This window comes from Schistocerca gregaria, chromosome 3, assembly GCF_023897955.1.
Source record: "Schistocerca gregaria isolate iqSchGreg1 chromosome 3, iqSchGreg1.2, whole genome shotgun sequence".
NCBI lineage: Eukaryota > Metazoa > Arthropoda > Insecta > Orthoptera > Acrididae > Schistocerca > Schistocerca gregaria.
Window position 1 is genome coordinate 889482923 of NC_064922.1, and position 72089 is coordinate 889555011.

Genomic DNA, 72089 nt, shown 5'->3' on the forward strand with positions numbered 1-72089 from the left:
TTGTCTTACCTCATCATTTATTTCAAAGAATATAATACCTAAACCTGTTGTCCCTGAACGCTACTTTCTTGTTCATATCCTCTTTCAAAATACTTTTTTGGCCAAACCACTATCTTATAGCTTCTCAATGCATTTCTTCCAATTCATCACAACTCGTTCTCTTATATAGCCTACCCCATTTTAAGCTAACTTAAATCTACTGAGCTCAGATGCTAAACTGAGGGACGAGGCAAAGAATTAATACAAACAGCAATGAAAAAAAAATTGAAATTATCAAAGCAAGCAGCATAAATTAGCAAAGCAAATGCAATATTACAACTAATATAAGGCAATGCCCAGCAACAAGAAAAATAAATCCGTAGCAAAACTGGCTTAACAGAATAAAACAAAGTCAAATTCAGTAACACTATGCCTGGCAAACAGCAGCAGCAAATGCAATAACTTATATATAAACATGACAAAGCTCAAGCAGAAAAAATATTACAGTAAAAATGGCCATGTTTAATACTAATGTCACATCTTAACACTAGAGTGATGCATCACTTTGACTTATACTACTAAATAAGCTACCCAGTCATTGACAACAATTCTAAACATTCATGGTGGTGTCTGTTTGTCTTATATCATGTCTCCCTACCACTTTCGCGCAACGACGCCATGAGCGTGTGTTTTAGGGAATTGACTAGTTTGAACCTGGGACCTGTTGCTTGTAAGGAACGCCAGACCACACATGACATGTAGAATTCAGAAGAGTTCAGTGAGACTAGCGATGATATAACCAAATACTAAATGATCTCAGTGTCAGCTCCACTGCACTCCCTGTAAAAGAATCTTAATACTAACTAAATATAGTGGAAAGGGTTCAAGGCTTCCCTATTTTTAGTTAGCTAGTGAAATAACATCGAAAAAGCAGTTAAGTTTACCATTGGAAATTTTATTCTACTCATAAAACATTGATTATAAATTGCACTATTGATAAAAGGAGATGTTTTAATACAGGATGGTAAAAACCAACTGTGTTCAACAAAAATGTGAACGAATATTTCCTGAATGGGTTTCCAAGTTCAACAATCGATCGAAGGATGACCTATGTCATACCACATCTATAATCTAGGTTTAAATTAAGTTTCACAAAAGAGAAAAACTATCAAAATGGTTTACAGTGACCCTCAATTATCGTTAATAACTTATCTAACTTCTCGTAAATTACAGTGACTGATGTGGCTTCTCAATAACTATATAACAGAAAAATCGTCGCGTTTGAGATTTTTACTTCAAGTGGCAAATGTGAACACCATGAGCTTTAATTGACGATCGACACTAGTATTACGCAAAAAGGGGGTGTAACAGATGAGACTTCTGCAGTTCTGAGTGAAGCCTTATGCACTCAAAAATGCGGCATCACGTGCGTTATTACCTTGTCGGTGTTTAGGCAGCGTCAGGGCAGCGGCGGGCAGCACAGCTCCGCTCACCTCGCCATCTCGGAAGCAACTCCCTTCTCTTACTACAATTTACCGAAGTTGGTTTAAAAAAACTATCTGGCTGTGTTTTCATCTGACCAATCAGGGTCTCAATGTTAACCTTAAGCTCCGCCTACAAAAATTCTGTCTATCCAATGAGAAACGTTATACTTTTCGTGGTGGGGCAATGTTTTTAAAGTTTGCAACGTAACAGAGACGCTAAAAAGTCTTCCGCTAAAACCTACAGCTGGTGTGGTCCTTTTAGCGTTATCGTAAGATCTATACTGTTCTTCTGGAGGGCTCTATCTTTTAACATGGGCTGATCCTAATGTAACAGACACGCGAAAAAGTCTCACACTAAAACTTGCGGGTGGTAGTGGCCCTTTTTGTGTTATCGTAAGATCTATACTGTTTTCTTGAGGGCTGTAGATTTTAACATGGGCTGGGGCATGGCCCTTGACGTAACAGAGACGTGAAAAAGTCCCACGCTAAAACGTGCAGGTGGTAGTCTCAGAGGTAGGCTGGCGACGTGGATGTCCAGTCCGTCCCTTATCGTAGGGTCTTCTAGCTTAACACGGTTCTGCTCTCGGCTTCTGTTCTCGTTTCTCCCCTCGGAACTGTGTCGGTCTCACGATGGTAAGGTACGACATGCATTTAGGCATTCTTGTGTTAGTCTGTGGTATTCCATTTGCTCACTCGTTACTCGTATTACTTTGGTTAATTTAATGTCACGATTTATTCGGAGCTATGTGACATACTACTGGATTTGCTTATCATGTTTGGGTTTTCATGGAGGGTGTTGGATTTGCCTGACACCTTACAAAATTATGTATGCAATTCCTGTGAAGAGAAATGTCTTTTTGTGCTCCCTCGTTTTTTTGGAAGTAGATCATAAAATTACTGTTTACTGGATCTGTAGGCATAAAATATCTATATTAGTACACCTATTAAATTTTATTTTAACCAATGTTGCAGTGCAGCTAGAAACTAGATATTAAACAAAATGAGCAATTTTTCAACTAAAACGACAATAGATGTAAAATGTTTCTCATTATTTCATTAGGCATTTTAATAAATATCATAAATTAAGAGCTCCACAGTATGATCATATGTTTTCAAGTTTGAGCGTGTCGTATTTGTGATGCTTTCTACAAAGAAATGTCAATAGCGAGGATAATGGCCTCTTTTTTTTCTCCACCTGTGCCTCTGAAAGGCACACACTAATGGGTTTTTTTCCAGGCGTCTGTTGCGCAGCTGGGTGCCCATGACGCATTACGTGAAGGTGGCCACTTAACTTTCTTACCGAAATATTTACGACAGCAGTGACAGTCTCATATAAAAAAAGTTTCACAGGTCGACAATTTGCGTTTCAAATCTGTAGAAACAAAATCCTGTAAATATAACAGTGTCCAAAAAATTTTCGCCAGCACAGTGATACATTCACGCATATACACACATTTCATAACTCTTAAAGTACGATTCTCGGTTTCCAACAACCTTTTTCACAAACCAGAGTCCCTAATCACTACTCATTATTCCTTTCTTTGTTACACATATACATATTCGTAGATACGTCTTCAATATTTCATCATAACAAATATGCTGCATAATCAGATTCCTCATATAGTATCAGTTTATTGATCATAAACATACCGCAACAGTGTAATACACAATGTCATCATAACATCATAAAACCTCAGCCAAATCTCAAAATCGTTGTAGCTTCCTCCAATAATTTTAAAACCTAAAAAAATTCTCTGCACATTTCAATAGTGTCATCTACCTCAAACGTACTTTAAAAATCATGATCCCATACCAAGTACGTCATTCAAAGCTCTCTTAGTAACACATTGGTTCCGAAAAAAATAAGAACAGTTCACAAAGTACAGACAAAATACAACTTCATAAGTGTGAAATTATCCAACTGTGTAATTGTGTAAACATGTGTCACTGACACAGTATAAAAGAATGTTTGTCTCTCTCAGTTAAATGATCAGATATCTGTGTAATTTATGTGTTAGAGAAATATGGTACCGATGTGTAAAATGGTATAAGCAAATGCCATATTAGTTAGGGCTCCTTGTGTTTTGCCAGACACATGGTACACAAAGTAAGTGTGTACCCCCTGAGGATTATGAGGGTTAGCGTCTATGTTATTTTTCTCTGAGCCAGCCGGCGCACGTGGCTACCTGCGGTGCAAGTCATTGTCTGTCTCTTTGTTGGCGCGCGTCGTTTTTGGGATTAGGAGACCTAACTTCTACAAATTCACCTTGTCGAGAGTGCCCTGCTCTGTTTGAATCCCGCCAGTTCTGATGGAATTCAGGTGTGTCGTTTTGTCGGTAGTTTACATAGTTTCTTGTTTGTCGGACATGTGGTGGAGAATTTCTCCCGGAATCCTAACTGCACGCTGAACTGTTGCGTCTGAAGTTATTCTGTCTCCCTTGATAATAATTGTTTTGTTTTCCATATCGTCTGTTTCTATGGTTATCTCTGTCATATTCATAATTACAGAAGTGCGATCTTTCTCTGTAACTATTACTTTGCCAGCGGATGTCATATGGGTGGTGTCTGTTTTGTTCACGATTTGCGTTGTAAGAATAGCCTTGTCGTGTCCAGTTATTATTTCTTTCATCGCGGAATTGTGACGGATGTGATCTGTAATTGTTGTGTTCCTGTTTTTCCTTTCCGCAATTGTCAGTGTCAATTTCCAGTTCTTGTAACAGTCCCTGAAAAGCTTCAATGTCGTCTTTGCAACGCCCTGCCAAAATTATATGTCGTAAATGTTCAGGTCATTTGACTAAGCAAATGCGGATGAGTTCTGAGGGGCTGTATGCGTTTGACAGGCACTGATTCTTATGCAACATGTCCTCAAAATATTTCATGAGACTGGAAAATTCAGATTGTTCAAAATGTTTCATCATATTGATGCTATGTTTTACTCGGTCTTGTGTGACTTGAGACCAATATGCTGAGAGGAAGGTATGGTAAAATTCTCCTTCACTGTGGCAATCGTGAATGACCGATCGCATTCTTACAGCTGGTTCATTCTCTAAGTAGCCACACATAAATTCTAATCTATGCTCTAATGACCAGTTGGGAGGAAAACAATGAGAGAATTGATGGAGCCATGCTTGTGGATGAATGTCGTTGCCAGAATTCTTAAATGTTTTGAATTTACGTGTAGTAATGAACAGCTTATAGTCAAAATCATCATGTCGGCGAGTCGCATGTCGGTCATAATTACGTCGTTTCGGCGGTTCCATCTCAAAATTCGGTGCACCTTGCCAATTTCTTCCATAATTTCCGAAGTGCCCTTTGTTATTATTTTGTGGCTGTTCCGTATTTCTATGTCCCTCTTCCCGTATTGGAGTGCGAGTGTCCTCTGAAATACGTAATTCTTGTATTACCTGTGTCAGCTGACCTTGTACTTCCCGGATTTCTCTTTGGTGTTGCGTGTTAATTTGATTCTGATTTTGTTTGAATTTCCTAATTTGTTCGAACTCTTCTGTGTCATTAAAGACTACCGGTTTTGTGTCATTCAGATTATCATCTACCTTCGTAGATAAATTATTTAGCTAATCCGAAAGTTCAACTACTTTCTCTGATAATGAACTGATTTCCTCCATGTGTCTTTCTGAGCTAATTTTCAGAGTATCTACTGTGTCCTTTAAGTTTTCCTGAGTTTTTACAAGTTGTGTAACCGAATCGGTAGATGCAACTGAGTCAATTTTAGCTTTCAAGGTCTCATGATTTCCATGAACAATAGTTTGAAGTTCTTTTATGGCTGCTTCGTTATTATTCAATGCATTTTCATGAAAAAATAGTTTGGAAATGATCACAAATTTGTGTTTTTACGTCATTACAGACTTTTTGACATTTCGATTCGATGTTATGTAACTCAGTAGTTAAATCTTCACATGTTTGTTCAAGCGTATGTTCCACTGAGTCTAACGTTTGAAGCTTTTGTTCCATTGTGTCTAACTTTTGAAACTTTTGCTGTGTTTGTCTCTGGTGTTGTTCCATTTGTTGCATTAATTGCAATAATAATGTATTAGTGTCTGGAATCTGTTTCTCTGTGCTTTTTGGCAGTACATTTTCATCGGCAACATTCACATTTTGACAATTTACAATATTGAATTCTGTCATTTCGGATTCCTGAGGCGAGCTGTTGCCGACCGATCGATCGATAATGCTTCCCTGTTCACTAATTTTTTCACTGTCCACACCATTATTTGCAGCCCACTCCATTTCCCTATGTACAGTTACTAAATTACTACCTTGAACATTAGTTAATTCATTACTCGGCGGCGCTAACACACTGCTTTCGTCTTCACTGTCATTTCTCAGTTTACTTTGTAGCCGAGTATTTCGTTTTTCATACACCATTATTGTCACAATATTTCACACGACAGCACAGAAAAGCACAATTTGAATAGGAAAATAACAAAACACATTAACATAGCATTGAAAATAATATCTAGTTAATTTCAAGCGCAGCTGCAAAATACTTGGTTCAAATCTACATGCATGCCACAACTATTTTACTGTACAACAATGAAAAACTACAACTCCAAAGGAAATTCTCTCTATAATTACGTGTTAGCAATAAACAAAAGCTACACTAATTACACAAACTACAAGAAAAAATCAGAAGATTCCAGTGAGGTATCCTCGGCTAAGCGTCGATATATGAAAGTCCCCTTAGAAAAATTATACAAGACTGTGCTTAAACTGACACACAATATTTTTTAGCGCAACGCAATCTCACTTTCAATAATCCCTACAAAAGAATGGCCCTAACTAGCATTAACCTATACCTGTCACAAATCACTTACCTCACAAAAATCGTTATTACTCAAGGTACTGCAATACAGCGAGCGCCACTACTGCCAGCTAAATAAAAGATTAACCTATACGTTTCACAAATCGCTTACCTCACAAAAATCTTGGTTACTCGAACTACTGCAATACAGCGAGCGCCACTACTGCCAGCTAAATAAAACATTAACCTATACGTTTCACAGATCGCTTACCTCACAAAAATCTTGGTTACTAGAATTACTGCAATACAGCGAGCGCCACTACTGCCAGCTAAATATAAGATTCCAACTACTGAAGGCACTAACTACTGAAAGGCATAGTTAGCAAATGAAAGATTTTGATAGAGAACAGACAATGTATTTACCTCAATATTGTTCAAAAGTCATAATGCATATAGCAGTTCATGACATCACGTCTTACAAATTTCAAAACTCCGCCATCTCTCTCCCCACATCTATCACCTCTGGCGGCTCAGCTCCAACTGCGCAACGCTACGCGCTGCTCACATCCATCTGCCCAACGCTACAATGGCGAGTATTACAACAATGCCAACCAGCCACAGACTACACACAGCACAGCCAGTGATCTTCATACAGAGCACTACGTGGCGTTACCAATAAAAAAAACTAAACAGCCTACTTACAAAGATAACAAGTGTAGCTTTTGCAAATAAAATCTTATATCAGAACTAGAATCCTGTGACCAGGCTTTCCTGGCTGGGATGTTATCTCGCAACTTTGAGAAAATCTGAAGGTGAATGTTATTAAATTATTTGCAGGGACCGCCAGGCTCGTAGAATCTGACAGAAAATTTTAGTTTTCTAACCGGCGGCACATCTCTACGATGAGCTCAAAGAAAGTTCTTAATTATTTTTTTAATATGGCGCCTAGCAATGAAGAAGTACTGCCGGCTGCGGTGGCCGAGCGGTTCTAGGCGCTTCAGTCCGGAAGCGCGAGACTGCTACGGTCGCAGGTTCGAATCCTGCCTCGGGAATGGGTATGTGTGATGTCCTTAGGTTAGTTGGTTTAAGTAGTTCTAAGTTCTAGGGGACTGATGCCCTCCGATGATAAGTCTCATAGAGCTCAGAGCCATTTGAACCATTTTGAAGAAGTTCTGTTAAGGCCCACGTCTACTCTAGACAAGCAAGGTTTAGGATTACAAATGATTTCAACAAGGACAAAATTTTTAAGTCACAAAAAACTGTATTTTCAGTTTTTTTAATAAATTACATTGGCCAATATATCAAGATAAACCTTCGTTAAACGCTCTTTGCGGTTCGCGTCCAGATCATAATGTAGGAGGGAGAATAGTAATGAAAAAAGAGGTAAGAGTTCAAACACAAAATCTCAATCTCATGGAATAGGCAAACATTGCAGCCTAGTATATTGTTCCTTGGTAAAAACTGCAAGTTAATCATACAATACTTATCGTAAAAACAAGTAATCTATACATTTCACAGGAGAAACAGTACAATTGCCCTATGGGGTGGCTGTTTAAGTGTACCAGTCATACCACAGTACTGTTCGACTCTGTCATAACACTACACATACATGTTTGTGAAATCAATTTTCGAGTATAGGTTGCGCATAATAGCAGTATACATATGTCCTTTTCCTATTCGTAAGGAAAGGTAATTAGAACACTTCCCTACTCGTGTGGTAGATGTTTCAGTCCGGAAAGATGTTGACAATTCTCACCAGATAATAATATAAGTTAACCCCCTTTGGGTTCACAGGCATGGAAGAACCAGGAGTTAAAACCAGCCCAGGGTCTTCGGACTGTATGGTCACATTTATCCAATGTCTCTAACAATCACAAGGCAATGATATGTTGACTGAATGTTCCTCAAGCAAATCATACCAAAGAAAATAATCGGAGAAAACACAGTAAATTCTGGTTACATACGTAAAATGAAAAACAATCTTGGAGATGGTAATCTGAGCACCTTTTGACTTACAGAGGCAGACATATTTCTAATGGTACTAATGAGGCCTTTAACAACAACACATGCCCACTCATCAGCCGTAATATCCGTTGTCAATCGCCGGTTCTTTAGCTGTTGCACCGCAGGTGTGACGTAGACGACGTTGCGACGATACTGCGAGTGACGTAGCTGCGAGGCGCCCCCTCCACCGTGTACGGGCAGCCGACTGTTGGGCGGCGTCCGTTGGCTCTCCGATCAGCCACCTGTTTCACCTCTGTCAGTGACAGACGCGTGAACATGAAATAACCCATTCTAGCATTAATTTTAACCACTTACTTAACAGACTAGTTAAGTGGGAAAGGAGAATTATTAATGTTCCACTCACTCGATATTTACGCATGAATCTTCGTTTTAATGTTCTGAAATGTATTTAAGTTTCCGAGTAACCTTTAGTCCAGTCTTCGGAACACGATGTGTTTCTGTTTCATCCCTTGGATGAACACACTCTATTGGTTCACGACTAGTCAAGTTTGGAACTCTTCGAGCGTCCTGCAAACTCATGTAGTCACTTTACACAAGTTCCAACTCTGTACTGGTATTCACAACACGCCCGTACACAGTTGCATAATACACTAATCTCATCTACCCTGTCACCATGGTTGGTGCAAAGGGGAGATTCACCATTTGTACACATTCACTATAGTGTTCACAGTGTAAAGCATTTAAGCTTCACACAGTACTCATATTCATATTGTTCCGTGAAGACTGCTTTGCTGCACAGCCATAATCTGAATACACTAAAAAACAAATTACTATGTCAATCTCTTTGAGCGTTTGCTAGATTTTTTTTACCTTCATAGCACACGCTGCTGCTTTTGCAAACTGAATTGCTTTACACACTGTTTTTATCGCAACATTGTTCTGTATATAGGCTTTGTCGTTAACATTACATCCTTTACTTTCAGAAGTCACGAGATTAACATTTAATCCACATTAGGATTTCATGTCAATTGCGTACATTCTATGTCATGGACTTTCCTCAACCTTTCGTGCCGGACTTAGCCCTTGGTCATCTAGGCCATCGAGCCTCAGGCAGTTACATCTATGTTATTCGTCATTCATCACAGATCCAAACTTTTAATTATTTTATAATTTAAGTGAGGAACCGTTTGCGCAAAGACCAGGTCTCACCTGCATGTGTACATTTCATGCTTTCTCGCGTGTAATTCTTTATGCCATGAAGTTACTTTCTCCACACTACAACTTCTATTCCATCAATTCTCAATAGTGCCCCCCGGTCGCATGCAATTATTCGGCTGAAGGTCACTTCTAGAGGAAACAAAACTATTACATAAATCTCAATAGTGTTCTTAAGTCAGAATGAGATTTTCACTCTGCAGGGGAGTGTGCGCTGAAATGAAACTTCCTGGCAGATTAAAACTGTGTGCCCGACCGAGACTCGAACTCGGGACCTTTGCCTTTCGCGGGCAAGTGCTCTACCAAGGCAAAGGTCCCGAGTTCGAGTCTCGGTCGGGCACACAGTTTTAATCTGCCAGGAAGTTTCATATCAGCGCACACTCCGCTGCAGAGTGAAAATCTCATTCTGGAAACATCCCCCAGGCTGTGGCTAAGCCATGTCTCCGCAATATCCTTTCTTTCAGGAGTGCTAGTTCTGCAAGTTTCGCAGAAGAGCTTCTGTAAAGTTTGGAAGGTAGGAGACGGATACTGGCAGAAGTAAAGCTGTGAGTACCGAACGTGAGTCGTGCTTCGGTAGCTCAGTTGGTAGACCACTTGCTCGCGAAAGGCAAAGGTCCCGAGTTCGAGTCTCGGTCGGGCACACAGTTTTAATCTGCAAGGAAGTTTCAGTGTTCTTAAGTATTTAAAACATGTCTGTTTACTTTCACACTCCGAGAAAGCAATCCATAGTCACAACTACACATTGGCACATCATATGCACTCCTGTGAGTACTTGGCCACATCATTATATCACTATTCTCCTACTTACGCAAACTGATTAATCGCACAAAATTACAAAAGAAAATCTTATCCTACTATACACTCATGAACTTGAAAGCTGTCTCTTATTTAAATCTTTAATGCAATCATTTCATTCTACTTCTACTTTGTTTCTGAGTTAGATTCACTCTTAAGACTGAAGATCTTATTAAGGCCATTCCTTATTATACAGGTACAAACTATTTTACAACACATGAATATAAATATTCCTTATTCGCAAAAGGATTTTACTATTTACATTTCAAGAACCAATATTATTTTTAACTGTTCATCCTTCCCTGTATGTACATTTTTAAATCATTGTGTGGGTATAACCCGCGTATTTTTCCTGTTTCGGGATACCTAATAATATAGCATCCTTCATTCGGAATTCTAATTATTCTGTAAGGTCCTGTATAGATCATTCCTTTCACACGTCATATCTCAAATAGATATTCCTGTAATGCCAAAATCCACCGAGCTAATAGAACATGCAGCAATTTACATGACAATAGGGAATTAAGTACTTGGTGATCACAAAACACTAGTATATTCTTTCCGTACACATAATATAGTGATATTTGCGGAAATCCCAGACTACTGTCAGAGCTATGAGCTCTGTGGCTGAGTATGCTCGCTCGTATTGTGACAGAACACGACTAGCGAAACCAATAATCTTTATTTCAGTAGTTCCTGAGCAGTTGTCCACTTGAAATAAGCACGCCCCCAGGCCCGTAGTAGAATCATTTGTCGCAATACAAAAATCTCTCGACTTATCTGGATGGTGCAGCACTATAGAATTTAACAAGGCTTCTCTAATATGATCAAAATCGCACTTGCATTGATCAGTAAACACCACTGATTATTTTTTTCTCAGTAATGACAGTAAGGCAGCACTGTTCATTAACTGCGCTGGTGTGAACCTTCCAAAAAAGAAGCTAAACCCAGATATGTATTCAGTTGTTCCCGGTTCGTGGGGTGCGGCATACTCTTTATTCATCTACATCTACATCCATACTCCGCAAGCCACCTGACGGTGTGTGGCAGAGGGTACCCTGAGTACCCCTATCGGTTCTCCCTTCTATTCCAGTCTCGTATTGTTCCTGGAAAGAAGGATTGTCGGTATGCTTCTGTGTGGACTCTAATCTCTCTGATATTATCCTCATGGTCTCTTCGCGAGATATACATAGGAGGGAGCAATATACTGCTTGACTCTTCGATGAAGGTATGTTCTCTCTCCTGCAGTCTTCCACTGGAGTTTATCTATCATCTCCGTAAGGCTTTCGCGATTACTAAATGACCCTGTAACGAAGCGCGCTGCTCTCCGTTGGATCTTCTCTATATCTTCTATCAACCGTATCTGGTACGGATCCCACACTGCTGAGCAGTATTCAAGCAGTGGGCGAACAAGCGTACTGTAACCTATTACCTTTGTTTTCGGATTGCATTTCCTTAGGATTCTTCCAATGAATCACAGTCTGGTATCTGCTTTACCGACGATCAACTTTATATGATCATTCCATTTTAAATCGCTCCTAATGCGTACTCCCAGATAATTTATGGGATTAACTGCTTCCAGTTGCTGACCTGCTATTTTGTAGCTAAATGATAAGGGATCTATCTTTCTATGTATTCGCAGCACATTACACTTGTCTACATTGAGATTCAATTGCCATTCCCTGCACCATGCGCCAATGCGCTGCAGATCCTCCTGCAGCATTTCAGTACATTTTTCCATTGTTACAACCTCTCGATACACCACAGCATCATCTGCAAAAAGACTCAGTGAACATCCGATGTCATCCACCAGGTCATTTATTGCTTCTGATTTCCCTGGTTCGGGAGAAATACCGGTCGGTGATGTAATATATCCCATATAATTTAGTTGGTGCCACCCAAATTTTGATTTCTTTAAATTAATTGTAACGCCAACCTGTAGGAATTTATCTAAAACTCGCTTAATGAGGGTCAAATGTTTCTCCCAGGTACTTGTGGCAATCAACACATCGTCCACATAGAGCGTTAATTGATCCAACAACGCTGGGCCTAGCACGGGGTCTAATGCTGAGATAAATACACCCGCGCTAACATTCAGACCGAAGGGAAGCACACGAAATTGCTACATCCTTCTACCAAAGATACATGCAGTATATTTTACGGCACTGTTCCGTTAAGTGAACCTGCCAATATGACATTTTCAATTCGATGCTCGAAAGGAACTTCACTCCGTGAAATCTTTGTATTTGTTCGTCAAGGTTTTCTGATCATGTTCTTAGCGGTGTTATTATTTTATTGATGTCTCTAGCATCAAGTACCAATTTGATACTACCATCCGCTTTTCCCACAGCTAGTAAGGAACTACTATAGGGAGAAAGGGACGGTTCAGAGATTCCTCAATCCAGCATTTTCCTTATTTCCTGCCACACAGCTACACGTTTACTCCACGGCACGGAATAGGAAGCATGACAGAACATCTGGTGCGGATGTAACTGCAAATCATATATATATCCTTGAATTATTCCACGTTTTTCCGAAAATGTGCTTGTATATTTACTCCACAATCGAGGAAGGTCATGCTGCTGTTCCCGCGTTAAATATTCTGACTCCTTAATCTTCAATTGAATTTCTTGTTGTATTTTACCGAGCTCTTCATCACACTGTTCTTTTATTTCAGGGTACGCCTTCAGTGGTACATTACCCTGTATATTAAGTAGAAAGGGTTCCACCTCTATGTGTTCAGACCACCAACAATACCTATGGTGCCTTGCCAATGTTTTAATCAATGGTAATTGCAAATTTTTGGTAGGCGTTCGTAGGAAACACAAGCCCTGAGGGATGTCGATAATAGCGCTTTTTCCTCTCAGTACGTCGCATCCCAAGAAGCAAGTTGTAGTTAAATTCTTAATAATGAGGAGTGTGCATAATATCGCATAATTTCCTAATTCCATTCCTGCCTGCACCTGAGCTTTGACATTTTGTGACTTCCCCTTTGGTACCCCCGTAATTAAGAAATTTTGAACCGGCAATGTAGGCAGTCTTTTCTTTTCATTAGCAACACTGAAGAAACTTTCAGACGTCACCGACACAGCCACTCCTGTGTCAATTAAAACTTTTGCGAGTACACCATTTACTTCTGGGTGTACCGCAGCTTGCACGATCTCAGTTTGTGGGTCAGAACATTTATGAGGTTCGGTAATTAATTCCTCCTGCAAATCCTGGCCGTCATTATATCGCAGCATAGCAAGCTGATTATTGTCCTCTTCTAGTTTGCCTTCGCTTCCACTCCGAGGGGTCGGGTGCCGAAGGCTTACATCGAGCCCCTGTAGTTTGGTGGCTCTTTTTCCTCGGTAACCTCTACTATCTGCACATTGTGCTGTCTGTTCGTATTATTCTCTGTGATGCCTGGGTTATTAGCCCATGCTGATAAAATATTCGCCGGCAAGGGGATAGCTCCGACATTATTGATCGGGACTCTCTGTTCCTGTTTATTTGACGGTGCCGACCAGTTAGCAGCCGTATTTTGCCGCCAGTGTCCGTAATTTTCCTCATTCCTCCTTTTCCTACTCATCATATCGTTACTATTCTTATTGGGAGAGCTATTACCGTGAATGTCTCAAAGTCATTGTCGGGTACGTTTACCAGTTCTCTACGTATTGCGATAGGCAACTTGGATTTCAATATCCTAAGCATGTCACGTGTGGCGATCGGCTCTGACCAGTACCTTGCTTTGTTTATATACTTCTCAAAGTATTTTCTGACGTTCCTAGTTTGCAATTGTACATCTCAGGATTGAATACCTGTTTCCGTAGTCTCTCTTGTATGCTAACTGACCAAAATCTGGCCAAAAATGTCGCTCGAACTCACTAAAAGAATGACAGTTCTCTGCAGCCTCTGACGCCCATAATGCTGCATCTCCGGTAATATATGAGATAACAAACTGTATCTTTTGCCTTACCTGCCGCAATGTAGGTTACACATTCTTAAAACTCTTTATGGATATTACAGGATGAGCAGATCTCTTTTCTTCGGAAAATACTTGAAATTGTCTGTGTTTCAACAATGATTCTTCCTGTTTTAGGGTAGTAAGAGTAGGTACTTCATTGCGAACAACTACCGGATTATTTCTACATGTATTCGCTGCATATGTACTAACGGTCACATTATGTGCTGGTGAATTTCCGTTCGCGTCTCGGTTTGACACATTGTTTCCGCCCTGCTGCACATTACATGAACTACTGCCTCTTGGACTAGGAGCGACACAGTTCATGATTCTATTATCACAGTCACTTAATGGTTTTTCTATAATCTCGGAAGACCTTCATGTCTCTTATGTCTAACTTGGTCAAGCATTACTGATTTCACCTCCGCCTCTACCTTTCGTTCAGTATTTAAAGAAATGCTCTTGGTTAATTACTTGACCATGGTACCTAAAGATTCCTGGACCTTTTTCGCCTCAGACACATCTCCGGCCAAATTCTTTACTTTGTCGGTTATATCCCGCAATGTTTTCTTAACTTCAGATACTTCAGACTCTACCTTTTATATTTCTTTGTTAACGTGTTCTAATAGACGTTGATCCCTGTTATCTAGAGCTCGATTAAGTTTCTGTATTACCGCTTGTTCGAGTTTGACTAACATCGCGTCCACTTTGGCGATTATGTTAGACTCAACCTTTAAAAAAAAAAAAAAAAAAAAAAAAAAAAAAAAAAAAAAAAAAAAAAAAACTCAGTCTGACGTTGTACATCCTCCTCGCGCTCTATTTTCCTCTTCTGTTCCATTATTTCCTGCTCTTTTTTTCCTCTGCTGTTCCATTATTTACGAACTCTGGAACAGCACTCCAAGCATACCGCTTGGATTCACATGCTCTAGCAGCGTACGTTCACTTTCGTCTGCTCTGTCGCAGCTGGTTTGGCGCGCGGGTACGACCGTCTCTTGTCCCCCCAGCGATTGTAAATTCTGTTGACAAAAATCAGCCTGCGGTCCTACATTATCTGGTGCGATCGTGTTTTGTTCAGCCTCAGTAACTACATTTCCTCCTACCAACGATCCAGGAATATTCTCAAGCTGTTCGTCGCTCTCGTAATTTTCTACGTATGCACGGTTACGCCTAGTGTTTGGTCTAACCATGTTGCCAGCTATTGTCAACCCCCGTCACACGAAATCAGACACAAACATTTCTATAGCAATAGTCACAATCTAAATACTAGAAGGCCGCTATGTTGAAAGTTTGTTATTAATTGCATGCGGCCTGGTGGTACAAAGTAACTTCAATTAGAAACCTGGTCGCGTGCATTCGATTCCTTACCTCACAGTCTCTTTCGGATGTTGTGAACAGCGTGGGTCTGCGATCACTCATTCAGTTTCTCTGTCAGCTTGTCGTCGTTCCCGTGCGTATGATACATGTAATGGAAACATTTTGTTCATTAATATGTGCTTTTATACACACATTTAATCAATGACAACGATTAAATTCGGTCAGAGGATTTTAGTTTCAATTTCCGCCCCACGAGGAAGTGTTCAGTGCAGTTGATGTATGTGCACTGCACTGTTTGCATGCAAAACATAAGTTCTGTAGTGATGATGATTATCTCTGAACATTCAGTTACACATGCTGCAAAACATTTACTACTGGCGCCAGTGTAATGTAACAAAATAAAAATGTTGTGACTCCTTTTGCTTTACTATCAGTGTAATATAAGAGAAAGAATATGAGCCGTAACTTATGTAAAAAAGAAACACACTTTAATGCAATGGTTCAGCATCAAAGAGAAGCAATTAATATAGGAATATTATTAACAGTGTAATATGTTGTTTAATTTAGCCCGACACGTATAAGCACTCAGTAAACCAGCTCAGTTCTCAGGGGTTACGGAATTGTAAATACTCATTTGTTTAACTAATAAAACTCCACGGGCATTCCTCAACATATGCCTAGTCTACGTCAAGTTAAAAGTCCTGTGCTTATAGCACCAAAGAATATTTCACCAGTCCTTTCACTGTACAACAATAAATTCCGTAACTCAAAATCGTGGTTTCGTCTTGATTCCAAATATAAGATAACAAGCGAAGCTTTTGCAAATAAAATCTTGCATCTAGAATCCTGTGATCAGGCCTTCCTGCCTGGGATGTTATCTCGCAACTTTGAGAAAATCTGAAAGTGAATCTTCTTAAATTATTTACAGCGCCGCCAGGCTCGCACAATCTGACAAAACGGTTTAGTTTTCTAACCGGCGGCACGTCTCTATGATGAACTAAAAGAAAGTTCTTAATTATTTTTTAAGATGGCGCGTAACAATGAAGAAGTTCTGTTAAGGCCCACGTCTACTCTAGACAAGCAAGGTTTAGGATTACAAATGATTTCGACACGGACACAATTTTTAAGTCACAGACAACTCTATTTTCAGTTTTGTTAATAACTTAGATTAGCCGATACAGCAAGATGAATCTTCGTTAAACGCTCCTTAAGGTTCGCGTCCAGATCATAAGACAGAAGGGAGAACAGTAACGACAAAAAAGGTCAGAGTTCAATCACAGAATCTCAGTTCCATTGAATAGGCATACATTGTAGCATAATATATTGTTCCTTGGTAAAACTCGCAAGCTACTCGTACAATACTTATACATGTAATCTATACATTTCACATTCATGTCCACCCAGGAGAAACAGGACAAGCAGTATCGTTGTGCGTTTATTGTTTCGTTGAAAAATATGGGACCCACAATCCGACGTGTAGAATTGCAATCCAAACTCCTCTTTTCACAGAATGAAGTGGTTTCTCACAAATACACAATGGATTTCCAGTACTCCACATACGAGAATTTTGCGAGTTTATGTACCCGGTTGAATGAAACCGCGCCTCATCAGTGAAAAAGGTTGTTAAGGACATCATTTCCATTTTGTTGAACGACATTTTTGAACCACTGACAATAATGCAGTCTCTTGCCATGATCAGTATTTTTCAGTTCTAGCACGACTGTCACTTTGTATGGGAAACGTCCAAATTTTTTCCTTACAGCTATGTGGGCCATTCCGACACTAACATTGATTTCCTGGGCGAGATTATTTAGTGACTTGTTCGGATCCGAAATATCGAGTAGTTTATACTCAGATAAAACGATTGTCGGTGCATCTGACACTGAACCCGTACTTCGAAATTTGTTAATTAAATCTCGCACAGTATCGCGATGTGGGAGTGTTGTCTTCTGGGAAATTGAATTAAATGTTTGACGAACTAAAACTCTGTATTTACCGCCAGGTTTGAGCTCTTGTTTGACTAAAAAAAGAGGTTCTTCAATGGTTATCATATTATCAGTGACAAAAACCGGAACAAAGGAACTAAACTTAAATGTTCGCGTCAACATGTAACTACACACACCAACGATACTACCGATGCTGGCCGAGATAAACGGAACAGAGGAATGTTGGGAGAGTCCACTATAAGGGAAGTAACCGAGGCAGGCGAAGAATCATACGACACGCGCGGCTAACAATCATACGAGACTGCGGAGAGACTTTTTGAACGCCCCGTATATACATGTCTAGTTTGTCAAGAATGGAAGAGATAGTCGCCCGTGACCTTATAATAGGAACCATCCCGGAATTTGCGTGAGACAATTTACGGAAACCACGGAAAACTAAAATCAGGGTGGCCAGATGAAGGCTGGAGAATCAACCTTACCAGATACGAGGTGAGTCTGTTTAAAACAATGCTATCTCATTCGGTTCATCCTGGTGTTCAACACAGTTTTACAAAATAGTTACTTAGTTATGTAAAGGGAAAAGTCCTACGCTATTCCAATCAATGGGCATAGTACATATCGTACACAAACCTGTACATTATTTGATAGTGTAATACTACGTGTACTGTCGATCTAACGTCAGGACAACAGCGGCGATGTTTGTTTTCTGTTTTGTGTACCGCAGTTTCCTATTTGCAAGCCTGGAAAAACGTGGACACAATGAGTGAGCTGCTGAGCTAAGTAAAGAAATAAGATATTAGTGATATATCCGTAGAAATGTTGGAACATGTGAGGCAATACTGACCCTATGGCTTATCTTAGAAGCTAGATTAAGAACAGGCAAACCTACGTTTCTAGAATTCGTAGACTTAGAGAAAGCTTTTGACAGTATTGACTGGGAAACTCTCTCTCAAATTCTGATGATGGCCGAAGTAGAGAGGATATAAAATGTAGACTGGCAATGGCAAGGAAAGCGTTTCTGAAGAAGAGAAATTTCTTAATATTCGAGTATAGATTTAAGTGTCAGGAAGTCGTTTCTGAAAGTATTTGTATGGAGTGTAGCGATGTATGGAAATGAAACATGGACGATAAATAGTTCGGACAAGAAGAGAATAGAAGCTTTCGAAATGTGGTGCTACAGAAGACTGCTGAAGATTAGATGGGTAGATCATATAACTAATGAGGAGGTACTGAATAAAATTGAGGAGAAGAGGAGTTTGTGGCACAACTTGACTAGAAGAAGGGATCGGTTGGTAGGACATGTTCTGAGACATCAAAGGATCACCAATTTAGTATGGGAGGGCAGCGTGGAGGGTAAAAATCGTAGAGGGAGACCAAGAGATGAATACATTAAGCAGATTCAGAAGGATGTAGGCTGCGGTATGTACTGGGAGATGAATCAGCTTCCACAGGATAGAGTAGCATCAATATATATATATATATATATATATATATATATATATATATATATATATATATATATATATATATATATATTAGACTGCAGTCTAATATTTGCCCTTCCATGTAGCTACAGTTACATTATGTAATGAAAATACTTTACACGTGCCTCAACGCATGCGTGTAAGTGCTCATAAATAGAAATCTCACGGATTGAGATCCGGTGAACGACTGGGCCATCCAAATTGCAGTCCCTCGCTCGATCCATCGACCAGCGAAGAGGCGATTGAAATGCATCCGGTCGTGAACGGCGAAGTGAGCTATAGCATCGCCATGGAGCAGTCACGTGACCATTGCAATTATCAATGACACTTCTTGCAGCACGGGAGGCGAAGTCAGCCACAAAAACGCAGACAGTTTTGGCCTGTTAGGCGACGTCGAAGGAAGATTGCTCACAAAACACGAGCACCAGTTATCCCGACCCACATAATCCTGCTGCACCGATGCTGATGATTCGCTACCATGGGGATTCGGCATACTACCCCGCAGATGACTTATGAAAGTTGAAGATACCACTCTGCGTGTAGGTGGCCTCATCCTTGAATAGGATGGATCACGGAAGCGTGGTTGCCTGGTGAATAAACCAGTGACAGAAGTACTCCCCTTGTGGAAAGTCTGTCGCTAGTGAGCTCTGCACACGCTGTAAGTGGTGAGGGTAGTAACAACTGTCATGGAGAATGTTCCACACGGTCGTCTGACTTACCCCGTACTGGCAGGCCGACTGTCTGGTGCTGACAAGGCAGTCACCTTCCACAGTGTTGATCTCGTTTTCCTCCAAGTCTTGTGTCCCAACATTTCAGGTATGTCTTTCATGATTTCCTGCTTCCTAAGAGGGCCCTGCCTCAGACAAATGGCGAAACACTGTTGCAAACATTGAATGCTGTGCTTGTTATTAGCGGTGATAGGTCTTCCGATAAAACCTTGCTTCCCGCCGCCCGTTGCTAATTGCCTTTCCGTAAGTAAATACCATGTCAGCATGCTCTCGATTTGAATACGGAACCATTGTGTACAACGCTGTATCACATCCACTACAAGGACACAGAATGAGAAGTGAATCGGACACTACAGTACCAATTACCATGGCAGGAGAGAGAGCTAAGGCACGACGTATGAGGAACAGTACTACCCTCTAGGAGGAAACCATGCATACTGTACTATGGCTGCATGGCACAGCGCGTCTGTGTAACAAAGTATGATTGAGCAATCTCTATCATGGAAACCATGCATTTCCGGACATAATTCCATTAGAGCTTTTTTGTTCTGTATCCTCTCATCGATCAACCCCTACAAGTTTGTACTCGACGGAAAAAATCACCCTGTATACATGAGTACAAACTCTAGGAATTGATCGGTGAGAGGTCAGCGGTTATAGTCGCTACAGTCTGGAAACGAGCGACCGCTACGGTCGCAGGTTCGAATCCTGCCTCGGGCGTTTATTAGAGTATGGCATAAAAGTGTAAGGAAAATCGGTCAAGACCTTTTCGAGATTTTTAATAACAACGTTAAACAGTGTCTTGCACTATAGATAAATGCTGCCAGAGGGCTGACCTCAAAACGTGCACTGACAAAAAATAACATAATCAAAATGTCCACGGGTGTACTGCCGGTCTATAGTGTCCAACGGGCACAACATTTCGGCGATCAAACATGTCGCCATCATCACGTGAACTGACGGACTGAGCTCCTGTGAACGTGCCGGCACGGAGATCCGTACGCTATGGCTGCTCAGGGGGAACTGGGTTCGGTCGCGGCGGCGGCCGATTTAAATACCCTCAAGAGTAAATCGAGCAAACGCATATTGTGACGACCACGGCGGACAGAGCCATCACACCGACGTCATCTCAGACGCCGTCGCAATCTGTTCCACCGCGCTACCGTGGCGCGGGGCGCGGACGGTGGAGGGAGCGCGCCGCGGGCGGAGGGTATTTAAATCGGCCGCCGCCGCGACCGAACCCAGTTCCCCCTGAGCAGCCATAGCGTACGAATCCCCGTGCCGGCACGTTCACAGGAGCTCAGTCCGTCAGTTCACCTGATGATGGCGACATGTTTGATTGCCGAAATATTGTGCCCGTTGGACACTATAGACCGGCAGTACACCCGTGGATATTTTGATTATCAAATACGCCGGGAGAAACTCAAGAATCACAAAAAATAACATGATCACCAGTGTTAATAGTAAAGCACCTGAAATCGTTTCAAATTATACAACGGAGAAACAGTGATGTAAATGCTTGTTGATCTTCCTGTCAGGACAATGGAATAAAAAGTTTCATGTGCTACTCAAAATTAAACACTGAGAGATGTGGTATAGTAGTAAGACATTTGATTTGTATCCAGAAGATGACGGTGCAAATCCCTCTCCAACCATTCTGTGTTCGGTTTATCGAGGTTTTCTCTTAGTTGAATAAGGCAAACGTCTGGGTGGTTCCATTGAAAATGACCCGACCATTTTTCTTACCCATTTCATTGCTCTTGTGCTCTCTCTAATATTTGTAACGAGCATGAGAAAGCTCAGACATTTCTCTTGCAGTTGCAATAAATGTCAAACTGAGCAGAAGTGTAGCTACCCCATTATTAATACAAAGCTCTGGGTGACAAGGGCATAGTCACATGTATACCACCAGGACTCAAATGAACAGACTTTTCGCATTATGCTGCACAATGATTTTTGTCCTCGAACTGTGTCCTTCGCTGCTATATGATTGAACAAAATCCTTTCATTTACAGTGGACAGTGTTAATCTGTAGTGTGCTTGCTTTCTACTCTGAAACGTGTACGAGATATTCAAGAAAGAAAAGAGACTATGGTGCTAAGTTGTGATGTTACAAAATGAATGTGTGGAACCCCCTTAAAAGTAGAGTCCATTTGAGCCCGTTCTCAAACGAATGCATTCGCTCTTATCGTTGCTAAAAGAAAACCTGTCTTTTCATTTTCTGTGTGATTACTACTTCTAGTAACGTCAAGCCTTGCTTGTCTTGTTGTTCTGGTTAACGAATGTGTCCGAGGTTGTTAGCGTACATAAGAACAAATGGTTCAGATGGCTCTGAGCACTATGGGACTCAACTGCTGTGGTCATTAGTCCCCTAGAACTTAGAACTACTTAAACCTAACTAACCTAAGGACATCACACACATCCATGCCCGAGGCAGGATTCGAACCTGCGACCGTAGCAGTCGCACGGTTCCGGACTGCGCGCCTAGAACCTCGAGATCACCGCGGCCGGCTACACAAGAACAACTGGATGCTGTATATCTGGCACCAATTTATCTAACGCAGTCCATCATAGTTCATCCAACAAATATACTGATAATGCACGTTTCCTATTTCATATATGCCATAGTTTGGTTTTCACAGATGCGGCATGTCTACTAACTCTATATCACTACGGGTTACGCCCAAGTTGGAACGTCTTTCCTTTCGCAGGGCTGCGAGCAGATATAAGAACGCAGTTTGGGTTAAAACAAGCTTATAGTCTTTTTCCTGTGTAACACTGTACGACGTAGTGAACACTGGAGGTTGCGGCGAGAGTTAGGAGTTATTTTGATATTGAATATGGCGATATTGTAATTAAATGACAAGCACGTAATGATCCTTTTTCTCTAGTTTAGTAGCGTGACGTCCACTGAAATTGATCGGCAGTTTAGAGAGAAGCGCGATAATGATGTTATAAATGCGCAGAATGTGCTTTCATGTTTGCGAAAAGTCAAAGAATACTGAACGTCACCTGACAACGATCCACAACAATATGTGACACGAAACCGTCGGTGCAACAATATGGTTACGCGAGTGGAGACAGTTGTTTTGCAAGATCGCCAATTGAAACGGAATTTCAATGGGATCTGCCCACGATATTTCCTACATGACCTGGAAGTGCGGTAAATGTCCTCCTGTAGGGTATCACAAATGCTGGCGAAGGCTGTGAGCGGTGCAGTTCACCAGGCGATGTTGACACGTGATGACTGCCTGAATGGGAGTTTCTCTTCAACTGTGGCAGTAGATGAAACAGGGGTGCTTTTTTCCATATCTGAAATGGAGCGCCAGTCAGCTCTGTGGTAGCACATGCTCGCATTACCACTGAAACGTTTTCGGTTAAGGATCAGTGCAGAAAAAGTGGGACAGCACTGGCGTAATCGTTACTCATTATCTACCAGAGCGGACGACGGTGATAAGACCAAGCTATCAAGCTGTTCTCTTTCTGTCTGTCTGTGTCTCTCTGCTTTTTTTTAGAACAAGCTGCTTCTAGCCTTTCCGAAGCAATGCACTGCCCCATCGTGCGAATGTGACACTGTGCAATCTCCAAGAAAACAACTACGATGTGCGTTATCCTCTTCATTCACTTGACGAGGTTCTTGGCCATTTTTGGCTTTTTTCAGTGACGAATTACACATCCCTGATCGTACATTCTCTGGTCGTGTTCCTATTGCAGCCGTTTTTTTCCATTGGTCGAGGCAGGCTCCTTCAGCAACATTCGCCGCGCCCGTGGAATGAAGACGTCGACGGCGTGGAAAGCGAGAGCAGTTACATTGAGATTACGCACAGAAATGACGGAAGTTTAAAATTATTGTGTTTAACTATTTTGTGTAAAAGGAAATCGGAGGTCTTGAAACTAGAACGTACTTGGAACCAGTACACAGAACTTTAATTTCAATTATTGTATAATTTCACGAGTGACTGATGTTCCTAATTTATGAATCCCATTGTGGAACAAGGACAGCTCCAGTTTCGTGTAATAGGAAGACGGATGAGCCTATAAAGGGAGAGTTGCTAGGCTGAGATTTTCTACGCCGCTGGAAGCGACGCTGAGGCGCGGTTGTGGGCCAGTGGTAGTTCCAGCAGGAGGCAGCTCGGTGTGTCGGGGGCAGGCGTTGTTGGGGGCGGCGAGGGGGCAGCAGGGCGGCTGAGAAACGGCCCCCGGTCCCGCCCACACAGGCCACTAAATCGCGGGGAACTTGCTGCCCCCACCCCTCGCGGCGTGGGAAAAGCGTGTAGTGGTGGTGAGAACGAATTGCCCTCGTGCCAGCTATCAGCCATCTGTAACGCGCTGTAAGAGGTCGGACAATTTTATACGGTGCCCGGCCCTAGTGTTCTGTCCGCGAGGGAAGCCTTGTAAGCCGCACTGCAATTTGTTTTCTGACGCCGACAACTGGTACTGAATTTTGTCAAGTGGGGTGGCAGATCTCTTGTTTTGTTTCAATTCCAGTTGTTATCTGAGTAACCCCGTGGTGGAGTGAGAGAACTGCAGAACCTGTCAAGAAGAAGACTAAGACAAGGAGAGAATGGTCCAAAAACAGATCGGGACATAACAGAGAGGAATGAGACTACTAAGCAGAGCAACAAGGAAAATGACAGCAATGGCTAAGAACGTGTCTAGTGAGAAATTTACAAAATAAGTCGAAGAGAAATTTATGGATGAAAAAAAGATGCATACCGCATGTAAGGTATAGATGGCTCCAAGCACTATGGGACTTAACATCTGAAGTCTTCAGTCCCCTAGACTTAGAACTAGTTAAACCTAACTAACCTAAGGACATCACACACATCCATGGCCGAGTAGGATTCGAACCTGGGACCGTAGCACCAGAGCGGTCGCACATAAGTTAAAGGAGGAAGCAAAAAGAACATAAATTCCTCATCAAAGAAAGAAAACGAGTGTAGGAGAGAGAAGAAGTTTTGAAAATATGAAAAGAATAGTTCCAAAAACTACATGAAGGATAGGACGAAGTAAATACACGTGCTGAGATAGAGGCAAACGAGAGAGAGATTACCATCACAGAGGAATAGAAAGAGGAGATCTGCAGATGTTGGATGTAAAGAAATCTGTACCAGCAATGAAAAATGGCATAGCTCTCGGAGTAGACGGCATCGCGGTGGAAATGATCAAAACTTCATAACCTAGAGGAATTCAGTGACGTTATACAATAATGAGGATAGTATTGACATGTAAACATTCCTGATTATTGTACACAGGCAATTATTGTTCTTATCTTTAAGAAGGGTAGCAAGGTGCTCTGTGAAAATTACGGAAGAATGCACTATTTTGCCACTGATGATTTATGAAAAGATAATTTTACAGAAAATCAGTAATAAGACAGAACCACGATTAAGAGAAGGATTTCTGTCTGGAAGATCAGTTATAGATGCAATATTTGCAGCCAGAAAGGCTGTAGAAAAGAAATGGGAATTTTCAAAAGACATCATAGCTGCTTTCATGGTTATTCAAATGGCTTATTACACCTTTCGCAGGAAAGAGATACGACAAGGTCTGAATAGACTGCAATCGTCAAAAGGAATGCAACTAAGAATCAGGAACACATTCAAAAAGGCTTGAATTGTGTTATAATAAAGGACAGAAAATCAGAACTGTTTATAATGGGCAGAGGGTTTCGGCAAGGAAGTGTGCTCTCAGGAGTGTTTTTAATATAGTCATGGACAACATCGTAAGGAAAGTTCGACAGGGGTGAACAGCAGATGAAAACATATGTGAATGCTGTGATGATTTGGGAAGAACCTGAGCAGAAATTTGAAGAACAACTGACTACCTGAAGAGAGTAGCTGAAGAAGCAGGCATGGAAACAAATACAGGGTGATTCAAAAAGAATACCATAACTTTAGGAATGTAAAACTCTGCAACGACAAAAGGCAGAGCTAAGCACTATCTGTCGGCGAATTAAAGGAGCTATAAAGTTTCATTTAGTTGTACATTTGTTCGTTTGAGGCGCTGTTGACTAGGCGTCAGTGTCAGTTGATGCTAAGATGGCGACCGCTCAACAGAAAGCTTTTTGTGTTATTGAGTACGGCAGAAGTGAATCGACGACAGTTGTTCAGCGTCCATTTCGAACGAAGTATGGTGTTAAACCTCCTAATAGGTGGTGTATTAAACGTTGGTATAAACTGTTTACAGAGAATGGGTGTTTGTGCAAAGGGAAAAGTTCTGGACGGCCGAGAACGAGTGATGAAAATGTAGCACGCATCCAGCAAGCATTTGTTCGGAGCCCAGGAAAATCGACTCGCAGAGCTAGCAGAGAGCTGCAAATTCCACAATCAACTGTATGGAGAGCCACCACATTGGCACTTATCTGTCCGTAACTACCTGAACGTCAACTACCCGAGGCGATGGATCGGCCGCCAGGCAGCCCGTGACAGAGCACTTCATCACTGGCCTCCAAGAAGCACTGATCTTACCCCCTGCGATTTTTTCTTTTGGGGGGGTATGTTAAGGATATGGTCTTTCGGCCACCTCTCCCAGCCACCATTGATGATTTGAAACGAGAAATAACAGCAGCTATCCAAACTGTTACGCCTGATATGCTACAGAGAGTGTGGGACGAGTTGGAGTATCGGGTTGATATTGCTCGAGTGTCTGGAGGGGGCCATATTGTTCATCTCTGAACTTGCTTTTGAGCGAAAAAAAAACCTTTTTAAATACTCTTTGTAATGATGTATAACAGGAGGTTATATTATGTTTCTTTCATTAAATACACATTTTTAAAGTTGTGGTATTCTTCTTGAATCACCCTGTATAACGAAGAGTGAAATAATGAAAATCAACAGGAAAAATAAAGAAATGAAGGATGTAAGTTGCAGTGGAAAAAATTATTAAAGACGTTGATGCTTTCAAGTAGTTAGGAAGTAAATTAACCAGAAAAGGAAACATCAAGGATAGAATTTTGGAGAGTATAGAAAATAGTTCGAAATTTTATTATTGCTCAACGGACATAATTAGAAATTGAAAAATACCTGCCAAAAATAAAGACCGCGATGTACAACTCATACTATGTGCCAGTTTTGACCAACGGATCAGAATTTTCGACCTGGACGAAGAAAAATCTGAGCAGAATACAAGCAACAGAGATGTGCTTTGTAGGATGGACCTTGGGTAAGACGAGAAGGGATAGAGCAAGGAAACAATACAAGTCGCCCGCATCTCGTGGTCGTGCGGTAGCGTTCTCGCTTCCCACGCCCGGGTTCCCGGGTTCGATTCCCGGCGGGGTCAGAGATTTTCTCTGCCTCGTGATGGCTGGGTGTTGTGTGCTGTCCTTAGGTTAATTAGGTTTAAGTAGTTCTACGTTCTAGGGCACTGATGACCATAGATGTTAAGTCCCATAGTGCTCAGAGCCATTTGAACCAAACAATACCAAATACTCTACGGATCAAGCCCCTAAAAGAAATTAGGAGCCCTAGAATGGAGAGAACTTGGACGAAAACCACGAACAAGATGGAGAGACCAGGTGAAGGATGTTGTGAACCGAAGAGGTCTGCAATGCGAGGAAGTGCTGAATGATAGACTGTGAGAGGAAAAGGAAGCTTGGAAGAGGATCAGTCAACGACCTGCATAAGCAGAAAAGTTTCCGGAAGAAGAAGAAAACGAAAAAGAAGACCTGGATAGTTGCACGACTTGTAGCAGCTACGTTCTCCATAGAAGAAAGGAAAGTGGCACAGTCGGTGGGTTGATGCCCTCATTCGAATTTACATATGAGTTATTTCCCTCCTATAATGACCACCACGATTATGAAACCTTATATTTGAACCTTCTTTACCTCTTCTCAAATAATTTAATGTAAGACGCGTACTGTAAGATTAACAGGTCCTCTAAAATCATATTACATGCATTTCATATATGGCATAAGCACTGTGGCTAGTTCTGCACGGAGAGTACACTTTGGCCCTTTTCTCGCACTATCGCATGTGGCGTGTCGCTCTGCTTTGCTGAGGACACAGCCCCATTGCCTGTGGCCTGGTTGCGACAGCCAAGGTGAGGCCTGCTACCCCAGCAGCGAACTCTTCGATGACAGCCGCTTGCAGGCCTCCTGTGACAAGAGGCACTCGTGCCATCCCGACCTGCTCTCCGCGACGCTTACAGGTCGGAAGATGTCCCCTGCAACATCTGGGATGTAGCCCCTTTCCCTGCCCGTCTTTTCTCCCAGTAGGAGTCGAATGCTGCTGGAAGTCCTGGTGTAGCCCGCTGCTGGCTGGCTCCGAGTCCATTGCAAACTCAGGCGGCCGAGCAGTGGCACTCCATCACAAGGTTCATGTGGTTGCCTGTGTGGCACAGCACCGTCTTGACGCTAAAGACACTTGTATTACTTTATTTTCCTTTATTGTGATTACATGCCTCAGCTGAGGTGGGCCAGCAGCGACATACATGCGCCGCTCTTCGGCCAAAGACAATATAAATACACGGAAGGCATAGAAAACATAAAAAAAACATGGTAAACACAAGATGAACACTGCACAAGAAATCAGAAGTCGTTCGACGGGAGACACTGTAATGAGGGTAGCACCAGTTGAAAAGATGAAGACATCAAGGTGGAGACACGAACGTAGTAGAAAACACTGACAAAGACACTGTACACAAATAGAGAGACACTGACGCACGAGAAACACTGGCGACGGTCATCGGCGAAGCACTCACACTGATAAGGGGGGGGGGGGAGGCCTGCCTCCAGGTGAAAGGGAGAGGTAGGCAGGTGGGAGGGCGTGAAGGGAGGTGCAGCCAGTGGGAGAAAGAAGGGCGAGCAGAAAGGAGGGGGGAGGAGAGAGGAGGGGGAAGCCCTGGGAGAGGGTTGGGAGATGTGGGAGTGAGGAGTGGGGAGGGAAGGAAGGTGAGGAGGGAGAGAGGGAGCCCTGGGGGGTAAAAGAGGGGACAGGAGGGGACAGTCAGAGCTGGTAGGAGGGTTAGATGGACAGGACAAGGATGTCATCAAGGAGGCGGAGTTGTAGGAAGCCACCTTGGGAAAGGGTATGGAGGGTGTGAAGATGGAGAGCAGGTGGGATGCAAGAATACAGGCGCAGCAGTGAACGGGGATGGGCGCGGATGGGAGAGACGAGCAGGTGTGGGGCATCAATCTTGCAGGGAGTGTGGAGGATCAGTATCCATTCGAGGAAAAGGAGAAGGTGTGGGGAAGGAATCAAGTCTTATAGGATCTGCATGGGGGATGGGAGAGGGATGCAACAGGCGAGGCAGAGTGTGTGGCATTCAAGAATTTGGAGGGACTTATAGCAGTTGCGAGGGGCAGAGATCAAATCAAATGTTCAAATGTGTGTGACTTAACTCCTAAGGTCATCAGTCCCTAAGCTTACACACTACTAAACCTAATTTATCCTAAGGGCAAACACACACACCCATGCCCAAGGGAGGACTTGAACCTCTGCTGGGATCAGCTGCACAGTCCGTGACTGCAACGCCATAGACAGCTCGAGGCGGAGATCCAGGTGGGATGGGCAAAGCAGAGGATGGAGCGGATGAGGGATTTATAAGTGTGGAGGACGGTGGAGGGGTCCAGACCCCATTTGCGGCCAGAAAGGAGTTTGAGGAGGCAGACTTGGGAACGTGCCTTGGCTTGGATCATTCAGAGATGGGGGTTCCAGGAAAGGTGACGGTCAAGGGTGACACCAATGTACTTGAGGGTGGGGGTGAGGCTGATAGGACAGCCGACGATGATGAGATAGAAATCGAGGAGACCGAAGAAAGGAGTGCTTTTGCCTGCCATGACCGCCTGGGTCTTGGAAGGATTGACCTTGGGCAGCCACTGATTACACCAAGTGGTGAACCGGTTAATATGGGATTGGAGAAGGTGCTGGGAGCGTTACAGGGTGGGGGCGAGGGCTAGGAAGGCTGTGTCATCGGCGTACTGGAGAAGGTGAATGGGGGTTTTAAATGGCGCAAATGGCTCTGAGCACTATGGGACTTAACTTCTGAGGTCATCAGTCCCCTAGAACATAGAACTACGTAAACCTAACTAACCTAAGGACATCCCACACACCCATGCCCAAGGCAGAATTCGAACCTGCGACCATAGCGATCGCGCGGTTCCAGACTGTAGAGCCTATAACCGCTCGGCCACCTCAACCGGCGAATTGGGGGGGGGGGGGGGGGGTGAAGGCGGCGGCAACGAGTATTACTTCACTGCCCCTATTTATACTCGGTAGTACATTTTTTGAAAGTGCCTCTTTAAGTCACGTACTGACACAATTAGGTTAGCACCAGTGAGTTGACTCTGACGGCGGTTTGCTGTAAGCTTTACTCGCAAACCCGCTGAGCAGACCATTTCGGGAGCTCTAGCGTCCATGTCGGCAGGACACACTTTGCACACAGTTACGATGCTGGTTTGAAAAATTCTCGGAATCACCACGAGAGGTCAGCGCTAGTGCAACGAGTTGTTCACGTGATATTCATTGGACTGTTGCCTGTAAACACGTGCCACGTCAGTGCTCTTGGAAGAGAACTATGGCGGTGACGTAACTCTGTTGATGTTCCCGCGTAGTGATTTGCGAAGATGGAAAAAATCGACATTCCAGCGGTGATTACGTCCTTCGTAAAGAAAAGTATGAAAGTAGAGGATATTCATGTCGATTTCCTGAATACACTGAGGGACTCTGCAACTTCATATTCAACTGTTGCGAAAGGGACAAATGAATTTAATTTTAGATGATGATCCGCGCAATGGTCGGCCAAGGTTTTTCACTACTCCAGAGATCATTGCAAAAGTGCACAAAATGGTCATGGAGGATCGCCAATTGAAAGTGTGTGAAACTGCTCACCTTGCCAGATGTCATCTTGCCACATGTAAACTGAAGAATTATAAATGTATAAACTATCTGCAAGGTGGGTGCCGCGACTCTTGATGTGCGCCAGCACACATGTGCCGTCGCCATGGTAAAATTACACGAACTAAGGAATGAATTGTTGCCATATTCCCCTTATTCACCTGATATAGCTCGGTCAGACCTCCATCTCTCCCCAAAACTGAAAATTTTTCTTGGTGGACGCAGATTCACTTCAAGCGAAGAATTGATAGCCGCACTTGACAATTTTTGCAGGCACTGGAACGTCGTTGGACCAACTGCATTAGTCTACAAGGAGACTACATTGGAAATCAAAAAAGTTTCAGTGATGTAAGTGCATTTTTTCTATTCAGTTCCGAGAACTTTTCAAACCACCCTCGTATTATCAGCAAGCCCCCCTGATTTATGTACACGACTGCAATCCACTGCTGCAAATTCACGCTTAACTGCGTTATGCGGTGATGCCGCTATACTGTGTTTAGAGCGTGTGATAGGGGTTGATTACTGTGAAGCAGTGAGTCGGTGGAAAGCTTTCCAATAGCTGTGAGGGAGGGGGGAGGGTGAAGTATAAAGTGAAGTGTAGTGTTAGATCCGGTGCATGTTTGGCACCAATCCCGGCGTTATTCAGCACTGGGTAAGGTTCGGACGAGACTCTTTAAGTTCGCTATTGATGTGGACAGTGCGATAAGGAACAACAGCGTAGACAGCTCAGTTGAGGAAGGTGGACATCTCTGAAAAGGAGAATCACAGATGTAGAACAGACAATCATAGATACTGAGTGATTGTAATTGAAGTGCAGCTACTCGTGGAGGTACAGTGTGCTCCCTGCCGCCGTTGGATGAGCAGCTGCCAGCAGCAAGACGTATACCCCTAGCTTACTTATTTGTTACATAGTTTAATTCTTAATTTCTTTGCGTGTTTTTGGGTACTTGTATTGTTTAATTCATAAATTTCGGGCGTATTATAGTATTTGAAAGTTGTAGCATCGCGTTTTAGTGTTTACTTGGTAGATTCTTACTTAAACTGCGTGTGAATTTCGTATAGGAGGTGTAATTTCGAGTTCTAGTTACTGTAATCGTAAATTCAGGCAGATTGTAGTGCAGTCGTTAGGCATTTGTACAGGTTAGTTAGTACATTCTTTGCGTGTTTCGCCTTGCGTTATCTAGGCACGGACTCGTGTTTCAGTAACTGTTCAGCATCGATTAGAATGGACAGGGACTGCGATTGCTGTGTTCGGATGAGGGCTGAGTTGGCATCCCTTGGCTCACAGCTGCAAGCGACGCTGACTTCGGTCGCTCAGCTTGAGGCTGTTGCCAATGGGCACCACTGTGGGGAGCCGGACTTGGGTATCACGGGGATATCAACCCCGTCCCGTCTGTCCCCAGATCGGTCTGCCGCTGTGGTTTCCCCGGTTGCTGCCCGCAGTGGGGCTGAGCCCTCGCCTGTGGTTGATTGGGAGGTCGTTCCAAGTCGTGGCAGGCAGCGAAAGACGTCCCCGGAGGCTGATGAGAAAGCCTCTCCGGTGCGTCTGACAAACAGGTTTCAGGCACTGTCTCTGGCTGAGCCAGATGCAGCTGTCTGCCTTCAAGGTCCGAGCCTTCGCAGAGGGTGGGCGTATTGGTAGTTGGGAGTTCCAATCTTAGGCGCGTAATGGGGTCTCTTAGGGATATGGCGGCTAAGGAGGGGAAGAAATCCAGTGTGCACTCCGTGTGCATTCCGGGAGGAGTCATTCCTGATGTGGAAAGGGTCCTTCCGGATGCCATGAAGACCACAGGATGCAGCCAGCTGCAGGTGGTGGTACATGTAGGCACTAATGACGTGTGTCGCTCTGGATCTGAGGAAATTCTCTCTGGATTCCAGCGGCTATCTGATTTGGTGAAGGCTGCCAGTCTTGCTTACGAGATGAAGGCAGAGCTCACCATCTGCAGCATCGTCGACGGAACCGACTACGGACGTTTGGTGTAGAGCCGGGTGGAAGGTCTGAATCAGAGGCTCACACGGTTTTGCGACCGTGTTGGCTGCAGATTCCTTGACTTGCGCCATAGGGTGGTGGAGTTTCGGGTTCCGCTGAATTGGTCAGGAGTTCACTTCACTCAGCTGGCGGCTACACGGATAGTGGAGGCTGCGTGGCGTGGACTGGGCGTTTTTTTAGGTTAGAAGGCCTCGGGAAAGTACGGGGTGGGCTGCAATCTCAAAGGGTGCATGGCAAATACAGGACGTGCTTGGATCAAGGAACAGTCGGAATTGTAGTTGTAAATTGTTGTAGTTGTGCTGGGAAAGTCCCTGAGCTTCAAGGGCTAACAGAAAGCACAGAAGCTGAAATCGTTATAGGTACAGAAAGCTGGCTAAAGCCTGAAATAAGTTCTGCAGAAATTTTTACGAAGTCTTAGACGGCGTTCAGGAAAGATAGATTAGGCAGAATTGGTGGTGGAGTGTTTGTGTCTGTCAGTAGTGGTTTATCTTGTAGTGAAGTCGAAGTAGATACTCCGTGCGAGTTGGAAGGAGTAAAGGTTATACTTAGCAGCCGAACTAAGTTAATAATTCGTTCCTTCAACCGACCCCCAGACTCCGATGATATAGTTGCGGAACAGTTCAGAGAAAATTGGAGTCTCGTAACAAATAAATACCCCACTCATACGGTTATAGTAGGTGGGGACTTCAACCTTCCCTCGATATGTTGGCAAAAATACTTATTAAAAACCGGTGGTAGGCAGAAATATCTTCCGAGATTGTCCTAAATGCTTTCTACGAAAATTATTTCCAGCAGTTAGTCCACGAACCCACCCGAATTTTAAATGGTTGCGAAAACACACTTGACCTCTTAGCCACAAACAATCCAGAAGTGATAGAGAGCATCATGACTGATGCAGGGATTAGTGATAACAAGGTCGTTGTAGCTAGGCTCAATACCATTTCTTCCAAATCCACCAGAAACAAACGCAAAATAATTTTATTTAAAAAAGCGGATAAAGTGTCACTAGAAGCCTTCCTAAGAGACAATCTCCATTCCTTCCGAACTGACTATCCAAATGTAGACGAGATGTGGCTCAAATTCAAAGATATAGTAGCAACAGCGATTGAGAGATTCATACCTCATAAATTGGTAAGAGATGGGACGGACCCCCCGTGGTACACAAAACAGGCCCGAACGCTGTTACAGAGGCAACGGAAAAAGCATGCGAAGTTCAGAAGAACGCGAAATCGCGAAGATTGGCTAAAATTTACAGACGCGCGAAATTTGGCACGGACCTCAATGCGAGATGCCTTTAATAGGTTCCACAACGAAACAATGTCTCGAAATTTAGTAGAAAATCCGAAGAAATTCTGGTCGTATGTAAAGTACACAAGCGGTAAGACGCAGTCAATACCTTCGCTACGCAGTGCCGATGGTACTTTTACCGACAACAGTGCCGCTAAAGCGGAGTTATTGAACGCAGTCTTCCGAAATTTCTTCACCAGGGAAGACGAATGGAATATTCCAGAATTTGAAACACGGACAGCTGCTAGCATGAGTTTCTTAAGTAGATATCTTAGGGGTTGCGAAGCAACTCAAATCGCTTGATACGGGCAAGTCTTCAGGTCCAGATTGTATACCGATTAGGTTCCTTTCACATTACGCCAATACAATAGCTCCCTACTTAGCACTCATATACAACCGCTCGCTCACAGATTGGAAAATTGCGCAGGTCGCACCAGTGTTTAAGAAGGGTAGTAGGAGTAATTCATATAACTACAGACCTATATCATTCACGTCGGTTTGCAGTAGGGTTTTGGAGCATATACTGTATTCAAACATTATGAATCACCTCGAAGGGAACGATCTATTGATACGTAATCAGCATGGTTTCAGAAAACATCGATCTTGTGCAACGCAGCTAGCTCTTTATTCGCACGAAGTAATGGCTGCTATCGACAGGGGATCTTAAGTTGATTCCGTATTTCTAGATTTCCGGAAAGCTTTTGACACCGTTACTCACAAGCGACTTCTAATCAAGCTGCGGGCCTATGGGGTATCGTCTCAGTTGTGCGACTGGATTCGTGGATTCCTGTCAGGAAGGTCGCAGTTCGTAGTAATAGACGGCAAATCGTCGAGTAAAACTGACGTGATATCAGGTGTTCCCAGGGAAGCGTCCTGGGACCTCTGCTGTTCCTAATCTATATAAATGAACTGGGGGACAATCTGAGCAGTTCTCTTAGGTTGTTCGCAGATGATGCTGTAATTTACCGTCTAGTAAGGTCATCCGAAGACCAGTATCAGTTGCAAAGCGATTTAGAAAAGATTGCTGTATGGTGTGGCAGGTGGCAGTTAACGCTAAATAACGAAAAGTGTGAGATGATCCACGTGAGTTCCAAACGAAAGGACATCAGTGATAAGATTCGCTGATGACAGTGCTACCATCAGTGAATGTGAAGAAGAATTACAGGATCTGTGGGATGGAATAAACAGTCTAGCGATTACAGATTATGGATTGAGAGTGAATTGGAAATGATGAAGATAATGGGAATAGCGAGAAACATGGCATCAAAATTTGTGATCACGAAGTACATGAAGGAATTCGAATGCGTTGAAATCAAAATTACTCATGGTCAGACGAAACAAGAAGGAGATAAACTGCATACCAGTGTAGATAAAGAGGACATTTCTGGCCAAGAGACATCCACTGGTACGAACCATTCGCCTTCATTTGAGAATGTACTTTTGGAGCACAGTATTGTTCGTCAGTTAATCATGGACTGTAGGAAAACCAGAACAGAAGATATTCGAAGCATTCTGGATGTGGTGTTACAGCAGAATTTTGATAATTAAGTGGTATGATAAGGTAAAGAATAAGGAGGATCTCAGAATCAGCGAAGGAGGGAACATAAGGAAAACGCTGACCAAAAGAAGGGACAGGATGATAGGACATTTGAGGTATCAAGGAACAACCTGTATAGCACTATAGGGATTAAGATCTATAGGGAAAGACAGAGATATGAATGCTTCCAATAAATAAATGAAGATGTAGGATGCAACTGCTACTCTGAGATGAAGAAGTCAATGTAAGAGAGGAATTCGTGGGAGTAAAACAATATAACAAAAAGCTTCTGATTCTCTGTATTTTCTTGTGGTGTGTAAAAACATTCCAATCTCGAGTCCGCAGGAATGAGCGGTATATGCGACGCGACCCACGCGAGGGTAGTAGAGCTTATGGAAAGAGAGTAAGGCGGGTATGATAAACGCGTTTGTTTGGTATGCGGTTCTAGATAACTTCTAAGGAGGCCTGCTGAAAAGGAAACAGCGCAAGGTTTATCATAAATATTTTCCAAATTCTGTGGTTCGCTTCCAATATGTGTGCCTGGTGGGCACTCCAATTTATTGTGCGCCAAACAAGAGGTACGCAACAAATACTTGAAAGGCCGCCACCACATGGGCGCAAACATGCGAATGGCGTTTCTCAGTTTCGCGCAGCAGCCTCCAGATGGCGCTCACGAAGCCCAAGTTCTTCTTGCTTCCGCGCCACTTCCTTTAGCCAGTCGTTTAGGTCCTCCGATCTGGTGGACAGACGTGATAGGGAGCGCTGTAAACCTCGAACTATAGTTCGCGCAGGATAAGATGGCCGATGCGCTGGGCGAGTTCAACTGTTTCTTCGGAAGGGGAGGCCGACACGTGTTTCCCCCCTTTTGACCGGTCGGCGTGGACAGATTCGAGACGCACGCTCTGTCATCTTTCTCAAACTGTTCTACAGAAACTATTAGGTAAAACAAAATGCGTTATTTACAGCTATATGTGTGAGTTTCATGACGATGCGCCCATCATTTCGTTAATGCTTATAGTTATTATGATATTTATATGGAAGAAACACATTGCGCGCAAAAGTTTATAATGGAAAATGGGGACCACTGTGACTTTTCTTTTGGTGCAAATAACCTATGTTGCTGGGTATGAAATTTAGCTAACGTATCTAATTTGTCTTTAGACATTGGTGGAGGTCTCTATCTGTCACCAAGCTCGAGATAATTGATCTGATGCAGCACACTTATTTCCGATCGCGGCGCACCTTCCACGAATACAGAATGAAATATCAACAACATTCCACATATTTCATCAACGGTTTGACATATCGCAATGAGATTTTCGCCAATGATAGTACACAGAAAGTTTAAGTATTGTAATATATCGTTATTACACAAAACTTCATTATCTACGTGTTAACCCACTAATAACAGACTCAGTCGATGAAAGAATGTAATTTTCAGGGGCCATCGATAGCTGGTGAAACGAGAAATTCTATAGGTTTTGGGACAACATAAATAAAGATAATACAAGTTTATTTTGTACCGAGGATGAGCTTTTTCAGTAATACAATCACCTTACTTTTTCTCAGTTCCTCACTTAATAAACTTAATAAACGTCTGTTTCAGAATTCTCTCACAATGATTCTGCACATGTTAGTGAGGTGACACTGTGTATACTCAGCTGTGTTTTGGCAAAAGAAGCAAATTTTCACGTGACAACTAGAGAAATATATAAATTTTACTCAAAATTCGCCACACATGACGCTTCTCTGAAAGTTACATATTGATAACAAGCCAAGCGAAAATAAACCGCTCTATTTTCAACAGAATTCTTTTTAGATACTAATCAAAGCACGGTGACAGATTTTATTGAATGATGACCATTCAAGTGTGCGCGTGGAGGAGCTCCACTTAATACTTACAAAATACGTGAGTGTAGGCTTTAGTTTGGAGGGGCACTTCCCTTCCAGGACTTGGCATTTCTCCTACAGTGGCTGCCCGCGACCGCCACCACTACTGCTTCCCCACTCGTGCCCTGCCGACTGCGCATCTACCGGCCACTGCATTTTGCACCGATTACACATCGCTCCCACCTTGTGCTGGAGAACAGTGAAGTCCTTCCACCGATAGCCACCAAAAGGCAACGTGGACAAAGACACGCCGCGAACACGCAGTCACGAAGCAGCTTCTGGTAGTTCATTTCATTGCCTGCAGTCAGGTAAGTACAGCACTCTGAAGACTATCTCCCCACTTGGCAGCCGCTATTTACGAAGAACTTGGACCACTACAGAGTATCTGCATAATTAAGTTCAGTTATAGTGACAATAAAACAGACTGCCAAGACACCACAAAGTTATATATGATTGCAATTGGTTTAGGACATCAAATGCCATGCATTAATTGTACCAAAGTACACTAGTGGCCATTAAAATTGCTACACCAATAATAAATGCAGATGATAGACGGGTATTTGTTGGACCAATGTATTATACGAGAACTGACATGTGATTACATTTTCACGCATCTTGGGTGCATAGATCATGAGAAATCAGTACCCAGAACAACCACCTCTGGCCGTATGAACGGCTTTGATACGCCTGGCCATTGTGTAAAACAGAGCTTGGATGGCGTGTACATGTACAGCTGCCCATGCAGCTTCAACACGATACCACAGTTTATCAAGAGTAGTGACTGGCCTATTGTGACGAGCCAGTTGCTCAGCCACAATTGACCAGACGTTTCCAGTTGGTGAGAGATCTGAAAAATGTGCTGGCCAAGGGAGCAGTCGAACATTTTCTGTATCCAGAAAGGCCCGTACAGGTCGTACGTGGTCGTGCATTATCCTGCTGAAATGTACGGTTTCGCAGTGACCGAAAGAAGGGTAGAGCCACGGGTCGTAGTACATCTGAAATGTAACGTCCACTGTTCAGAGTGCCGTGAATGCGAACAAGAGATGACTGATACGTGTAACCAATGACACCCCATACCATTACGCCGGATGATACGCCAGTATGGCGATGACGAACACACGCTTCCAATGTGCGTTCACCGCGATGTCGCCAAACACGGATGCGACCATCATTATGCCGTAAACAGAACCTGGATTCATCCGACAAAATGACGTTTTGCCATTCGTGCACCCAGGGTCGTCGTTGAGTACACCATCGCAGGCGTTCCTTTCTGTGATGCAGCGTCAAATGTAACCGCAGCCATGGTCTCCGATCTGATAGGCCATGATGCTGCAAACGACGTCGAACTGTTTGTACAGAGAGTTGTTGTCTACCTGTTGACTCAGGGATCGAGACGTGGCTGCACGATCCGTCACAGCCATGCGGATAAGATGCCTGTCATCTCGACTGCTAGTGATCCCAGGCCTTTGGGACCGAGCACGGCGCTCCGTATTACCCTCCTGAACCCACTGATTCCATATTCTGCTAACAGTCATTGGATCTCGACCAACGCGAGCAGCAATGTCGCGATACGATAAACCGCAATCGCGGTAGCCTACAATATGAGCTTTATTAAAGTCGGAAACGTGATGGTAGGCATTTCTCCTCCTTGCACGAGGCTTCACAAAAGCGTTTCACCAGGCAACGCCTGTTAACTGCTGTTTGTGTATGAGAAATCGGTTGGAAACTTTCCTCATGTCAGCCCGTTGTAGGTGCCAACCTTGTGTGAATGCTCTGAAAAGCTAATCATTTATGATTTTATTTATGTCCCCCTAGTCAAACAAATTTTAAACAACAAGCGTGGAATTCCTACCATTGTTGGAACGAACTATCTCGTTTCTAATTACTGTGAATGTTTGTGCTGAATTAACAGTAGCATTCAGCTACTATATTCATAACAAAATTGGTGTTCAAAAATGGTTCAAATGGCTCTGAGCACTATGGGACTCAACTGCTGTGGTCATTAGTCCCCTAGAACTTAGAACTACTTAAACCTAACTAACCTAAGGACATCACACACATCCATGCCCGAGGCAGGATTCGAACCTGCGACCGTAGCAGTCGCACGGTTCCGGACTGCGCGCCTAGAACCGCGAGACCACCGCGGCCGGCAAAATTGGTGTAATCTTGGATAAGTTCTGAGCGGATATTGGGATGGAGTTATGGGTGTGAGATGATCAGAATAGTGAGTAGAATGGGTAGGTGGTCATCCTAGGATGGCGTCTGGGGTTGTTTTACTTTCAGTACAGGTGTATTGTAGGATAGGGACTGTCATCTTGGAGGAATGGAGTAAACTGATGCCACCACTGTAGTTCTGCCAGGAATCTACTATGAATATTTAGCTCAGCGGCAATAATACAAATTGTAAAGGTGCAGCCTATTGGGTGAGAATGTTATAGAGGACTGTATGATGTAACAGAAATTTATGGTGGGGCGTGTAATGGTTACGATTTTGAAGACTGCCGTAAGGGTAAGGCGGTCTGTGGCAATGTTGTATAATCGTTGTGTGCGAATGGGGATGTTATTTTGGAGTACGCTGCAACTCTGCTCGTCGCCAGGAGAAGGGGGTTGTATGTATGATGTATAATACAGGGACAAGTTCGGATGATGTGGTAGGGTTGGAGGAAGGTGTCAATTAAAATTAAAGCTTGCACTCTGTGCTGGGACATAGTAGAGATTTATTTGTAGGGAAGGACAGGATGTTGTGGAACAGGATGCTGCATTGCTGTCGCGTCGCGATAATTGGTTTAGGGGCAATTTTTGTGGGTGACGACTGGAGAAGGTTTATACGAGGTTGTAGGGACTGTTGAAAATGAAGTAGTCTTTGTTGTGGGAGTAGGTCGTTTGGGAGTTTAGGTGGATTATGAAGGAAGTAGTAACGGCGACTTGTTCGAGACAAACATTATGTTTGAACATACAACTCTTGATCACCTCTCCAATCAATGAGACTCTGTGATTATAGAAGTGTAAATTAGAGTATGTTATCACAGCTTTAGAAGAGATACCAGATATGCACTTAGCACTGCATGGAAAGGTGCATTTGATAAAGAAAGATCACAGAGGACGAATGATACGAGTTGTGACGTTGTAGGCGACGCTGGACAGCGAGCATAAACTTACTTTGCGGACCCACAGACCATCACCTAAGCATGTCTTCCCCATGGTATCACCATGATGCTAGTAGCCAATCAGATGTCCTATGGGCATAAAAATGGGAGTTTAACAAGTGAGAGCTTCGTCACTTTCTTGACGATGATAGAGTCAGCCATCGAAAGCTTGAGATTCTATCCAAGTCAACCTAGAACTTTATATCCAGTTTATGTGTAGTTTGGATGACTGGAGGCACGTAGCTTTTTATACCTCAGTGAGCAACTGTCTTTTGCAATGTACCCTACTCCAAATTATGTCCATTTCAACCATATACCTTCACAAAATCAGCTCAAAAACTGGTTGAAATAGACCTACAGTCCTTGGCAGCAAACGAACAGACAGGCATTCCATTAAATTTTATTCAGTTTTAGCGGTTTTGTTAAATATCTTTCCATGTTTAAACATTTATCACTTGAGAAAAAATATTGCTTCTAAAGTAAACGACATGTGACCCGCGTAATTATGGCACAAACGACACTCATTGATGTCTAAGGGATTTCAATTTTTTGTCCATCATGCGCCAGTGCATATTGCACCAAATATAATGATGCTTGCGGCTTCTGCGGGGATCTTCCTGTCCTCTGTACTCAGCCGTTCCGTTGCCACTGGCCTTTCTTCTTTCGCTTGCTGACGAGTCAACTGCCTGACAGGTTGCTGGAGAACAGCAAATCAGATTAGGATTTAACATTCCGTCGATGATGGGCTAAGTGAGAAGGAGCACAAGACGTAATGCGAAGATGATGGAATGGGACGAGTGGGTGATTTTTTTTTCAGTTGCCTTAATCATTTCATGAAAAACACAAATATCTTAAATCTAGATGTCACGACTGAGAGTAGAACGCCATGGATTTCCAGAATTATAACAATCATTTAGTGTGTTTTTCAAGGGCTAAAGATTTTAGTGTTTTTTATGCCAAAATACAGGAATATTTAATTGAATTGAAGGGTAAGCTACTGTTTAAACATTATGTACTGATTAGCAGATGCTTCAATCTCCATAACGCTTTCTGTTCGTTCCGAAAATGAAGGAGAGACAAAAAAGTTTGGTATTTTTATTCGATTGCTACAGAAGTACTTATCGATGATTTTATATTTTATGTCAGTTTTCCAAATTAAAACCATCAGTTTTTACCAAAATGGTGGTGCCAATCAACTTCCTTTCTTTGCTCGAAGACAGACGTCAGAATCTCAATAGTATCTGGCAGCAAGAGCTTCTGGTGTGCCTCAAGAGTTTCCTCAGGATTCGCTCGCAAAACTGACTATATTTTGAAGGGCCGTCCATTTATGTGTAATAGAAAATAGAGGAAATCACGATGATAAGGTGTTTCCTCAATGGAATGGAGTCTCCAGTCCCCTAGAACTTAGAACTACTTAAACCTATCTAACATAAGGACATCACACACATCCATGCCCGGGGCAGGATTCAAACCTGCGAGCGTAGCGGTCGGGCGATTCCAGACTGTAGCGCCTAGAACCGCTCGGCCATCCCGGCAGTCCAATTTTCTTCAGTTGCCAATACTTAATGTCCGCGTCGGCAGACAGTGTTTACTTCAGTGGTCTTGAATCTTTGGCGACATCTTGGCGAGAGTTTCGAACTAAGATTTCGCGCACACGGGAGTAGCAAGAGCCTCTAAAATAAAAGACGCCGTTTAACGATCGCGAGTCGCAGATTACCTCCATAATTTAGGCCCTTCGAAGATGAACCACCCGTTCGCAGTCGGCAGCTATACGTGGAGATTATGCCACCAATAGGATAGGTAAGAAGCTTTCAAGCTCGTCTGTTGGTTTGTCATTCCTCTCAATCCTCTAGTGTATTCGTAATATCTAAAGACATTCACTCATCAAACTGATTCTTTCTTCCTCTTTCATAAATGTCCACTGACACTTAATGACCAACATTCGCGTACTCCATCTACTAATTTCAGTGCAAAATATTTGTTTGCTTACTTAATGAAAAACTTTAGTTCCAAGCATATTTAATTATAGAGCCAATATGAAGTTTTCTCTAAACACGTCATGTGGACCAAGTTGAGTAGTGGTTACTAGACGTTACATAAATTAGTACTCAAGTATTTGTAACACGTCTTCTTTTTGTAGTTATCAGCTTTCTGAGTCGTTTGACGTGACCCACAACGAATTTCTTTCCTGTGCCAACCTTTTTACCTCACAGTAACATTTGCAAACTACATCCTCAATTATTTTCTGGATATATACCGATCTATATCTTCCCTACAACTTTTACCTTCTAGAGCTCCCTCTAGTAGCATGGAAGTATTTCAAACTAGCCGAAAGGTAACTGTGTGCTGGACAGATCCTAGAACTCAAGACCTTTGCCTTTCGCGAGTAAATATTCTACTGACCGAGATATCCGTCTCGGGACCGTGCCTCATAGCTTTAGTTACACCATTACCTCATCTCCTACATTCCAAACATCACAGAGGCTCTCCTGCGAACCTTGCAAGACCAGAACTCAAGACTAAGCGTTGTCTCCGCAATACCCCTTCTTGCGGAGAGCTAAACTTGCAAGGATCGCAGGGGAGCTTCTGTGACGTTTGGAAGGTATCAGGGACTGGTGAAGGGACTGGTGGAACTAAAGCTTTGAGGAAACGCCGGCACGGTAGCTCAGCGTGTTCGGTCACAGGTACCTTTCTCAAAATTTCAAACACCATGCAGCGTTTTATATTGTCTAATTTTTTTTCCAGGTCAACAAATCCTATGCACGTGGCATGATTTTCCTTCAGTCCCGCTCTCATTATCAACCGCAACCAAAGAATTGTCTCTGTGGTGCCTTTACCTTTCATAATGCAAAATTGATCGGCATCTGCCAGACCCTCAATTTTCTTGTCCGTTCTTCTGTATGTTATTCTTGTCAGCAACTTGGATGCATGAGCTTTTAAGCTGACTGTGCAATAATCGTCGCACTTGTCGGCTCTTGCTATCTTCGGAATAGTGGGAATGACGTTTCTTCGAATGTCTGATGATATATCGTCAGTCTGTCAATAAACGTTTTGTTGGCACTTCCCACAATTATTTTTAGAAGTTCAGATGGAATATCATCGATCCCTTCTGATTTATTTGAAGTCGAGCAAAACACATTTAAATTCTGACCCGAATAATGGATCCCCTATGTCTTCCCTATCGACTCCTATTTCTTCTTAAATCATATCATCAGACTAGTTCTCTCCTCAAAGAGGCATTCAGTGTACTCTATCCACCTATCCTCTCCCTCCTCTGCATTTAATAGTGGAAATCCCATTGCACTTTTAATCTTACTGCCCTCGCTTTTAATTTCAGCGAAGGTTGTTTTGACTTTCCTTTATGCTGAGTCAGTTCTTCCGATAATCATTTGTTTTTTGATTTCTTCACTTTTTCACGTATCCATTTTGCCTTAGCTTCCCATCACTTAAAATTTATTTCATTCCTAAATGACTTTTATCTCTGCATTCCTGAATTTCTCTCTTATATATATATATATATATATATATTGTGTGTGTGTGTGTGTCTGTGTGTATACTTCCTTCTTTCGTCAATCAGCTGAAATATTTCTTCTGTCACCCGTGGTTTCCTCGCAGTTACCTCCCTTGTACTTATATCTCTCTTTTCAGCTTCTGTGATTGTCGTTTTTAGAGATATGAATTCCTCTTCCAATGATCTACTTACTTCACTATTTATCTATAGCCTCAGAGAAGTGCACCTGTTCAGTCGTTAGTATTTCAGTATCCCATCTCTTTGCAGATTGTTCCTTTCTTCAGCCTACTCTTCATCATTACTAAGCTGTGATCTGTGTCTATTTCTGCTTCTGCGTATGTATTGCAATCCAATTTCTGATTTCGGAATCTCTGACTAACCCTGTCGTAATTTAACTAAAGTCTTCCCGTATCTCCCAGTCTTTTACAAGTATACTTCCTCCTCTTATCATTCTGAATAGAGTATACACTGTTACTAGCTGAAATTTGTTGCAGAACTCATTTATTTTTTCTCTTCTCTCATTCCTCTTACCAATTCCATATTTTGCCGTAACAGATTTTTCTACTCCTCCCTCCACAATTGCATTTCAATCCCAACATGACTATTAGGCTTCATCTCACTTTACGTACTGAATAAATAGTTCGATATACTTATCCTTTTCCTCTCTCTTCATCTACTGCTTGTGGCGTCGCCAAGTACACCTGGACTATTGTTGTTGCTGTTGGTTTCTTGTTGATTCTGATGAGAATCACCCTAATATTGAACTGTTCACAATAGCCTACTCCCTGCCCTAACTTACTACTCATAACGAATCCTACTCCCGTTGTAAGATTTGCTGCTGCTGTAGATACAACCCTGTACTCAACTGACCAGATATCCTTGTCTTTTTTCCATTTCACTCCATTGATCCCTACTATATCGAAATTGAGCCTTTGCATTTGCCTTTTCAGATTTTCTAGCTTCTCTGTCATGTTCAAACTTCTGACATTCTACGGCCCGGCTCATACAAAACTATCCATTTGTTGGTTCTTCGATCTTTTTCTCACGGTTACCTTCCCTTTGGCAGCCCCCTCCCGGAGGTCCGAATGTGGGATTATTCCGGAAGCTTTTGTCAATGCAGAGATCACGATGACACTTTTTCAATTACAGGTCACATGTCCTGTGGATACACATTATGTTTCTTTAATGCAGTGGTTTCCATTGCCTTCTGCATTTTCATGCAATTAATCATTGCTGATTCTTCCGCCTTTTAGTGGCAGGTTCCCACCCCAAGGGCAATTTGTCCGTTCCTCCGCCCTCTCTCCAAGGCCGTTGGCAGAATCAGGATGACTTTTTTACTGGAATTTTATAGCGTTAATGGTAAAGTATTCGCGATATAAAGCTGTGAAATGGGTCGTGGTGTTTTTTCTGTTACCAGCGGTAGAACTAAGCACACCTGATAAAACATTGCCTGACACAGAACTTGAAGCACCCAGAAAACAAGGTCGCTTGTAAATGTAAAATCGTACATGAAAACGTAATCGGTGGGTATGAAAACAAGTAGAGTTGCGATAATCTGTGACAAGTAGAAAGGCCACCAAATTGCATTTCTGTTGCTCTTGTTTAGAATTGTTACCAGGCCACATAGGGGTGAAAACGTCGCCAGATATTGAGTGATCAGAGTGAAGGACATGGAGAAGCCGCGTAATCGTGTGACAGCCTTATCAGCACCTGAATTCGAAGGGATGTCTATGTGGATGTTCATTGGGGCGGCTGATCGAATTATGCAGTATCTACTGTACACCAAGAACATCGTACCCTCTTCACATCTGTGCCTGCAAACCCAGAACATGGCGTTTGATACCCCGTCTCAAGGTCTACCAGAGCCGTGTTAAGGGGTTACCGTTCCATGTGTAGGCTGCCGTTGACACCACAGCATGTGTGGTTGATTTGGTAGTAGTGCCGCGAGGGATAGCTGCGCGGTCTAGGGGATCTTTTCACGGTCCGTGCGGCTCCCCCGTCTGAGCTTCGAGTCCTCCCTTGGGCATGGGTGTGTGTGTTGTCCATAGCGGAAGTTAGTGTAAGTTAGATTAAGTGGTACCTAAGCCTAGGGACCGATGACCTCAGCAGTTTGGTCCCATAGCCACTTACCACAAATTTCCAAAATTTTTTGTAGTAGTGCCGTTACAGGTATGCACTGATTGCTTCTGAATGCCGTTGCATTGTGTTCAGCGACGACTCACGGTTTTCCTCCACCGTGGATGACCATCGTTGGCTAGTTAGGCGGCGACGTGGGTAAAGACCACTTTCTCCCACTGCTTTAGAGAAGCACAGCAATTACTTGCATCGTGGTGTAATGATCCATCTGGTATAGCTTTGTGCTGCGGACAGTAGCGATTGAGGGAACTTTGATGGTACAAAGGTACGTCACTAACATCTGTGTCCTCATGTTTTCTCTCTCATGCGACAACATCGTGCAATTTTTCAATGATCATCGATACACAGCAAGTTTATCTGTGAACTGTCTGCGTGATGTTGAGGTACCGCTTTGGCCCAAGAACCCAAATCTATCTCAGATAGAACATGTGTGGAACCAGCTCGGTTGACAACAATGTACCAATGCCATTATTCAAAGTGTCTGGGGCAATTTACAACTGTTGGCCATTTCACCGAAGGAAAGGATGAAGCAACTTTATGAAACCTTTTCCAAGTGGCCTCCCGTCACATGGTTCGCGTACAGTAGCTGGTACCGGCTATATCAGGTGGATGTGGCGTCCTCAGCAATGTTGCGGTTGTCGCAAATGTTTTGGAAATTTGTGGTAAGTTCGTATGGAACCAAACTGCTGAGGTCTACAACTACATTTACATCAACATGGATACTTTGCAAATCACATTTAAGCGACTGGCAGAGGGTTCATCGAACCACCTTCACAATTCTCTATTATTTCAATCTCGTATAGCGCGCGGGAAGAAAGAACACCTGTATCTTACCGTAAGAGCTCTGATTTCCCTTATTTCATCGTGGTGATCTTTGCTTGCGACACCTCTGTCAACGTTAAATATTGTCATGGTTCATTTCGTAATAAAACTCATTAATTCGATTTGTCTGAATTTTGTCTATCCATCTGAGAAGTCTGGCTTTCTACACCGCATACTTGATGAGTAGGCAGGATTCAACAACGACCGCAACAACCGAACAGCCAACCACGTCCGCCATTTCCTGGTTGTTATTTTTTGTCATCAGTCTACTGACTGGTTTGATGCGGCCCGCCACGAATTCCTTTCCTGTGCTAACCTCTTCATCTCAGAGTAGCACTTGCAACCTACGTCCTAAATTATTTGCTTGACGTATTCCAATCTCTGTCTTCCTCTACAGTTTTTGCCCTCTACAGCTCCCTCTAGCACCATGGAAGTCATTCCTTCATGTCTTAGCAGATGTCCTATCATCCTGTCCCTTCTCCTTATCAGTGTTTTCCACATATTCCTTTCCTCTCCGATTCTGCGTAGAACTTCCTCATTACTTACCTTATCAGTCCACCTAATTTTCAACCTTCCTCTATAGCACCACATCTCACATGCTTCGATTCTCTTCTGTTCCGGTTTTCCCACAGTCCATGTTTCACTACCATACAATGCTGTACTCCAGACGTACATCCTCAGAAATTTCTTCCTCAAATTAAGGCCGGTATTTGATATTAGTAGATTTCTTTTGGCCAGAAATGCCTTTTTTGCCATAGCGAGTCTGCTTTTGATGTCCTCCTTGCTCCGTCCGTCATTGGTTATTTTACTGCCTAGGTAGCAGAATTCCTTAACTTCATTGACTTTGTGGCCATCAATCCTGATGTTAGGTTTCTCGCTGTTCTCATTTCTACTACTTCTCATTACCTTCGTCTTTTTCCAATTTACTCTCAAACCATACTGTGTACTCATTAGACTGTTCATTCCGTTCAGTAGATCATTTAATTCTTCTTCACTTTCACTCAGGATAGCAATGTCATCAGCGAATCGTATCATTGATATCCTTTCACCTTGTATTTTAATTCCACTCCTGAACCTTTCTTTTATTTCCATCATTTCTTCCTCGATGTACAGATTGAAGAGTAGGGGCGAAAGGCTACAGCCTTGTCTTACTCCCTTCTTAATACGAGCCCTTCGTTCTTGATCGTCCACTCTTATTATTCCCTCTTGGTTGTTGTACATATTGTATATGACACGTCTCTCCCTATAGCTTACCCCTACTTTTGTCAGAATCTCGAACAGCTTACACCATTTTATATTGTCCAACGCTTTTCCAGGTCGACAAATCCTATGAACGTGTCTTGATTTTTCTTTAGCCTTGCTTCCATTATTAGCCGTAACGTCAGAATTGCCTCTCTCGTGCCTTTACTTTTCCTAAATCCAAACTGATCGTCACCTAGCGCATTCTCAATTTTCTTTTCCATTCTTCTGCATATTTTTCTTGTAAGCAGCTTCGATGCATGAGCTGTTAAGCTGATTGTGCGATAATTCTCGCACTTGTGAGCTCTTGCCGTCTTCGGAATTGTGTGGATGATGCTTTTCCGAAAGTCAGATGGTATGTCGCCAGACTCATATATTCTACACACCAACGTGAATAGTCATTTTGTTGCCACTTCCCCTAATGATTTTAGAAATTCTGATGGAATGTTATCTGTCCCTTCTGCCTTATTTGACCGTAAGTCCTCCAAAGCTCTTTTAAATTCCGATTCTAATACTGGATCCCCTATCTCTTCTAAATCGACTCCTGTTTCTTCTTCTATCACATCAGACAAATCGTGACCCTCATAGAGCCTTTCAATGTATTCTTTCCACCTATCTGCTCTATCCTCTGCATTTAACAGTGAAATTCCCGTTGCACTCTTAATGTTACCACCGTTGCTCTTTCCATACGAGCTCTTATTTCCCTTATTTTATCTTGGTGATCGTTCCTTCCTATGTAGGCCCGTGTCAACAAAATATTTTCGCATTTGGAAGAGAAAGTTGGTGATTGGAATTTCGTGAGAAGATTCTGTAGCAACGAGAAACGCCTTTCTTTTAATAATTTCCAGCCCAAATTCTGTATCATTTCTGTGACACTCTGTCCCATATTTTTGCTGTCTTTCTTTGAACTGTTTCGATGTACTCCGTCAGAGCTATCTGGTAGGGATTCCACACCGCGCAGCAGTATTCTAAAAGAGGACAGACAAGCGTAGTGTAGGCAGTCTCCTTAGGAGGTCTGTTACATTTTATAAGTGTCCTGCCAATAAAACGCAGTCTCTGGTTAGTCTGCCGCGCAACATTTTCTATGTGTTCTTTCCAATTTAAGTTGTTCATAATTGTAATACCTACGTATTTAGTTGAATTTACGGCTTTTAGATTACACTGATTTATCTTGTAACCGAAGTTTAACGAGTTCCTTTTAGCAGTCATGTGGATGACCTCACACTTTTCGTTATTTAGGGACAACTGCCACTTTTCGCACCATTCATATATTTTTCTAGATCGTTTTGCGGTTTGTGTTGATCCTCTATTGACTTTATTAGTCGAAAAACGACAGCGTCATCAGCAAACAACCGTAGACGGCTGCTCAGATTGTCTCCCAAATCGTTTATACAGATAAGGAACAGCAAAGGCAACCCAGTCAGCGCGACTATCCCGCATGGTGCGTTTGTCGCAACCAAGATGAACTGAACTAGTTTGGAGGCGTCCTGATAGGTCGGCAACCCGCAATACTAACTTGTGTAGCGTGCAACAGGATCATTCGACACCGGCCGTACGTCACGCCTCAACCCGTGAAGTTTCTTTTCCTTTCCTCCTCCCCTCTTAGATGCATACGTTTCTCAGGCACTGTAAATTATCACCGTCAGAGGACACCTAGTTACAATTATGCAAGACAGCCTCTATACATAATAGTGGCTATTGAGTGAGGAAGATAGCCACAATTTCTTCAGGTGCGCCATGAACAGTTCATTTCACTCTGAGATTCCGATCCTCAGAAAATGTAGTCCATAAACAAAGGAAGTAGCTTACAAAGCACGCGTTCGACAATTACTTGAATATTGCTCGTCGGTCTGGGATCCGGACCAAGCAGCAGAAAGTTCCACGGGACTGGTAGAAGGTCAAGGTCATAGCAATCTATAAAAAGGACAGAAAATCGGATGCACATAATTACCGGTCAATTTCACTGACATTGATTTGTTGTAGAATCATGGAACATATTTTGTGTTCAGACATAATGACCTCTCTAGACTCTGAGAAGCTCATCTGCAGAAACCAGCACGGTTTTAGGAAACAGCGATCATGCGAGACACAGCTGGCATTTTTTGTGCACGGTATAAAACAGGCTCTAGATACCGACTACCAGGTTGAAGCCATATTTCTCGACTTTCGAAAAGCGTTCGACTCAGTTCCGAACTGTCGCTTGCTCCAAAAATATATCGCTTACAGTCTATCCGGTGACATATGCGGTTGGATAAAAAGCTTTCTAACGGACAGGGAGCAGTATGTCGTCTTGAACGGGGTGACGTCAACAGAAAAAAGTGTAACTTCAGGTGTGCCCCAGGGCAGCGTAATATGTCCTCTGCTTTTAGGATTTGCACTACTGGGCATTAAAATTGCTACACCAAGAAGAAATGCAGATGATAAACGGGTATTCATTGGACAAATATTTTATATTAGAAATACATTTTCATGCAATTTAGGTGCATAGATGCTGAGATTCAGTACCCAGAACAATCACCTGTGGCCATAATAACGGCCTTGATACGCCTGGGCATTGAGTCAAACAGAGCTTGGATGGCGTGTACAGGTACAGCTGCCCATGCAGCTTCAACACGATATCACAGTTCAAGAGTAGTGACTGGCGTATTGTGACGAGCCAGTTGCTCGGCTACCATTGACCAGACGTTTTCAATTGGTGAGAGATCCTGAGAAGGTGCTGGCCAGGGCGGCAGTTGAACATTTTCTGTATCCAGAAAGGCCCGTACAGGACCTGCAATATGTGGTGGTGCATTATCCTGCTGAAATGTACGGTTTCGCAGGGACCGAACGAAGGGTAGGGCCACGAGTCGTAGCACATCTGAAATGTAACGTCCACTGTTCAAAGTGCCGTCAGTGCGAACAAGAGGTGACCGAGAAGTGCAGCCGATGGCACCCCATACCATTACGTGGGGTGATACGCCAGTGTGGCCATGACGAATACATGCTTCCAATGTGCGCTCACCGCGATGTCACCAAACACGGATGCGGTCATCATGATGCTGTAAACAGAATCTGGATTCATCCGAAAAAATGACGTTTTGCCATTCGTGCACCCAGGTTCGTCGTTGAGTACACCATCACAGGCGCTCCTGTCTGTGATGCAGCGTCAAGGGCAACAGCAGCCACGGTCTCCGAGCTGATAGTCCATGCTGCTGCAAACGTCGTCGAACTTTTCGTGGAGATGGTTGTTGTCTTGTAAACGTCCCTATCTGTTGGCTCAGTGATCGATAAGTGGCTGCACGATCCGTTACAGCCATGTGGATAAGATGCATGTCGTCTCGACTGCTAGTGATACGAGGCCGTTCGGATCCAGCACGGCGTTCCGTATTACCTTCCTGAACCCACCGATTCCATATTCTGCTAACAGTTATTGGATCTCGACCAACGCGAGCAGCAATGTCACGACATCATAAACCGCAGTCGCGTTAGGCTACAATCCGACCTTTATCTCAAAGTCGGAAACGGGATGGTACGTACTTCCCCTCCTTACTCGAGGCATCACAACAACGTTTCACCAGGCAACGCCGGTCAACTGCTGTTTGTGTATGAGAAATCGTCTGGAAACTTTCCTCACGTCAGCACGTTGTAGGTGTCGCCACCGGCGCCAAAGTTGTGTGATTCCTCTGAAAAGCTAATCATTTCCATATCACAGCATCTTCTTCCTGTCGGTTAAATTTCGCGTCTGTAGCACGTCATCTTCGTGGCGCAGCAATTTTAATTGCCAGTAGTGTATATAAAAGATCTGATTGATGGTATTGACAGCGGCATTAGACTGTTTGCCGATGATGCTGTAGTCTACAGGAAAGTAGTATCACTCGAAAGTTGTGAACAACTCGATGAGGATTTGCAGAAAATAAATACGTGGTATAGTGACTGGCAGTTATCTCTCAATATTAGTAACTGTAACCTACTGCGTATAACAAGGCGAAAATCCCCATTAATGTATGGGTACAAAATAAATGCCCAGCCTTTGGAAGTGGTAACATCCATCAAGTATCTGGGTGTGGAGCTTCCTGGCAGATTAAAACTGTTGTGCCGGACTGAGACTCGAACTCGGGACCTTTGCCTTTCACGGGCAAGTGCTCTACCAACCAAGCTACCCAAGCACGACTCACGCTCCGCCCTCACAGCTTTACTTCTGACAGTACCTCGTCTCCTACACCCCAAACTTTTCAGAAGCTCTCCTGCGAACCATGCTGAACTAGCACTCCTGAAAGAAAGGATGTTGAAGAGACATGGCTTAGCCACAACCTGGGGGATGTTTCCAGAATGAGTTTTTCACTCTGCAGCGGAGTGTGCGCTCATATGAAACTTCCTGGCAGACTAAGAGTGTGTACGGGACCGAGACTCGAACTCGGGAGCTTTTCATTTCGAGGGAAAGTGCTCTAACAACTATGCTATCCAAGGAAGACTCACGCCCCGTCCGCACAGCTTTACTTCTGCCATTACCTCGTCTCCTACCTTGATCACTTGCCCGCGAAAGGCAAAGGCCCCGAGTTCGAGTCTCGGTCCGGCACACAGTTTTAATCTGCCAGGAAGCTTCATATTAGCGCACACTCCGCTGCAGAGTGAAAATCTCATTCTATCTGGCTGTGACTATTCTAAATGATCTCAAATGAAATGATCAGATTACACAAGTAACGGGTAAGGCGAACTGTAGATTGTGGTTTATTGGTAGAATCCTGAAGCGAAGCAGTCCTTCAACAAAGGAAATAGCTTACAATACGTTAGTTCGTCCATTCTTATTGTTCGTCTATATGAGACCCTTAACAATTGGTTCTGATTCAAGAGATTGAGAAGAGCGGCAAGATTCGTGACTGTTACATTTAGCCATCGTGAGAGCGTTACAAATCTCATAGAAAGTGATGAAGTGGGACACACTTGCAGATAGACGGCGGGCTAAACGGAAGGGGCTGTTCACTAAATTCCGAAATCCGATCTTCACCGAGGATGTAGAACATATATCATTAACACCAACTTTCAAATTGCCCAATGATCATCATTCAAAGATAAGGGAAATTAGAGCTCGTACTGAGGCGTTCAGACAATCGCTTTCCCTCGCGCGATCCACGAGTGGAACAGTGGGGGGTGGGGGGGGGGGGGGGAAGACAGTGGCGCGAGATGAGCCCTCCACCATACACCACTTGCTGGCTAGTGGAGTATACATGTAGATATGTAGATGTAGATGTATATTGTGCTCTGGGAATCATTGACTTGGGCGTCCATGGATCCAGTGGAGCTCGAAAAAGGCACCAAGACGGCCAAGGAGTATCGTACACTGGTTGCAGAGCTCGTACACCCCTTCGTGACAATCACGTTTTACGAGAGCAGTGAAATTTTCAAAAAGATAAAGCGCCATATCACAAGGCCAGGAGTTTGATGGAGTGGTTCGAAGATCACAATGGTAAGTTCCAGTTAATGTTCTGGCCCCCAAACTTGACAGATTTGAACCCGATCGAACACATCTGGGATGTGATTGAACGTGACGTCAGAGGTCATTGCCCGCGCCCCCGAAATTTATGGGAATTAGGTGACCTGTGTGTCCAGCGACCTACCAAGGCCTCTTTGTTTCCTTGCCACGGAGCATCGCCGCTGTTATCCGTGCCAAAGGTAGACATACCGATTATTAAAAAGACGGTCATAACGTGCTGGCTGATCATTGTGTCAATTATAGGTTCAATCTATAAAAACTGTGTTAGGTAGTGAACTGACTCGTATTGTAATTGTAATCGCTGTTAATGGTGCGGACAGATTCCTATCCACATAGAGCCATCTGTAGAGCTGATCACTGTTTACTATGGTAGTTTTTGCTGCTCGATGGTGTAATTTATGTTACAATATGATAACAGAACTTAAGTCACGACTTTATCATTTGATGGTAATAATTTTAATATGAAATTATATGTTCTGGTAAAGTATTAAGGCTCAGCTTTATCTGTGATAATGAATACACATCGAAACAATGAATTAAAATTTGCCCCAAGGCTGCGATTCGAACCTTAGTCTCTCGCTCACTAGACAGATTCGTCTCCCACTCCATGAGCTGCTATTGCAGCTAACACATCTGCACAGATTACCGTAGTACGTCACCCTCCCTAATGCAGACTCCAGTTAATGCCTCACCCCATCCTGATATTCCCTGTCATATCAATATTTGACAGGCTCTCCAACATTGAAATAACAGCTTTAAACAAAATGGGAAAAAGCCTGCCTGTACCTATTCCTATAGGTGACACATTAATCATATGAAACGGTATGTTTCAGAGACATATTAAATCTCAAAATTATCTATGATAATGAAAGCAGGCCGAAGTAATGAATTAAAATTTGTACCACCACTGGCTCTCGTGCTCACTAGGCAGATACACTAACAAGGCTGCTACCCTGGCACTGCGGCTAACGCAGCTGTACAGGTTACTCTAGTACATGTTCCGTCCTAATTAGTAGAGTAATCTATGCAGCTGTGTTGGCTGCAGTGCCAGGGTAGGACAGAGATTAGTGCAGCAGCCTAATGTGCGGGAGACCCAGGTTCGAATGGCAGCCTTGCTAAAAATGTTAATTCATTGCTTTGGCTTGTATTCATTATCGTAGAAAAGATGATACTTAGTATGTCTCTCGAACATATAATGTCTTAAGATTAATATATCACCTACACCTGAGTTACAGGCAGTATCATCCCCATTTCATTTAACACCAAAGTTGGAGAGCCTCTGTAATACTGATACAAGTCAAGAATGGGAACATCAAGATGGAGTGAGGCTTGAATTGGAGTTTGTATTAGGAGCCGAGACGTGCTTGTGTAACCCGTATAGCTGTGTTAGCTACAGCGCCTGGGAGGTACATTGGCTAGCGCACCTGGAGACCCAGGTTCGAGTCTCAATGTTGGCACAAATTTTAATTCATTGCTTCGGCCTGGATTTTTTATCACAGATTTTTTATTTACTCTTAGAAGAAGCTGTGAATGAAGATAGTCAGTCAACAGAAAATGGGTGTGTAAATAAAGAATTTTACCAGCAATTCAAAGTGGTAATACGTCATATTTCAATATATGCGACCTGTGTTTCACCAATCCCTGACAACCATTTTCTGTACTCATTAGACTGTTCATTCAATTTAACAGATCCTGTTATCCTTCCTCAACTTCGCTGAGAATAGCAATGTCATCAGCACATCTTATGATTTATGTGTTATCACCCAAATTTTGTTACCTCTCTTGCTCCTTTCTTTTATTTCTGCCACTGGTTCTTCAATGTATAGTTTGAACAGTAGGGGTAAAAGGCATGCAGTCTTTAATCCCTTTTAATCCGACCACTTCGTTCTTGCTATTACAATATTATCCCCTCTTGGTTCTTATACATATTGTATATTACCCGTCTCTCCCTGTAGTTTACATCTAATTTTTTTCAGAATTTCGATTATCTTGTGCCATTTCACATTGTCAAACACTTTTTTTTAAAACCAACAAATCCTAGGAGAATTTCTTGATTTTTCTTCAGTCTTATTTCCATTACCAAGCACAAAGTTCGTGCTGGCGTTCCTAAGCTCTTTCCTAAACCCAAAATGATCGTTGCCTAACATATCCTGAATTTTCTCTTCCATTCTTCCACATGTTATTCTTGTCTGCGGCTTGGATTCAAAGGATATTAAACACATTATCAAACAGCCTTAAAGAATGGAGCGATTTCTAACATAATTTAGGAACTTTGTCATTTGAAGGACCACTCAACTCCATGGTGCACAAAACGTGCTTGTTTCAGCTGAATGCAGTGTGAGTGCTGAAGATGATATTACAGGTAGGTATTCCATACCACTGATTATATGCGAAACCACCATTCACCTGCATATTGTACGTAAGATCAGAGGCTGTGAACTGTAGCATACGTCTTAAGCCCCCCCCCCCCCCCAAGCCAAAGTCTGCACGCAATACCTCGTTTACTTCCTGGAGTTATTAGCGGAAGCTACTATGCCGCAGTATGTAATCTCAGTGCTACAACGAGAACGCCACCTGTTAAACTCCGCTCTTCCATCAATTAGTATGGCAAACTGCCGTGAAAATTTAACGTAAACCGCCCCGGGACTTTGGTTACAACGACGTAATCTCCCAGTGTGTGCGCTTAATTGGTCTGTAAGTCGCGGGGAGCTTTGGGCGACGCAGTCACCGACATTACTACAAGCAGCGGCGGCGCGAGACGAGGTGGAGCCCTGCGAGCGACTCAAAGTGATAGGATCCGGCCGTGGCGCCGCACACCAGACAAGGCGCGGCTACTAATTAAGTTCACTGGACCGTGGCGCGCCGGGGGCTTAGAGGCCGCGAGCGCCTGCACAAGCAGAGCGGCGCGGCGCAGCCCGGGGGCCGCGCGTATGGAAACTTGCGTGCGCCGTAATGGCTGCAGGGCACGCCACGATCGCTGGCGCTCGCTACGTCGCCAAATTGTGCGCGCGCGGGCTTTGCCGTAGTTGCTGAAAAGAAACGTGTTGTGCCCGTTGCACCTTTCTGGCCGTTGATATCGCTACACCATCAACAAAACGTGCAACAATCATCAAATCTACACTCCTGGAAATTGAAATAAGAACACCGTGAATTCATTGTCCCAGGAAGGGGAAACTTTATTGACACATTCCTGGGGTCAGATACATCATTTCCACCTGGCGCCTCAGTTGGACCAGCGTTCGTGCTGGACGTGCAGACCGCGTGAGACGATGCTTCATCCAGTTCCAAACATGCTCAATGGGGGACAGATCCGGAGATCTTGCTGGCCAGGGTAGTTGACTTACACCTTCTAGAGCACGTTGGGTGGCACGGGATACATGCGGACGTGCATTGTCCTGTTGGAACAGCAAGTTCCCTTGACGGTTTAGGAATGGTAGAACGATGGGTTCGATGACGGTTTGGATGTACCGTGCACTATTCAGTGTCCCCTCGACGATCACCAGAAGTGTACGGCCAGTGTAGGAGATCGCTCCCCACACCATGATGCCGGGTGTTGGCCCTGTGTGCCTCGGTCGTATGCAGTCCTGATTGTGGCGCTCACCTGCACGGCGCCAAACGCGCATACGACCATCATTGGCACCAAGGCAGAAGCGACTCTCATCGCGGAACACGGCCTAACGGTGTGCGGGACCGTAGCCCAGCTTCATGGAGACGGTTGCGAATGCTCCTCGCCGATACCCCAGGAGCAACAGTGTCCCCAATTTGCTGGGAAGTGGCGGTGCGGTCCCCTACGGCACTGCGTAGGATCCTACGGTCTTGGCGTGCATCCGTGCGTCGCTGCGGTCCGGTCCCAGGTCGACGGGCACGTGCACCTTCCGCCAACCACTGGCGACAACATCGATGTACTGTGGAGACCTCACGCCCTACGTCTTGAGCAATTCGGCGGTACGTCCACCCGGCCTCCCGCATGCCCACTATACGCCCTCGCTCAAAGTCCGTCAACTGCACATACGGTTCACTTCCACGCTGTCGCGGTATGCTACCAGTGTTAAAGACTGCGATGGAGCTCCGTATGCCACGGCAAACTGGCTGACACTGACGGCGGCGGTGCACAAATGCTGCGCAGCTAGCGCCATTCGACGGCCAACACTGCGGTTCCTGGTGTGTCCGCTGTGCCGTGCGTGTGATCATTGCTTGTACAGCCCTCTCGCAGTGTCCGGAGCAAGTATGGTGGGTCTGACACACCGGTGTCAATGTGTTCTTTTTTCCATTTCCACGAGTGTATATACAGGGTGGTTTTAAAGGCACATTTTTAGCCATAGCATGCAACTCTATTTTTTTTAAATCAGAGAACCCTGTTTAATAAATCATGAAAGCCAATGCAAGTTATCTCGTTCGCGGTCGCATGTGATCGCTGGTGAGACACAGATAGGATGTCTAGGCTTTTGTTAATTACTTCTGTTCTGGAAGGGAGTCGATGGAGAGCCTCGCGCGTTAGACTGTCCTCTCTAATTTAAACTCTTTAATTTTATAAAAAGTCACTGCGTACTGCAGGCCGCATACTCGCACATACTAGTAATTATATAAGGAAATTTCCACTGCGGATAATCAACATATCACTAGTGATTAATATTGCATTCCCAATGTAAGTGGCATAGTGCACTTCAGTAATTATAGTTATGATTAACGCTATTGTGATTTCATTATTTCTTTAATCCATGATCGTAAAATTTCAACATTGTATGTAAACTGTATTTTCAGTATTTATCACATTTTTGCTCAGAAATAACGTGGCCCACGAACCTCCTTCTTACGGCGACGAAATTCTCAAAGTATATGTCCGATGCTACCTTATCATGGTTTAAATATATTCACTGATATTTAAATATTTCCATTTATCTCAGTTCAGTTCAACAAAAATTATAAAAAAAGAACCAAAATAATAAAAATAATCATATTTACATACATATTTAATTATTTACATGGTCCATTGATAGTGATCGGGCCAAATATCTCACGAAATAAGCATCAAACAAAAAACTACAAAGAACGAAACTCGTCTAGCTTCAAGGGAGAAACCAGATGGCGCTATGGTTGGACCGCTAGATGCCGCTGCCATAGGCCAGACCGATATCAACTGTGTTTTTTTTTTTAATAGCAACCCCCATTTTTATTACATATTCCTGTAGTACGTAAAGAAATATGAATGTTTTAGTTGGACCACTATTTTCGCCTTGTGGTAGATGGCGCTGTAATATTCACAAACGTATAAGTACGTGGTATCACGTAACATTCAACAAGTGCGGACGGTATTCGTGATACATTACCCATGTTAAAATGGACCATTTACCAATTGAGGGAAAGGTCGATATCGTATTGACGTACGGCTATCGTGATCAAAATGCCCAACGGCCGTGTGCTACGTATGTTGCTCGGTATCCTGGACGACATCATCCAAGTGCCCTGACCGTTCGACGGATAGTTACGTTATTTCAGGGAACAGGAAGTGTTCAACCACGGGTGATACGTCAGCCACGACCTGCAACGAATGATGACGCCCAAGTAGGTGTTTTAGCTGCTGTCGCGGCTAATCCGCACATCAGTAGCAGACAAACTGGGCGAGAACCGGGAATCTCAAAAACGTCGATGTTGAGTATGCTACATAAACATCGTTTGCACCCGTACCAGGAATTGCATGGCGACAACTTTGAACGTCGTGTACAGTTCTGCCACTGGACACAAGAGAAATTTCGGGACGAGGGCAGATTTTTTGCTTGCGTTCTGTTTAACGATGAAGCGTCGTTCACCAACAGCGGTAAGGTAAACCGGCATAATATGCACTATTGGGCAACGGAAAATCCACGATGGCAGCGACAAGTGGAACAACAGCGACCTTGAGGGGTTAATGTATGGTGAGGCTTTATGGGAGGAAGGATAATTGGCCCCCATTTTATCGATGGCAATCTAAATGGTGCGATGTATGCTGATTTCCTATGTAATATTCTACCGATGTTAGTAGAAGTCTAAACATTCATGGTGGTGTCTGTTCGTCCTATATCGTGTCTCCCTACCACTTTCGCGCAACGACGCTCTGAGCGTCTTTTTTAGGGAATTAACTAGTTTGAACCTGGGACCTGTTGCTGGTAAGGAGACGCCAGACATGTAGAATTCAGAAGAGTTCAGTGAGACTAGCGATGATATAACCAAATACTAAACGATCTCAGAGTCAGCTCCACTGCACTCCCTGTAAAAGAATCTTAATACTAACTAAATTTAGTGGAAAGGGTTCAAGGCCTTCCTATTTTTAGTTAGCTGCTAAAATAAAGTCGAAAAAGCAGTTAAGTTTACCATTGGAAATTTTATTCTACTCACAAAACATCGTTTATAAATTTCACTATTGATAAAAGGAAATGTTTTAATACAGGATGGTAAAAACCAACTGCGTTCAACAAAAATGTGAACGAATATTCCCTAAATGGGTTTCCAAGTTCTACAATCGATCGAAGGATGACCTATGCCATATCACATCTATAATCAAGGTTTAAATTAAGTTTCACAAAAGAGAAAACTATCAAAATGGTCTACAGTGACGCTCAGTTATCTTTAATTTCTTATCTAACCTGTCGTAAATTACAGTGCCTGATGTTGCTTCTCAATAACTATAAAATAGAAAAATCATCGCGTTTCATATCTTTAATTCAAGTGGCAAATGTGAACACCATGGCTTTTTTAATTAACGATCGACACTAGTATTACGCAAAAAGGGGGTGTAACAGATGAGTCTTCTGCAGTTCTGAGTGAAGCCTTATGCGCTCAAAAATGCGGCATCGCGTGCGTTCATTATCTTGTCGGTGTTTAGGAAGCGTCAGGGCGACAGCGGCCGGCGCACCAGCCATCCAGATCGCCGTCTCGGAACTAACTCTATTCACAAAACATCTCCTTACTACAATTTACCGAAGATGGTTTAAAAAAACTATCTGGCTGTGTTTTCATCTGACCAATCAGGGTCTCAATGTTAACCTTAAGCTCCGCCTACAAAAATTCTGTCTATCCAATGAGAAACGTTATACTTTTCGTGGTTGGGCAATGTTCTTTAAAGTTTGCAACGTAACAGAGGCGCTAAAAAGTCTCACGCTAAAACCTGCAGCTGGTGTGGTCCTCTTTGTGTTATCGTAAGATCTATACTGTTTTTCTGGAGGGCTCTAGCTTTTAACATGGGCTAGTGGGTGGTCCTTGACGTAACAGGGACACGAAAATGTCTCACGCTAAAACGTGCAGGTGGTAGACTTAGAGGTAGGCTGCCGACGTGGGTGTCCGTCCCTTATCGTAGGGCCTTCTAGCTTAACACGTTTCTGCTCTCAGCTTCTGTCCTCCTTTCTCCCCTCGGAACTGCGTCTGCCTCATGGTGGGAAGGTACGACATGCATTTAGGCATTCTTGTGTTAGTCTGTGGTGTTCCATTTGCTCACTCGTTCCTCGTATTACTTCAGTTAATTTAATGTCACGATTTATTCGGAGCTATGTGACATAATACTGGATTTGCTTATCATGTCAGGGTTTTCATGGAAGGCGTTGGATTTGCCTGACACCTTACATATCACCACCCTTCGAACTTAATTTTTGCACTGAATTTAGGCAATGATTGAATCGTTGTCTAAGTCAGTCAAAAATTTTCTAATTTATCTAAATTTTGTTGCGTACTGTTAAGCCACGTTATTCTGTTCTATGCTAGTTTGTATTACTAATTTATATTTTTATATTCTTCCACATTATAATTATAAATGACAAGAAAGTAATATTTTTATACTATTATTAATTTTTTAATTATTTTCTTTCTTTATTTAAGTGTGTAGTTTTTTTAATAAGTTTGTTATGAAAAGTGAGGAGTCTTTCACATCGATTTTCTTAGAAATATTGTTTTTATAAATGTAGTAATTAAGTAAAATCTATTCCTAACACATTTTCTAAATATCATGTGCAAGTAAAATATTTTTGTTTCTAGACACTCATTTCAACATTGTTACACTAACAAATAAGAACTACTTCCAAGAATTGCTTTGACAAAGAAATATACATACACAAGTATTGAGATATTATCCTAATAAATTGTACAAATGTTAAAAAAAAGGAAAACATCCAACAAGATAATTTTATATTCTTTGTTTTTATAAGGAGAAACTAAGTAAGATATAGTTATTCTTTCATTTTTATGAGGAGAAAATAAGTGGCATATTGTTTCTTTATATACTGTCCATTTCAGAACTAATGACTTATTTTTATCGATAGTCTATTCTTTATTTAAGTCCATAGTCAATGACTGTTATTTTGTAGTTTATTTGCTGTCTGGTGTGCTTAATGTATTTAGTTTTTCACACGTTTCTTTTGCACAATTCCTACATCACATAATTTGATTTCACACGTTCACACAATACTATGAATGTTTAAACATGATGTTGGCGAATGTTTTTGCACGAACGTGACGGACTTGAGCGAGATTGATGTGGGCAAGTATTTGACGTACAGCTTCGTTCGTCGTTCCTTGTTGGCTTTGCAAGTGTGTTGCTGTTGTGGAGGTCCCATAATGTAAGGGAGCTGTGAGTGCAGAATCTCGTGGTTTACTGGCTTTGTATGCGTGAAAGTCATCGTTATGTGTCGCTGAAAGCGGTCATTTTTCGTTGTAAAACTTCGCAGACGACTAGTTTACAATAGGATAGGGATTTGGGAAGGTATGTCGTCTATTCTTCACCCATCTTCTTTTTTGGTCTCAATCTTGCGAATCTTCAACTTCTGTTCTTCCCGCTTTTTCTCTGCTTCTTACTTGCTTCTTGGTTCTTCTCTGGGCAGGATATGGAAATATTTATTGATAACTAATCGCTTTGAAGTTCTTCTCCTAGTAACAGTTTGATAAATTGTTTGGGCGTGTCATTTTTACTTTGTGGAAGTTTTCTTCAGTTTCGTGCATCAGCGTGCTGTTTAATAGCAGTAGTGTGACTTTTACACATATTTTTTTTTTTTTTTGCCAGCGGTGGCTTGCCCAAGCGGTCTTCTCGTCTGGCCGTTTTTTGCTCGCTCCGTTCATTCGGGGCTCTGAGACCCTTGCGGCGTTCGCCGTCACAGCGGCTCGGTGTTCCATCCCAGCAAGGTTCCACCTATCGGGCAACTTTATTGCCCACTTTCTATACAAGGACCTTCTGTTGGTTCGCTGTCCTTTTCCTTCTCTCGGCGCTCCTGCTATGTAGGAATCGTGTCTTGCTAATTATGTCATTTTCTTTCTTGATACATCTCGCGTTGCAACTTGTGGGTCGTTGCATCTCTTCCTTGCTGGAATTTTTACAATGGTTCTTACAAAAAATTTTACTTATAATCATCTAACATATATCTTCTATCTACTTGTTTTGCGCCTACTTAAAAAGCTTTACAAATTTCGGCGCCCTTTCCATGTTACAATTCTAAGATATTTGGAGTCTTAACGTCTACTCAAGAATCCTCAAATTCGTTTTTTATTTTTGTGTAGTGTCATGGTGTATAGCATTTTAGTATTTCATGCTGTTAGACTATCTACGCTTTATCCCTTCACCTTAAGCTATGGTACTATTGTGTTATTATTGAAACTACTGTCGTTTTTTTCACCTTCCTCTCTCTTCATTCTTCTTTCTCCTGACGATCTTATCTGCAACATAATCTTGAAATATTGTGCTGATTATTTACCAGTAATAAAATTAATCTTCAAACTTGTACTGAAAGTGTTTAATACTGCCAGTCTTAAGTAAAAATACCTCTGTTTCATCTCGTAAAATACCCTCTAATTCTCTTTTACTGTGTTCCGAAATACTGTGAACTTCTTGTAATTTTTCGACGATTTCTTTATGTACTTCTAACATAAGTTGAGGCGATTCCCCCTTTTGTGCATACCATTCTAATTCTTTATCCTCTTTATCTCGCGTCATTCTTAACTGTTTGTTTATAACAGGTATCTCTTCTAATTTTAGCTTTTGCTCAAAGAGAAGTGTGACATTCCCGAATGTTACGCTACCTTTCCCCATATCTATTATCGCTCGTCTCTCATTTAAAAATCTGCACCTATAATCAAATCTACAGTTAGTGTAGGTATAATCACGAAGTTCGCTTCGATCTTTTGACCTTGGCACGAAAAAGTTAACCTTGTTTGCCTCGTAACTTCCGCAGCATTGTTTCTAATAGGACCTCTTACATTAATCTTACGTGTTTCCAGAACTGGCAATTCCTCATTGTCATTACACTGCGTGAATAAATTTTCTGAGATCGCAGTCAGTTCACTTCCGCTATCAATTACAATATTGACTGGGATATTCTTTACCATGGCCTTCACAACTGGTTGAATTTGAAAGGGTTGGTTCTGTTCTTCTTCTTCTTGCATCAACGAATCCTCCACTGAATCATACATGAGTCTTTTTAGGAATTTCCCTTGTGAATTCGAACTTTCTGTAGGATAAGCTGCGACTACTACTTCTCTGTCTTTTATTTCCTCTACTCTATTTCTTCCTTCATTTACGCTTTCTTCTGCATCCTCTACTTTTTCCTCATCCTCGTCTATCTTCTCCTTCTTCGTCGCTCCTTCCACATAATCGCATCTAAATGCTCTAATTATCGCTTCATAACTTCCTTCATTATATACGTTGGGTTGTGTGCCCACTCGTAACTTATTTTCAACTTCTGTCGACTGCGCATTATCCTCATTGAATTCGCTTTCCCTAGTTTCCATCTCAAATAGCTATGCAATACTCATTACTTCGTCCTTTCGTCCTACATTCGTTGTGCATGCCTCTGGTAATTCATCTTCATCGTCAGTATTCTCCCAATTAATTTCGTCCCAACACGATATTGTTATGTTCTCTTCTTCGTTTTCATCTGGTCCCTGTGGATTTGTTTCTTCCTTCTTCTCTTCTCGTGATAAGATTTTTACTTCTCTGTTCAAGGTACTGAAATTATCCTGGGTCGGTGCATCATTCTCTTTGGCATGGGCGCTTAGCTGTCAACTCAAACTTTTATTGGGGTTTGGGGGTCTTACCTCCACGTCTTCTATCTGTATTCGCTTTTCTTGTTCAGCTTGTTGATAGTGGTTTCTTTGTTGATAATTTGTCGGTCTATTGGTTCTCCAGTACCTGTTCCGGTTGTCGTTATTCCCTCTGTAATAGTTGTTGCCGTTCCTGGGTGAATTATAGTTATTGCCATATTCTCTTCTAAATCCATAACCAGTTCTTTGTTGAAATCTATTGTCGTTTCTTAGTGCGAAGTTATCATGTGGTTCGTAATTATTGTTTCTTAGTACTGTGTCTTGTGGATTCCACTGCTTTCTGGTTTCGTTTTCACGTGCGCTTCGTCTTTTTCTTGCGTCATCTTCCGAAAATATGAACTCTAGTTCCCTTAGAATACCTTTAAATGCTTCGACGTCATTGCCTCCGCGACCTACTAATGATTGCTGGTATTTCAATGGTAGCTTCATCGCGCATAAATTAATCAACTCTCCGTCACTGAATGGTACATCTAAGAATTGATTTTTGTTTGCCAATGCTTCGAAAAATTTCACGGGACTCTTCTCTCCTGAATTTTCAAAATATGGGTTATGTAATAATTCGTACTTCACTCTGTTCTGTGCTTCGCTGAACCAATATCGTGCGAGAAACTTGTCTCTGAAATCTTCGTACGATCGGCATGTCGCTGCAACATTCTGCATGGTTTCTGCGACTGTTCCTGACATGTGTGCACATATAAAGTCTAATTTGTGTGCTAGCGTCCAGTGTTCTTGTAATCCTACTCGGAATTGATCAATAAAAGTTCGTGGATGTAATGAGTTTTCTTTTTGAAAGTGTTGAAATTTTCTGACTGTGAGGAAATGATCGTTGTCGTACTTCGTCATAGTTCCATATGAAATTCGCGATTCTTCGCCACTTTTGTTTCTGATCATTTCTCTCGTCGTTCTTTCCTGTTGTGGTTGATCCATTGGATATTGTCCACTGTAACTTTCGCGTACCCGCGGTGCAACCTGTCTGATTTCACGTATGCTACTTTCCGCCTGTGATTGGAATCGAAAATGCGTAATATCTTCGTTAATTGCTTGTTTTTCCGGTGCTGTTACAGATACGGATGTGGTTGCAGACTCTGTGCTTGTTCGATCCTGTTCACTACGCTCTTCAATGGTTTGCAACAACTCTGTTCGCAATTTCTGAAATTGTCGCTTCGTTTGCGCTTCTATTTTCACTATGCGGTTATCATATCTTTTCAGCGCTGCTTTTGTGATACGTTTGTGTAACACACTGTTTTCAACAATTTCACGCGCTGTACCTGGAGCTTGTCTAGTAATTACGTTTGTCTGTTTCTTTAGTTTCTTGACTTCTGCCTGGGTGTTGTTACGTAATGTTTCGATCTCGTCCTGAATGTCATTACGCAATGTTTGTACGTCCACTTGTACCTTGTCAATGTCTGTTCTCAATTGATTGTGACCTGTTATTAAGTTTCCTATCACTTCTCGAGATTCTTTTGCCTCGTCTTCAATATGACATAGTAGTAACTGAATTTTTTTGTTTTGTTCTTTAATCTCACGCATTTGTCTCGTGGTTTCTGCATTCTGAATTTGAATTTGAATTTGGTTCGCTATGTCTTTATTTTGCCTTGTCATGGTTTCCGTAATTTGTTGTAATAATTCTGCGAGATTGATGGGTCCTATTACGTTTTTTTCCGACGTCTTACGTTCTGTGTTTTCGCCCAAGTGTTGGTTCGCAACCGATTACATTGAACTGGGCTGTGACATGTTTCTGCTCGCATTTCTCGTACTCTGTGGTGAGGGAGCTCTGATTACTTGTACTATGGGTTCTACGTATTCAAGACGCAAGTTAAAATCCTCATCGACTCTCTCTCTACTTTCCTGCTCCTCTGTCGTATGCTGACCTAGGTTTTCTGTGCCTTGGCGTACATTAACCTCGTTATGGTGCGTTATATGTCCTGTTTCTCGCGATACTGCATAGTTTGTTGTACTGTCCTCTATTCTGTGTCCATTTTCAAGCTGGGTCTCTACCTCAATTCGGTCAAGGTCTCGATTTGCCATTGCTAATATTTCCCAATCCCTTATTTTCTGTTTTAAAAGCAATTCACGCGCCCTACTTCTCGTCAACATGTGCTCATACGATCTCACGCGTTTCATAAATTTTTTGTTCACAACACTTGACACTACCAAGACTGACAATCCATTCACTTACTTGTTGAGTCAGAACCAACTTGTCAACGATGTATACGCCACCTGTGCGCTTGCATTGGAGAGAAACTTAATTCTAACAATTTTCAAAATTCATAACTTAATTATGCTATTTTTTGCTAAAATGTCTTTCTTGAATACTTTTACTATCTATCGCTGCAGCTACTGTTTTCGACTATGCATAACTTAGAGAAAAAAAATTTTTACAAAAATTTTTCAACAAGATATTTTTCTGACCTAGTTAGGCATGTGGTCGACCTTCAACCATAGTATTTTACCATCCTGGCAGGGTCGCCATTTTCTAAACATTCATGGTGGTGTCTGTTTGTTCTATATCGTGTCTCCCTACCACTTTTGCGCAACGACGCTCTGAGTATGTTTTTTAGGGAATTAACTAGTTTGAACCTGGGACCTGTTGCTGGTAAGGAGACGCCAGACATGTAGAATTCAGAAAAGTTCAGTGAGACTAGCGATGATATAACCAAATACTAAATGATCTCAGCGTCAGCTCCACTACACTCCCTGTAAAAGAATCTTAATACTAACTAAATTTAGTGGAAAGGGTTCAAGGCTTTCCTATTTTTAGTTAGCTGGTAAAATAACGTCGAAAAAGCAGTTAAGTTTACCATTGGAAATTTTATTCTACTCACAAAACATCGTTTATAAATTTCACTATTGATAAAAGGAAATGTTTTAATACAGGATGGTAAAAACCAACTGCGTTCAACAAAAATGTGAACGAATATTCCCTAAATGGGTTTCCAAGTTCTACAATCGATCAAAGGATGACCTATGCCATACCACATCTAAAATCTAGGTTTAAATTAAGTTTCACAAAAGAGAAAACTATCAAAATGGTCTACAGTGACCCTCAATTATCTTTAACTTCTTATCTAACCTGTGGTAAATTACAGTGGATGATGTGGCTTCTCAATAACTATAAAATAGAAAAATCATCGCGTTTCAGAGCTTTACTTAAAGTGGCAAATGTGAATACCATGAGTTTTAATTAACGATCGACACTAGTATTACGCAAAAAGAGGGTGTAACAGATGAGTCTTCTGCAGTTCTGAGTGAAGCCTTATGCGCTCAAAAATGCGGCATCGCGTGCGTTCATTACCTTGTCGGTGTTTAGGCAGCGTCAGGGCGACAGCGGCCGGCGCACCAGCCATCCAGCTCGCCGTCTCGGAACTAACTCTACTCACAAAACATCTCCTTACTACAATTTACCGAAGTTGGTTTAAAAAAACTATCTGGCTGTGTTTTCATCTGACCAATCAGGGTCTCAATGTTAACCTTAAGCTCCGCCTACAAAAATTCTGTCTATCCAATGAGAAACGTTATACTTTTCGTGGTGGGGCAATGTTTTTAAAGTTTGCAACGTAACAGAGGCGCTAAAAAGTCTCACGCTAAAACCTGCAGCTGGTGTGGTCCTCTTTGTGTTATCGTAAGATCTATACTGTTTTTCTGGAGGGCTCTAGCTTTTAACATGGGCTAGGGAGTGGTCCTTGACGTAACAGGGACACGAAAAAGTCTCACGCTAAAACGTGCGGGTGGTAGAGTTAGAGGTAGGCAGCCGACGTGGGTGTCCGTCCCTTATCGTAGGGCCTTCTAGCTTAACACGGTTCTGCTCTCGACTTCTGTCCTCCTTTCTCCCCTCGGAACTGCGTCTGCCTCATGGTGGGAAGGTATGACATGCATTTAGGCATTCTTGTGTTAGTCTGTGGTATTCCATTTGCTCACTCGTTCCTCGTATTACTTCGGTTAACTTAATGTCACGATTTATTCGGAGCTATGTGACATAATACTGGATTTGATTATCATGTCAGGGTTTTCATGGAAGGTGTTGGATTTGCTTGACACCTTGCATAAAGTATATGTCCGATGCCACCTTATCATGGTTTAAATATATTCACTGATATTTAAATACTTCCATTTATCTCAATTCAGTTCAACAAAAATTCTTATAACTGCCATCCGGTTCTTGTACAAATTGTAAATAGCCTTCCGCTTCCTGTGTTTGACCCCTGCCACCTTTAGAATTTATAAGAGAGTATTCCAGTCAAACTTATCAAAAGCTTTCACTAAGTCTACAAATGCTTGAAACGTACGTTTGCCTTTCCTTAACCTATCTTGTAAGGTAAGGCGTAGGGCCAGTATTGCCTTATATCATACACTCCTGGAAATGGAAAAAAGAACACATTGACACCGGTGTGTCAGACCCACCATACTTGCTGCGGACACTGCGAGAGGGCTGTACAAGCAATGATCACACGCACGGCACAGCGGACACACCAGGAGCCGCAGTGTTGGCCGTCGAATGGCGCTAGCTGCGCAGCATTTGCGCACCGCCGCCGTCAGTGTCAGCCAGTTTGCCGTGGCATACGGAGCTCCATCGCAGTCTTTAACACGGGTAGCGTGACGCGACAGCGTGGACGTGAACCGTATGTGCAGTTGACGGACTTTGAGAGAGGGCGTATAGTGGGCATGCGGGAGGCCGGGTGGACGTACCGCCGAATTGCTCAACCCCAAGACCGTAGGATCCTACGCAGTGTCGTAGGGGACCGCAACGCCACTTCCTAGCAAATTAGGGACACTGTTGCTCCTGGGGTATCGGCAAGGACCATTCGCAACCGTCTCCATGAAACTGGGCTACGGTCCCGCACACCGTTAGGCCGTCTTCCGTTCACGCCCCAACATCGTGCAGCCAGCCTCCAGTGGTGTCGCGACAGGCGTGAATGGAGGGGCGAATGGAGACGTGTCGTCTTCAGCGATGAGAGTCGCTTCTGCCTTGGTGCCAATGATGGTCGTATGCGTGTTTGGCGCCGTGCAGGTGAGCGCCACAATCAGGACTGCATACGACCAAGGCACACAGGGCCAACAAACGGCATCATGGCGTGGGGAGCGATCTCCTACACTGGCCGTACAACTCTGGTGATCGTCGAGGGGACACTGAATAGTGCACGGTACATCCAAACCGTCATCGAACCCATCGTTCTGCCATTCCTAGACCGTCAAGGGAACGTTCTGTTCCAACAGGACAATGCACGTCCGCATGTATCCCCTGCCACCCAACGTGCTCTAGAAGGTGTAAGTCAACTACCCTGGCCAGCAAGATCTCCGGATCTGTCCCCCATTGAGCATGTTTGGGACTGGATGAAGCGTCGTCTCCCGCGGTCTGCACGTCCAGCACGAACGCTGGTCAACTGAGGCGCCAGGTGGAAATGGCATGGCAAGCCGTTCCACAGGACTACATCCAGCATCTCTACGATCGTCTCCATGGGAGAATAGCAGCCTGCATTGCTGCGAAAGGTGGATATACACTGTACTAGTGCCGACATTGTGCATGCTCTGTTGCCTGTGTCTATGTGCCTGTGGTTCTGTCAGTGTGATCATGTGATGTATCTGAGCCCAGGAATGTGTCAATAAAGTTTCCCCTTCCTGGGAGAATGAATTCACGGGGTTCTTATTCACGGGGTTCTTATTTCAATATATATATATATATATATATATATATATATATATATATATATATATGGTCCATTGATAGTGATCGGGCCAAATATCTCACGAAGTAAGCATCAAACAAAAAACTACAAAGAACGAAACTCGTCTAGCTTCAAGTGAGAAACCAGATGGCGCTATGGTTGGACCGCTAGATGCCACTGCCATAGGCCAGACCGATATCAACTGCGTTTTTTTTAATAGCAACCCCCATTTTTATTACATATTCGTGTAGTACGTAAAGAAATATGAATGTTTTAGTTGGACCACTATTTTCGCCTTGTGGTAGATGGCGCTGTAATATTCACAAACGTATAAGTACGTGGTATCACGTAACATTCCACAAGTGCAGACGGTATTCGTGATACATTACCCGTGTTAAAATGGACCATTTACCAATTGAGGGAAAGGTCGATATCGTATTGACGTACGGCTATCGTGATCAAAATGCCCAACGGCCGTGTGCTACGTATGTTGCTCGGTATCCTGGACGACATCATCCAAGTGCCCTGACCGTTCGACGGATAGTTACGTTATTTCAGGGAACAGGAAGTGTTCAGCCACGGGTGATACGTCAGCCACGACCTGCAACGAATGATGACGCCCAAGTAGGTGTTTTAGCTGCTGTCGCGGCTAATCAGCACATCAGTAGCAGACAAACTGGGCGAGAACCGGGAATCTCAAAAACGTCGATGTTGAGTATGCTACATAAACATCGTTTGCACCCGTACCAGGAATTGCATGGCGACGACTTTGAACGTCGTGTAAAGTTCTGCCACTGGACACAAGAGAAATTTCGGGACGAGGGCAGATTTTTTGCTTGCTTTCGTTCACCAACAGCGGTAAGATAAACCGGCATAATATGCACTATTGGGCAACGGAAAATCCACGATGGCTGCGACAAGTGGAACAACAGCGACCTTGAGGGGTTAATGTATGGTGAGGCTTTATGGGAGGAAGGATAATTGGCCCCCATTTTATCGATGGCAATCTAAATGGTGCGATGTATGCTGATTTCCTATGCAATATTCTACCGATGTTAGTAGAAGATGTTTCACTTCATGACAGAATGGCGATATACTTCCAACATGATGGATGTCCCGCACAGAGCTCGCGTGTGGTTGAAGTGGTATTGAAAAGCATATTTCATGGCAGGTGGATTGGTCTTCGAAGCACCATAACATGGCCCGCAAGTTCAACGAATCTGATGTCCTCGGATTTCTTTCTATGGGGAAAGTTGAAGGATATTTGCTATCGTGATCCACCGACAACGCCTGACAACATGCGTCATCGCATTCTCAATCCATGTGCGAACATTACGGAAGGCGAACTACTCGCCGCTGAGAGGAATGTCGTTACACGTATTGCCAAATGCATTGAGGTTTACGGACATCATTTGGAGCATTTATTGCATTAATGTGGTATTTACAGATAATCACGCTGTAACAGCACGCGTTCTCAGAAGTGATACGTTCAAAAATGTCATGTATCACATTGAAACAACCAAAATAGAATGTTGAAACGTACCTACGTTCTGTATTTTAATTTAAAAAGCCTACCTGTTACCAACTGTTCGTCTAAAATTGTGAGCCATACGTTTTTGACTATTACAGCGCCATCTACCACAAAGCGAAAAAAGTAGTCCAACTAAGACATTCCTATTTCTTTACGTACTGCATTAATATTTAATAAAATAAGGGGGTTCCTATTTTTAAGAAACGCAGTTGATATCCGTTTGACCTATCGCAGCGCCATCTAGCAGTCCAATCATATCGCCATCTGGTTTCTCCCTTCAACCTAGACAAGTTTCGTTCTTTGTAGTTTTTTCGTTTGACACTTATTTCGTGAGATATTTTGCCCGGTCACGATCAATGGACCACCCT